Source organism: Ischnura elegans, chromosome 6 (genome assembly GCF_921293095.1).
Source record: "Ischnura elegans chromosome 6, ioIscEleg1.1, whole genome shotgun sequence".
Lineage (NCBI taxonomy): Eukaryota > Metazoa > Arthropoda > Insecta > Odonata > Coenagrionidae > Ischnura > Ischnura elegans.
In genome coordinates, this window is record NC_060251.1 from 32,778,597 (window position 1) to 32,850,685 (window position 72,089).

Genomic DNA, 72,089 nt, shown 5'->3' on the forward strand with positions numbered 1-72,089 from the left:
ACAGATCTGTGGCGTAACTAGGAATATGCTTTGGGATAGTCTGGGGTGGCGACCACTCCCCCAAGACAAAATCTGGTAAAATATAAAAAAGTAATGCCTGTAAATACATTTTACATCATTTTTGCATTAAAAATTGAACTTCAAGCTGATGCAGTTACGATATGTCAAAACAAGGCAATAGTTTTAAATGATTTATTTTTATTTCTCTAAGGATTTGGGGGGGATCTATCCCCTCATCCCCCCATATATACGCTACTGCCACAAATATTTATTTTTATGGCATTTTATTATTAGATTTTAATTCAAAATTATTACTATACAAATTTACGGTCCATGCTTAATTCATTACTGAAAACGGATCACATTTAATTAGAGCATTTCGCTAGAATATCCTACTTCTGCGTATAATGTCTGTCTACGGCACGATGTTTCTCTAGGCCAACTATCAATAAAGACAACGATCTAGAGTACTTTACGGAGACAGTATCATGGCTTGGGGGGATGAAAGGATCGAATGCGGAACTAAGGAGAGCAAGAAAGACAAGAGGAAGACGCCCATCATGAAAAAAAGAAATAAAAAAATTTGGGGGAAAAACCGAATCATAAAGTAAACTAAATCAGATAAAATAATAATTTAGGTCGTCCGCGATTGAGAAAACAAGGTAAAAAAGCGTACGAAATCACAATAATTATTTAAAACAAAAGATTCTTTAAATGAGCAGATAGAACTGTATGGTTACAAAATTGTGATTGCAAACCAAGGCTGTTAATGCCTTAATACATTGTATTTAGATGTAACTCTATATTGAGTTAACTTAAGTCTACCTTAAAACATTCAGTTCATCACCGCAACTGTATCATCAAGCAAAGCCATTTCAGATCACTTATTTTACTGCCATCATCTTGCAAAAATAATGCACAAAATAAAATTGAAAAAATCAGTAAAACTATCTGCACAATTTCCATAATGATAAAAAAATAGACTCTCGCTGAGATGAACGTAAAGTGGTGGAACTTTTTCCTTTCATTTTTGAGCAAATATTTAAATGACGAAACAAATATTTATCACGCGTATTGTTCAACCTGATATTTTCAATGATAACACTTAATACTGTTAATTACCTTCAAAAAATTAGTACTAGAAGCTAAAATATAATTAACGCTAACAATTAAATAATAAAATGGAAATTTCTATGATTTTTCTACCCTCATTTAGGAGTAGCCATCATGGGTTCCCAGGAAAAGATATATTGATAAATACTACCTATTGGTTGAAATAACGCCATGGGTTATGAAGCATATCTTTACAGTTCAATCAATCGCAAAGTGTGACGAATTATTAAGGGGGTACTCTAGGAGGGGACCTTTGGAAAACTTGATATATAGAATGTAAAGGAGTTAGTACAATATTACTTATTTGTAATAAAAATATTTAATGGAACATACTAGGTAAATTGCTATAATTAGAGGAAAATGGGCACGCAGACTGAATAGCCTATAGTATCTTATTTGCAGGACCATTCATGTATCTGCTTTCACGCAAATGAATCATTTTTCGATTTAAAATTTTACATTTCTTTTAGACAGTTTTTTATTCTAGGTAAATAATTTTTTTATCATATATCATGTAAATTAAAATATATATGAAATTAAAAATGAACAATTTTTTAAATTAATACCGCTTACCGCGCAAATAAGCGCTTAACTCCAACAAACGATCAACGACAAACGCTCAAACTTCACGATTGCTGGACTACCTTTTAACAAGGACAACGCCCTACGGTACTCAACAGACTCATTACATTAGAGTCCACGAAAGGGGGATCTAACCCGGGAGTAAGAGGGTTAGAGGGAAACAAGAGGAAGAGAGGCCCGTCATGACTTCGAAGGTTGGCCTCACGGGGAAGGGACTCGCCGAGTCTGAGGAGGCAAGCCGTGGTGGTGGAGTGTCGCGGGTGGGTGGAGCCTTAATGGCCGGGAGGGTGGGGACATGGGCGGGGGAAGGGGTACGGCGGTGGTGAAGGTGTTTGGTGATCACCTTTCCCTGCTGCACGGGAGATCTGGCGTCCTCCAACGCGGACGCCGCCCCGCAGCCCTTCCCAATTCCTCCCCCTCCCTCCTGCGTTACGTCCTCATCAACGAGACGCCGTCATCCGACGGGGTATATAAGCCCGACCACTGGGCCAGACAGGTCAGACGCTTTCTAGGCAGCAAATCCGTAGCATCATATCCCACGAGTCGTCCAGACAAGACGAAATCGATCGAAATGGCCGCTAAGGTGAGTTTCAAATCTAGTTTCTTGTTTCCGTGGTGTGATTGCCACTTGCCGGACGTTGAGGTCTCCACACGGCTGTAGACTTCAGTTCGGGAATACCATCTCAGGCTTTATTCTGGTAACTTCAGGGCTTGTCGGGCATTGAAGTCTCCAGGCTGTAGATATTAGCCTGGAAATACCACCTCAGGGTTTCTCCTCGTTGCTTCAGAGTTTCACCGTCAGAAAGAGCTCAAGAGCTTTACATAGATTTTTCGTTTCAGTAAAGAATTATACCAAACCAATCTTATTCTCCTATGATCAGAATAACTTATAAATACTACTTTATGGGAAATTTCATTTATTTTCAGTTATGATTTGCAGTAAATCTAAAGACAGCATTGAGAATTTAGTTGTTTTTGATTTTGGTAAGGCAGGCGATGAAGTTTAGAATTCGTTACCGATTTCAGTTTGCGAATATCACTAACTGGCTTTCCCTGGGTAACTTGTGGCACTGTGGGGTAAACCTTAGTCCTATTCTTCTTTGATCATTACGGTTCATAACTATTGTAACTTAAAAAATTCAATTTTTTGCTATTATAAATTCACTACAAACCTATAGAGAGAGAGCTCCAGAGTTCAGTTTATTTTTCTAGTTCTTTTTATTATACCTTTGAAGCTAACCTCTCTACTCTGCGGCATACTTCAGCTTGAGAATACCGTCTTAGGGTTCCTCGGTTGCAATCGCACTTTATGCCCTGAATGGGCGATGTAAGGTTACTTTCTCTTTTTTATATTGTCTTTTTATATTCATTTTTGTGATTCTGTTGACTCTAAGGTGGACAGGAAATGTCACTTTTTTTCTCTGAAACAATTGTAAGCCACTTAAGTCTCTAAACGGTTCAGCTAATGTATACCATTTTAGGTATATCCTGTTAAATTGAGGACTTAATTTTACACGGATAAAGTAAAAAGTGAGCTTTAATTTCAAGTCATCACAACTATTTCTACCAGCTATAATTCATCAAGGATAAAAGTAAATACGGTTCAAGATTACGGCAAAGATTTTTCGTAGCGCTCGCATTAGATTCTCTTGCATGGGAATACAAACAATCCCGTAAAGTAAAATACAGAGAAATTTTTTGATGGTTAAGTTTTCCATATTTACCAATACAGTTCGTTAAAATATTTTATAACACGCTTAAAGTCTCATGAAGTCCATCTCCATCGTAGGTTCTACAGATATTTGTAATTCGTTCATTAGCACACTATTTTCAAATATTATAAATTACTGACGCATCACCCTTGCTTTCACACAGATTTTTCAACATTTAAAACGATATTTCACTGCAGTGAAATGAATCTAGCTTTTTAAGCCCTGCAGAAGAATATATAGCAAATCACGTATGTTTTAAATTCCGAGAAAATTGATAGAATAATATTTTATTTCTTGCTTTATATAAAGTTTTATCCATTTCTCTGTTGGGATGGAAAATTGTTGTGTATCGTATCATAAAAATGTATCTACCTTATATCTGATACTCCATTCATTGATCGTAAAAAGCGTTTGAAAACGGCCAATGATAGATGTTGCATTTCACGTGGATTGACGACTGCCTTTTGATTGAGCTTTGATTTAAGGATTCAAGAATGTCGGCATGCATGAAAAGGATTCCCGCCACCTCGTATTCCGGAAACTCCCCTGGGAAATGAGTGAGGCATTTCGTGTGAAACTCAATCCCTTATTCCTCCCATACGACCGCAGACTCGCCCGCAAAACGATTTTTGTCCTAGACAATCCCTCGGTCACGTAATATAATGCACTTTCTTCAAATAGGTTATGCATGCGGAAATCATCTAGTCCCTTCCTGTTGCAACCACGGAATCAATACCCACTCACGAACAATAGATTGCTGCAAAATTTATTTTGGACAATACTTTCATCTATCACTCTCGTCAGATGAACGTCGTAGAATGGAACTTGATATCGAGTTAAAGTAGGCGGGCTTTAGTAAAACGCAATGTTTAAATTTTATTGTATTTTTTAATGAATGCGGTTAAAAATATTGCCGAAGTTTTCTTTTCGAAGTTCTCAAACAAAAGAAATTCTAAACCATAAAGAATGAGAAACACGTTGTGCAGATAATATTAAAACACACAAAATGTAGCGAGCAAATCGTTAAAGACTAAAGTAACCTGAGGGTAACATTGCAGCGATAGGAGGGAAAAAAAGCATTTAGGGTTTACATGACTGGGCAGCACGAGGAAAAGAAATAGCGACCAATAATATTATAGTATCGAATCAGAAAAAAGAAGAAGCGAAATAAATAGCAAACTAAATTTTCCAAATAGTGCATAAATCCTTTTACCATTTTCCCTCTCTTTATTCTTTTATATAAGTCATCCTTTTATTTTTTAGAATCGCTTTTGTAACGAGTGCGTAAAACTGATTAATTATCCTCTGCGACTCATCAATAATATACCATTGAAAGCTTTTCCCATCGGACCTGTCTTGCCCCCAACCCTTCTCAAGCCTTCTCACCCTTTTCTCCGCATGCAAGTTAAAAATTACGGTTAAAACTACATTGCTTTGTTTGGTAAGCTAGTTGGATGAACGCGTTTTAAGTCAGTTGTTTAAAAGTAAATTTCCTTGTATGAATTCTCTCTTCTATGAATTGCATCGCCCTCCATATTTGTCACCCTTGTGATTTCAAAAATTCCACCATGAACAAAATAAATCATCTTCTTTCTAATAAAAGTTGATATACAAAGTGTACTACTGGTAGTAAAATCGAGAGTACATTTTTTACGAAATTATTGGCATGCATGCGAGTGAACGGCTGCAATATATTCCCATGTGTCACAAGCAACAGAATCCAGGTCATAGCGTGTAAATCGTTAGAGTTCTCAGGGAATGGAAGGGAGAGAGAATGAGCCAATAGGACCGCTGTGAAGGCAGGAAGTTGACGACACAGATGAGTAGCGGTTTTAGGTAGTTATTGCGAATGTGGATTCCCATCGTCGTTTCGTAACTCAATATTTCGTCCATGGATAAAAACTTGCACATTACAATACTACAATACAATTGAGGCTCACGGAAACGAGGGTGTGGGCAACGCAATGATTTTTTCACGTCTCTTACAGTGACCAGGCCATGTTTCACCCACTTCAGCAATCACGCGTTCGAGTTACTTTCCCTTTCCGTCCGTGACCATTAAAAATTCAAGAGACACACTGTTCAGTAACTGACCGTAGAGCCATATTCCGAATGAAAAATATTCACGTTAACCGCTTCACAATACTCCAGCGCATTTGTTAAAGATTAGCTCACTGTATACCAAAAGTTGTCTCATCTGGTTGGTAGTTCCGTACCAGTCGCAACAAATGATATAATATATCAGTATACCATGGCACATGACGGTTAGTACTTTACATGATTTTTCAAGGATTTCATCCTCGTTATTAAAAGGTTTTCATCTTAAAATAATATGAAACTCACACATTTGCAACTTTTACTGAGAGCTGGCTTTATACAGTATTTGGAGAGCGTACACAATATTAAAATCCTGGTTCACAAAATTGTTACCCCAAAAGCCAAAACTCAAAAAATGTTATTTGTATACTGTAAAGCTTATCACCGTGAGATTTACTTCCCGAAACCATTAACAAAAATTGAAATATTTATCCACTTCATAGCAAGAAATTTGAAGGTGTCAGCCCACGGAAGGATTAAAACTAACATACAAGCCGATTTTTATGAAACCTTGTTTAAGTATCCATACAATGTTTTGGATCCAGTTAATTACATTCATAACTTCACCTATATTGCCTGATACTTAAATTATGCAACAAAAGGGGCATATAATAGCTAAACGGGTAATATTACGCATGAGGAATTGCGGCCTCTCTTTCCCTTTCATCGGAAGTATTTGATGGGCATCGTAACCTCGATTCACGCGTGATATCATTAGAAAGCACTTGGAGGAATACAATCCGACGCTATTTTGATGGAAAAATTCGTGACCCTGCACGCTTCACGTACGAGAGTCTCAAATGAGCGGTCATAACCATGGTTTTACTTTCTAGGTCGTTATAAAAATCCATCTTTACGTAAAAACCGCTTTGAATATTTTCATCTCAGCGCTCCTTTCCCTCATGCATGCTGGGAAATTAGTACACTTTTCGGTAGTCTCGAAAAAATTCCTCCCTTTAGCATTCAAATTCATTCCTGCAATTCTAAAACAAATTCCATAACTTTTCGTATTTACTAATTCAATTTGTCTTCAAATCTTTATTCTTCTTTTTTTCTTCCCCTGCCAAAACTTTCTCTCCATGAAAACGTCGTATGTTAAAATCAAAGCGTTTAATATTTCTGAGACTCGCGTTTAAAAATTTTCTTTGAGAATATTCACTTAAATTTGAATATTATACCGAAATATATATTTGTAACCAGAAACGGCCCAGGGGTAAGGTCATTTAATCGTAGAAGGTAATCGGAATAATTGCATAACTATTCGAGCATACCCCTTCAAGTTTGGAAATGAAGCAATGAAATAACTGGGCCAATCAATTTCAGGACTGCTGTCAACTGTTGAAAATGGCTTTCCAACGGGTGGGTCCTGGATAAAATCCCGACGTCGGAAAAGATTAAACAGAGACTACCTTATGTTTGCTTCAATGTTTCATGGAGGGCTCTTTCAAATTCAACTCTCCACTAGGTCTTGGTCCCTTATTCGCGTTTCGTTACGAGCAGGCTAAGGACGACGCTGGGTTTCTCTCCACTATTCCGTCCCAACCTTTCCCTCACGGCGCCAATGACCTTTGCTATCTTAATCTTAAGATCCTAGATTTTTCCCGGCGTATTAAGTGCTGGAAGGATTATTGAGTTTTCCACCGGGTAATTAGTTACATATCTCCCACCGTTTGCCTCGTTTTGCCTCCGTTTCGTCCTCAGGGAATCTTGTGAATTTTAATTCAACCATACGCTGCCATTCAGAAGATCCCCTGATGATGAAGAACAAGTCGTTCTTCGAAAAGTCGGGAGACATGCACCCAATTACTCGGTGGAGAACCCGAGAATTCTTTCTGACCTCAGCTATCGGTCGCCTTCAAAATACCATACGATACCAGTGAGAGTATGAATGTATAACCAATATGAATCTACTGGATCCCCCGATTACATGAGCATTGCAGTGAAATAATTTATATTTTTAAGATTACTAACCTAGCAAACCTTTTTTGTTTCCCTTGTTTCAGGTTCTTGCCCTCGTCCTGGCTCTTGCAGCCGCCGCCAGCGCACACCCCGGAATCTACGGAGGACACTACGCCGCACCCGCTGTGGCTTATGCCGCACCCGCCATCCACGCCGCTCCCGTTGCTGTTGCTGCCAAGGCTGCCGTTGACTACTATGTAAGCTTACTACTATGCCCTTCATTCTAATACGGAACATCAAGGCGAGAAAATAGCGCTCCTTACCTCCTGCCACGTGGGTTTAACGACCGCCGCCGCGGTCAACGTAATGACTCACCGTTCGTTATCCCATTAATCTGGATCGCTTTGGCAGCGACGCAAGTTGCCGTCTCTTGAATGGAAGGACTGCGTAAGCATATTTCAAGAAGCCTACCGTTGCCACGTGAGATAAAAATAACTACCTGTATAAGAAACATATCGCGCTGTGTCAAAGCTTCTGCGTAGCGAAAACACGACAAATTATTACGAAAATATATTAAATCAAAGTTTTTTTAGCAGAGAAATTACGTTGAATTTTATTTTTTAAACTTTTAATTGCAAACCAAACCTAACTCTAAAAAGGATTTTATAAGAACAAATATTTTTCACATCCCGTTCCTTTTGCTACATGCTTCAAGAAGGTAATGAGAGAATACACTATACTTTTCATAATCCTAAAAAAACGCCCTTAAAATTCCATTTAATCACTTACGAGCTTATCGAGCATCACAATTTGAACAGTTTTAACTGTAAAGTCTATATATATTGAATACTACTGGAGTCAAGGTAGCAACTCCATTAAAAATCACTTACGCAATCGAAACAGGATTTTCGCTTTCTGTAAATAGTTCTATAATTGACGCGCTTGAATTTGAAATATTCCCCGAGGAATGTCACCTCTATATGGACAGTTCAGTTCGGCGCAAAATGTTTACACTATGAACGCAATTGCTTTCCTCATTAGGAAAGTTTCTAGCATCGCGGTGATATCGATTAGCTGCAGGCATACACGTTTTCATAAAAAAATCAAGATATTCGAAGTGGTCTCCCGCTACATTTCCTTTCTTGCCGACATGCCCCGTTTAGGAACGTTTCCGTATAAGAACTCCTCAATCACCTACTTTTTAGTTTTCAGATTCACTCCGTACAAAGCAACTCCATTGGGCCTATATTTACTTTATGTTTCCAATTATAGTAAACGAACTGCGATCCTTAATGAAGTTCGTAAATGTAATAAGGAGGTCGACTTTAAGGTTTTTTAAAGCACGAGTTGCGGCGCATTGCAAGAATTTACACCCTTTTCGTAATATAACTCACTAAAAATAGATTGAACTTTGATAAAAAAATGTCCAATAAAATAACTTAAAGTGATAAAAAACGTCTTCTCCAAGATTGTTCTGAAATGGGCTACATTTGAAATGTATACATTCACTGTGAGTTCAAGTTCTTATCCCAGCACCACCTCGCTTTGCTAGGTAATTTTTCTTTGGGATTTTGCGAATAACTTGAGTAGGCCTTGGTGGCGGCGGGGTCAAGCTTTAACCCGCCAAGCTGAAGGTCAAGTCCCGCCCGGATAGGTAATCCTTAACCAGGGCATGATTACTTGTGATCATTCATTGTTTTTTATTATAGCCTCCAGATCATTGTTAGACAACAATTCTAAGATTAGTTTGGCGCAGCTCTCCATCCCTCTTCATTCATTACCCTTTTTATAGCGACGTATTTATTGTCATGCACATCCTTTATAACTTGTCCTATTTATCTCATTTATGGTCCTTCCCTTCCTTTTGTCTTTCTACCATTGTTTTCATCAAGCCTTAAAATGTGGCCAACCAAGTTATCCGTCTACTCCTTAAAGTTTGGGAAGAATTTTCTGTCCTTCCACTCATCTAAGCCAAAGATGTAGAGGCCAAATGGTGCAGTTTTTGGGTTGATGAGTATGAATAAAATATAAATTCTCCATCCTTCGGCCAGTAGCCAAACGCTCTATCTATTAAGAAGTTTTTCCTGAATTCAACAATTCCTTCTCCAATTATGTATCATCTGCTAATCTAGTCTTTCTTCCCTCCTACGTAGGCCGTCCCCAACTACCAGTTCAACTATGGAGTCCATGACGCTCACACCGGAGACCAGAAGAGCCAGACCGAACACCGTGAGGGAGACGTCGTGAAGGGACAGTACAGCCTGGTCGAACCCGACGGCACTGTGCGCACCGTCGACTACACCGCTGACCCACACAACGGATTCAACGCCGTCGTGCACAGGAGCGGACCCGCTGCCCATCCCGCCCCCGTCGTCAAGGCCTACGCCGCCCCCGTCGCCGTGAAGGCTTACGCCGCCCCCGTCGCTGTCGCCGCCCCCGTTGTGGCTAAGTACGCCGCCCCCGCCTACGCCGCCCCCGCCTACGCCTACGGCGGACACGGCTACCTGGGACACCACTTCTAAGCAGATCGCCGCTTGCTCCCCCCCAGCACCTTCCCTCCCCAAATGAGAAACACCACCAAAACAACATCATCATGCATCCGAAGAGAAACCGCGCCCCGTGCAAACGCGCGGGGTCCTGACAGGGCAAACGGAGAAAATCCCCAAAGCCTCATGATCGGAGGAGACGGTTCGCCCGCGTAGCGAAGAACGACGCCTGCACATCCCGGCAGGGACGGCTGTCCCCGGCCGAGGATATCGGCATGATCCGGAGAAGTTCGCGTCGGTCGTTGAAGTCTCCATTCATCACAACGCTGTTCGTGAGCTGATGGCCGCTAAATGCGGTCAGATTCTTTGGATCTTTTCTACAAGCATCTTCTAGTAAGGCGCTTCAGCAAGTTTCTTCACGGAATGGAAAGACCCGCCTCGTGGATTACATAAAAACGAGGATGAAATGGCTTCACGTTCACTTCGGTGACCTCTTCCTACTCCGGACGTTCTTGGCGCGACGAGCGGACAGTCCAGACCGCATGATGGTGGCCCATGGTTTAATGAGTACCTCGCATCTTGATACACTTCACATCATTCATTCTATCTCCCACTTTCTCTTCTTTCCCACTCTTCGTTCGTAGACTTCTATTTCCCTCACCAACCAATTCCCATTTAGTGCTCCCCAAGAGGTAATGCACGCGCTTATCATCGCATCGCATCGTCACATACATACCTAAGCTTTAATATTTTTTTATACGCCGGTAAATTCGCGTTATAGTGTCGATCCGGCAAATCACTTCATTGTAATGTGACTAGCATGTAAGCACGCTCATACGTTAAGTGTAATCTATCATTACTTTCGCCCTTCTTTCACCTATCCCTGTTTCAAGTGTCCAGCATCTCACGTTTTGCAAATATGTCAGCGAAGCTTTACAACTGTACATAGATGCTGACGGTAAAAAATGGAAAAATAATAAAAATAAAGGTGATCCATCAAACGGAACTACATGCTTTTATTTGATCTATCCTTATCCTAATCATCCCATTCCCTTTAAAATGACTGGAAGAGTTTCAAAAAAAATATCATAAGAATAGCAACAATAGCGTAAATTAATCTTCTATTAAGTTCACTCGTCACGCGTAGAGTACTATTTCCATACTCCGATATCTAGTACAATTTTTGAGAAGTAGAGTTCAAATAAATTAATGACAATTTATTTCCTTGCTCCTAATACTTGTTACTATTGAAATATATTTGAATGACGACATATTTCAGAGTATATTGAATGACGTATTCAAGAGTATATCGAACGCAAATATTTGATCCCTTTCATTAAAAAAGATTACTTTTAAAAAATATTCACAACTATCTACTTATCATCAGAGAGCAAATAGCCATTTCTTCAGTGACGGTATCAAATTTCTTTTGCTAATTCCTTAAAAATTGTAATTATTGGATGGCGATAAACTTAAGGATAGCCATAAAAAACAGCATAGAAACGTGGTTTGGGGAGACTCTTAGGAAATTAAACCCTTAAACGTCCGCAATGCCTAAACTTTAACTTTTTTTAAATAAACAACACATTTATTCTGTCACGTTTTCTACAACACAGGGTTTAACGCTAATAGGCAGCAAAACGTGAACGCCGAAGAATAATGTAAGCAAAATTAAGATATTTTAATTCTTAGAACATTTTCAAATCTACTACAAAATAAGTAAAATAATTTTTAATTACATCGGGGAGATCAATCTTTCCCTCAATCGCAGTTTTAAGCACCCTCTTTTCCCTCACTAATTAATAGCTCCTTTGGAAGTCGTAGTCACTAATAACACACCAAAATGCTTAGTTGATACGTAGTCTCCGACTAAAATGACGAATTAATGGAAGGAGAGAGAATCTAGTATGTGAAATATGCTATGCAAAATATCTTTATCACATTAGATTCATATTAATTACTCATGGTTGTATGATCAAGTATTGAAAAGTAGTTGGTTATTGATAAGTGGTTAGCAACTATTCCTGTTATTTATATCTATCCTGTCAGAATAATCTAGTAGGAAAATGAAGACACGCAGTATGAATGAGAAATTTGGCCGTTGAATTCTCCAGTCTACGTAGACACCACGCTCCCAAAGAAGTCGAAAAACTACCTTTTATTCTGCTTACGTCTAGAATTTATCAATTTAACTTCCATCTCGAGAACTTTACAAGGACTATATCTCTTGATTCCGTTTACAAACCCTTTTTCTCCATAAGTCCCAACGCTTGTCATTTATCTTTCCCGCAATTTCAGATTTTAGAACCCCTTGACGTCAAGTACATGCTCCTTCCGTTCCCGGAGTTTCTTCTCTATTTCACCAACCAAAATTCTCTCCTAAAACTCAATTTCTTGCTCTTTCGTTTTGTCTTCGCGAACTTCGTGTACTTCCCCACAGTCCTTTAAACCCGCAACTCTTAAGACTCCAGCCTCGTCGTATCTAAGTGTTCAAATGTCCATGTTCTACAGCAATTACCGATATATTAATTTCTTTGAAACATTTTTATTTTTATTTTCATGAAACGAGACCCATTACAACTCTTTATTCCAACCCTTCTTTCAACCCTTCAATTCCCCTACTTAATTTCAATGAAGATACTTTAAATTGAATGAACTTAATAAATCTGATCAAGTTTGTGGACTTACACTATTTCTACAAGGCTTTCCTCAAGATAAAATATTCACTATAGAAACCCTAGCAGCAATATTCAAATCACTAGAATTGCCACGAAGAATAAATTACCCTGGATTGGGAATCGCATGCCACTATCAGTCCTAAGTTCTTGGTGATCCATGGCAATTGTAACTGAGTAACATGGTACTTGGTGTTCGTAGAAGTATGAAGGGGTTCTGGGTCGGAGTTTACCAGACGCATGAGAGTTTTTTCACATAGACATTCATGTAAATTTCAGCGACAATCATGCGGCAGGCTTAAATTATTAAACAGCCATATTCAAGTTATTTTCAAAAGTCTCCGAACGATGGGATCAATTTTTGAGAGTATGTAGACGTTTTTGTCAAACTTGAAAAGCTCGTGTTTAGCTGATGCACCCGGTGAAAACACAAAGTTGCGCGTCATCAGAATCTGTGCGCTGTACTTTCCTTTCTTCTATCCCAAAGAAAAAAAAAACGTTTTTCTTCATGACCACACAAATGATCTATGCTCACAAGATTATTTGTTAGAAATATTTATCCCAAAAAAATGTGCGAACATCATTGCACTTCTAGATGGAAATATATTCAAATCCTAACGTACTCGAGTAATTTAAAGGTAAGATGGTGTTATTAGAAGTTGAGAGTGAGAGATAATACTTTGATTTGTAACCAGTCGCATTTTTTTCCTGCGTAAATGGTCGCGTGGGGTGTTTTAGACACCCCTTTATATCCTTCTCTATTTCTTCGTCGTTAGCCAATGAATATACACAGCGGAAAAAAAGTGTGTCACGAAATTTGAACCGTGGTTAACAGATACCAGTTTGAACCAATATTACTGATGATGTTTAGATCAAAAACGCACATTTTTGAATTGCATGAATTTATTCCAAAAGCTCCGATTGGCAGCGAGTTTTTCCTGTTTCCGGCTGCCTTTGATATATCGTGGCAGGCAAAGCAATGGAAGTCTCGAGTTGCCCAGAGAATCCGTCAATAGAACTAACTCGCGAACAATAGGAGCGCTTGGCTCAAAGTTTCTGTAGTTTAAAAATGGTACGTTTCCGACGTAAATATAACTGGTAATTTTAGTTCGTATTGGTGTCAGCTATCCAACGTTAAGATTTCGTGACATAATTTTCCCCCACCCTGTAGATAACATATTTTGAGGTTCATACGCACGGAAACTATTTCTAACAATCATCACTCCGATCATTCATGACAATATTTATCTTGCCAAATTTTCATACCGGCCCCTATTTTCACAATTGGTAACGCGTTTCTTGTTGCAGGCGATCAAAGGAATTCAAGCCAGCCGTTTCATTCCATCTTCTGCAAACAATGCAAGAAAAATCGCTTGAGTTAGAGAAAATTTCGGGATCCAGAATTTTTTTTCACGATTTCCTCTAAAGTTTCGCCACGGAGCCTCCGACAAAATACCTCTCGTCTTTCTCGAGCACCACCTCCACCGGAAGTGAGGAGAAGGGCGATTGATTGGGCCTTTGGCGATTTCGCAAGTGCGCACGCATTGCATTTGCTCCGGAGGGGAAGGCCAATTACTTTCATCCTCTTTCGATGCCCGCCTCGCGTACGTATATCGCTCTTTTTCCATCCCCTCGCCCCTCTCGGAGGAAAACACCCACGCGGAGAGGACGGGCGGAAAGTGAAAGGAGTCTATGCTCTCCTCCCGATGGGATAACGCGAGCAGGGGGAGGGGAAGGGGAGGCGTGAGGTGGAGGGGAGATTTGTATTTGAGTATTGGATGGGGAGGCATCGACGTGAAGTGGGAGGCGGGTCGGAGGAAATTGACAAGGGTTCAGTGAATACGACATTGCAATGCAAGGGGAGCGGTTGCACTAAATCAATGGCTCTCAATCGGTCGGTTTTCAAACGGATAGGACCACAGGTGGCCCGTTTGAACCTCGTTGGGTGGTCCATAAGACGTATAAATAGAGCAGGGTTAATAAATAATTCGCAATTGAGTGAGGATATTGGAACTCATTGAGGGTAAAAGGCATTGAGACAATATCTATGCTTGGTAAGTGCAAAAATTTCGTGATTGAATGATATTTAATGTTTTTAAAGGCTGGGCGCTGAAAGGGGTTATAGATTGGTGAGGGTAGAGCGTGGTTCTGTTTACATTGTTATTTTTGCCTGAGATTTAAAAACTTGTCTCGGACTGGGAGCCAATGGAGCAGATGATAAATAGAAAACATTAATGGCGAGTTTAATAGAGTTATGGCGTAAATAATTAACAGAGAATACTGTAGCGCTCTAAAGGGATCAACAATTTCTAAAGAAAATAAATGAATTCCTATTACATTTTAAGAAGTCTTCGTAAATGATATTGGTCAACAGGATAGGCCTGAACAACTCGATAGTAAGCTATAAATGAAAATGGTTTAACAAAGAATAAAACTTGCCGATCACTTCCTCATCTACTTCCTTATTATTCACGTCACCTTCTCCAGTATATTACTAACTCTGATCATGAATACGTGAAACCTACTAGTGATCTCTTTTTGAAGGCATGCGCCATTTTCCTTAAACTTACGTAAACCTTATGCATTTGACTTTTAGGATACTAGATATCAACTACGCCATTATGCTATAACATGATGGAGAAAATAATTTTGGAATTTTATATGATAGCTCTGTACCACTGAACAAGCATACCGGTGCAACAATGAATCCATGAGGTAAAATAATTGGGGCACACATTTGACTAAAGATGAAAAATTGGTTAAAAATCTGAAAATATAAGATTTGATTTACCAATTGCCAGCCACGCTGAAAATCGAAAATGCCAAAAATCGTTTGCCAAATCAATTTTTGCCAATCGTTTGCCAAAAATATGGACAAATTTTATGATGCCAAACTAAAATTATTTTAGCATTTCCTTTCCTATGGGCTGAATTTTCCAGCAGTTATAGCATTTTTTACCATAAATAGAAAACATTCAGAATGCAAAATCATCGAATTTATCAAAATCATCTAATTTTTGATCAATACGTGTCAATAACTCAATTTTATCATCAGACACTGGCTATGCGGTTGGTTATATGGTGTTAATGTACGTGGTTAACACAGAGCAAATTACTGCTAATGCCACATGTGGATGCTGTTACGTTCAATACAACGCGCCAAATGAGGAAGAATCAAAGACGGAATTTGGAAATAGTTTTTCCTTCCAAATCCACCGATTCCCGTCCCGAACTTGAATTGCATCCTTAATTTCATTTTCTCTCGATTTCATGACCACACTACATCAATATTACCTACGTTTTTTCTTCACAAACGATCCATACGAAGTGAAAATATTCTCAAAATCCAACCGCTTTGCATTGTAGTTTTGACCAAATGGAGGTAAAGAGTGTAATAAACTATCTGGCATCTAATAGTATGGAAGTTGAACTGGCGAGAATATTACTACGTATCACACAGGCCACGATTTAATATCCGAAGAATCTGCCAATTTATTATGGCCTGTGTCATATAAGCCTCAAGAGTGGGAAATCGTAAACGGATGTTCAGGGAGACGCCAACTGGATGATCGCCACAAAATGATGCTGTCGCGAAGACGAACGACCGCGGAGATTTAAAACTTTGTCAAGATCTTGGTATCCTCCCAAAATGCGACATGAATCCTTATTTCCTGGAATTCCTCACGTTTTGCGAGAAAGGAATACCCCTTACCTCGGCTCTCACGCTGGTGATTTACGGCTGAGGAAAAAGAAGAGCGATTACCAACCGGAAGACTTCACGTTAAACATTGGATTTTAGGTCCTTACGAAATTTCTTCAAATTACGGAAACCTAGCAAATTCCGGAAGGGCGGATTTCTTCCCGAAAGCTTATTTCTCGCTCGAGGCGATTTTTACAAGTCGGCCAGTTTGCCTGAAGTCGTAAAAGATACAGTATCCGGCGTGATGCGGTGGAAATCTTTGATATTCAGCTTATTAAAGCAACTTGTCTGTTTCCACACTATTTTATTTTTACCGACCATGGTTTCGGTAGCTTGTGCCAAGGTCCTTGACAATGGCACAAGCTGCCGAAACCATGGTCGGTAAAAATAAAATAGTGTGGAAACAGACAAGTTGTTTTAATAAGCTGAAGTCGTAAGTTCGATTTTGTATTCACCGGGAAAATCACTTACAAGAATTATATGATTTCCTTTTTAGGAAAAAAGGATGCTGGCCTATATCACGCTTTTATTCATCACAAACTCAGATTTTAATTTTTCCTATGCAAATATTACCAGAAATCAGATTCAGGTCAAGTTAAAAAGTCCTAAGTTGGATTAAATTTCACAGATATAGACACTAGACAGCAATGAGTTTTGCAATGCTTTTTTACCCGAAATTGAAAGGCTAAGTTTTTTAATTGACCACAAAAATAAAAATTGCAAAATAGTAAAATAAAATGAAGGTGGTCTTTCGTACATTTCCTTCCTTTTATCGTTTCCGAGAATCCTAGATACTTAATTTATTCCTCAAATTCATGACTACTTATGTCTTCATGGAAGACAAATATATAGTTCAGATCAACCTGCGGAATCTTTACAATCTGAGATCGAACTAAAGGTGACTTAATTGACGGAAATTTGAAAGTAATTTAATGCCTATCAACGACTTCCGGCCACCATCTATTTCATTAGATGCCAATATGCCTACTTGTTCCACTAGTGTGGGAAATCAATAATGATTTATCAATTAAATCGCAATGTAGACCTTTTACTCCTTGTACAGATCCATAGGTTTCGTAATAGCGAGGCACTACTTGAGTGAACTCGCCGGACAAAATAGCTCGCACGTGAGCTGAACGCGGAGGAGGAATATGTACGTTCAACCCGCAAATGGTGAGTTATGCTTGTCACGTCTGAATCTCGAAACATTTCTCCGTTCAATCCGCATTCAGTAGAGGCAAGGAAAAATGATGTGACCAAGAAAACACTTGCAGAAAACCATTGTATATATTTTCCCCATGACTGATCCCGGTATTATATTCCTCACCACTCCAATTGACATTATCATTCTTCTAGTATAGAGATGTAATTACAGTGATGAACCCGTCATTATAAAACAGAATACGATGATCAACGAAATGGACAAAATTGCTTACAAAACTTTTATAAATAAATTTTTATGAACCTTCCTAGCAATGTCGTTACAAGGGTTAGGTACCACTGGATACAGTAACCAGTGCCGCTTCATTAAAATCTAGATACAGTAAAAATATTAACAAAAAAGCATGTGTCTAACCAGCATATAAATTCGAAGAACTAGAAGCAGGTGGAATGCAATCAGCACCGTAACTATTTGGATATAAATGTATTGTCATTAATTCTCCTTTCAGAGCAAAAATTACCATTATGAAAGTAATTCTCTTGGAGAAAGATCTTTGAGTTAACATCACAATCTTAGAGGAAGTTTCTAAAAACGGACAAAATAGCTCGCCCCTGATATCTGAACCCTGCCTGTTTGATTACCTTGAGGTTGCAAGCAAGTTTCTCCGTAGATGATAACATTGAGGGATTTTTACATATTTTAGTTTAGTGCTGCGAGGTATGGTCCCTAAAAAAATACACATTCAAGGAAAGTGGACCGTGTAGCTGTATTGCCTGCGGAGGCACAAGTATGCTGACGGACAACGGTAAATGTAAGGAGGAGGTTGAAATCCAAAGGCGAACCAAGAAAAACAATTCCAATATCTTACGCCAGTGTGCATTAACTTTCCAAATGTTTATCATTTTCGTCACGTCCTTTTTGCCAAAAGGAAACACGATGCTTGTTCCCACGGAGTTTTAAATCGAGTTACACGAGGATTTCCCAGCACAGCGGATAATGATGAAGTGCGTGTCTAGCAAAAAGGTCGTGAGCACCAAGGGTATAAAAACGTGATGGCCGGCTAACTCGGAGGCTAAAACATTTTCAATCGGTTCTTCGGAGCACTTTCATCTCTGTCTCACTGTCAATTGGACACTGAGAGGAACCGGCTCACCATGTACTTGCAGCTGCAATCTCCTCCCTTAATTACTGGATGAGGTTTGATTTCTTTCGAGAAAAAAAATGACTCGATTCTAGTAACACGATCATTGTGAGCGACAATTAGCGTGGTCTAGAAACCCAACTACGATGAGGAAAAATATAGGTAAAAAATATGAATTATGATAAAGTCCCATTACCACCCAGTCCTATCAACAATTACCTCTTATTTAATATTTGGCATGGGGAGAAATGTAACTATATCAGTCGATAATTAAGCTGGTGGCTGAAGTATACCGGGTTCAAATCCCGGTAAAAGCCTTTGAGATCAGAAGCCATATTAATTGCTTTAATATATTCCCCGTGAATACGTCGATGACAATGATTATAAAGAAATGAGATTAGAAATTTAAAAAATTTAGAAGCATGACACATCTTTAAAAAGTTGCTTTATTAAAAACAGATTGGAAAAAGGCGGAGAGGGTAACGCTTAAAAGGTCAAATAACATGAAACAAGAAAATATGATATTACCACTGGATTATCTGTTAAACACGTCGATTAAATGAACGACTTGTTACGTACTTAAGTTTTAATAGGTATAAAGACAGCCAAGCCAAAATAATTGCTATAAAGGGAAGGCATATAGCCAGAAAATTTGCGTTTCTATGATCATAATCTCTCCAAACTGCTTATTAGGGACTTGCTTCAACGTTTCTTTCATGAATTTGAAGCTCCTGTGTAAATTTATGAGGATTAATCTGGCAAAAAATGAAGACATTGAGTAGGTAGAAATTAAACCTCTCAAGGATCAGTATGACAATTCATGGATCTTTGATATCATTATCTGCGTCCTCAAATGAATCGGATATCCACTTAATTCAGATCTTATCAGGAAATATTTACTATTGACTCTCATTGCCTGATTTCCCGGAATGTTTAGGCTATACTGTTACATGAACTTTTATTTGAACGTCAAACCTATTAGAAAAATTGATTATCATCGGATTTAATTTAACTGAAGATAATAGATCTTATTGCGTTTTGTTTACAGAACCATTATTTCCCTTTCTAAAATCCCTTTCTTGACCCTTGAGTGAATTTCAAATTATTCGTTAAGGGATACCGTCAGTCATGCATAATGACGCGAACAAGAAGTATTGAGACCCAAGTAGGTGGCTTCGGTGACAAAAAAATCATTTCCTTTACAAAACCCGGGGTCGCGGTTAATAATGGTGCAACCAACGACTCGCAGGAAACTGGAAATTACATTAAATCGACGTCCGCTCCAGGAAAAGGTCAATTCATATCCGCATTATCGTTCACACTAAGCTCGACATTTGACGGATCATTTTATAGTCGACGTTTACTACTTATTAGCCATTCGCAACGTACCGATGACGACAGACGAAAGCAATTTAGCCACCAGTGACACGAAAAGACGTAAGCCGACCGCAAAACCTTTTTAAACTTGACATAGATGGAAAGGTGACAATGATGACACATGATATTTAGGGAAGTCTTCAAAGAGAGAAAAAAATTAGTTGAGAGTATTGGTGCCGTGTTTGGAGTAGTGACCACATCCTGACTCACTCATATTTGGGGTGAACGAGAGATGCAACAAAAAGTCATGGAATCGAATGACACCCGGGACAAAAATTTCCTGTCTACTACAGTGTTGAAAACTACATATATACCATTACTTTTTGAGCATCTTTGGGGTGAACGAGAAGATATACGACAAAAAGTCAATTAATGGACCTCAAAAATTGCCTGAAATCCTAGAAATATTGCCAAAACACTAAATTTTCTATCTGTTAGAGTGTCGCCAACTGCCTCTATACTTCTACATTTTGGGGGCACATGGGAGTCAAAAATTGATAGTAATGAGTAATTTGAACCACGCTCAGCTACTTGTAAATGGCTCCTAAGCCATAATTGCAGCTATATCTTGTAACAGTCAGAAAGCCTAGAAGCCAAGATCTGTTGGGAATTCCTACGATTCAATTTACGGAGGATAGATATCACCAAAAATAAAGGATCAAAAGGCAAAAAAATGTATGAACTGAAAGGTTTACTGGAAATTGTATTAAATAAGGCCACAGGCCTTTTTCGGTGGGATTTTAGGGAAGCATACTCCCTGAGAGACCAAAAGTGTGTAAATTAATATACACGCAATGGTGTAGTGAAAAAAATTGGAAAAAATTTAACATATACTATAGCCAGTATGTTCGTATGGGTGTACATTCGTCCGCACCTGTACCTACCAAAATTGATATGTTTGTACAGTGTATACAATGCCTCATTTTCATTCAAAACATTTAGTGTTGCTGTAATTCATTTTTATTTCATATATATTGTGATAGAGAAGAAAATAATGTTCCTTCTTTAGACATTTTGAGCCTAAAAAATATGGACCTACGGTTCCACTTGAGATGAAGGGTTATGAAATTTAATGTGATTTAAATGATAACTAGTAAATGGATTTTATAGAGAGACTAGCTGACCCGGCGAACTTCGTGCCGCCTAACATTCAATGAACTTATAGTTTAGTTGCACCATTTATAAATAAAGAGCGGCTGTATCGATTTAATCATATTTGATTCATTATAAATTATATGAGAAAATATTGATGAAATAAAAATTATACGCATTCAGTCGTTGGCTATTTGTGCTATTAACCGTAAAAAAATGTTTTTAGGTCTAAGTCCGCAGCGTAAACTTGGCTCGTTCACGGGGCAGGTTAACGCAACGCTAGACCGACGCTTGACTGATGCTCAAAATAGTGTAAGAAAAGCCCCTATGAAGCAGCATTCGTATCAAATGACTTTAGGCGCGCCAGTTATAGTATCTCTATTTATAAAAGATGCACTGCGTAAACGTGCTGCATGCGTAAACGCACCACGGTGTGCCCTACATATTCGGGTTTAATGTCTTGCGTCAAGAGCCTTCTGATAAACAACAGTTTTTGTTTTGTTATCAGACGCAAGATAAAGCGAATGAAGCTAAATAAAAATAGCGAAGCGAAGTAGGGACGCAGCGAGGGGGGTTTTTGGGGGTTAAACCCCCCCCCCCCCCAAAGCTTTGAGAATCTTTTTATAAAACATTTGGTTATTAATATAAGGGGATGGATGAATCACAAAATATTTAACTGTTCACACAGCCGCAAAGCCTACTATTTTGAACCTTTTATCCTAAAAAAATATCTAAGGAGGGCCCCCACACCTCTCGCTTACCTTGGAGAGTTTTCTATACCCTACAGACCCGCAAGTATTAGCTGCGCCTATCCTTAATTCCTAGCTGCGCCCTTGAAGCGAAGGAAGAAATACAGCGGATGGTTTACCGACTCGTAAACATACCACATATTATTTACCATGAGAAAATCATGGGTTTTCACTGACACATGGGAACAAGCATCACAAAAACTGAAAGACTGACCATGCGATTTGATAATCGTTATCACGAATGCAACAAGATTTGGAAATTGAATACGTTTAAGGTCAAAAGGGCATATAAGTTGGGATCATGGAATCTTCGGATTGAGAACTTCCTCATCTTTGAATTTTCCTTTAGGTATAGTGGCCTGAATCACTTTCTTTATCAGCTTCTTAAATAACGAAACACGGTCCGTTGCATAGTTTTGGTTGGTATAGGTTTCGAAAGATCATGAACATAGAGCCTACCTTCAGCTGTAAATCGTGCCGTGGTAAGCCAGGTGCGTCCAAGGACTTTAAATAATCAGATAGACAGTTGGTGACTTCGTCTCCGTTTATTACAAAGTTAATAGATTTGAATTAATGCAGAGTACACGGACATAACTGATAATCAACAATTGCTTGGAGATTTGTTTACACACACGGTAGTTATGTGCTTGTTGACAACTCAATTCGAGCTGAGCTTACCTCTAGTTCAATTAGTTTAATACTATTTGATTATTACTTTAATATTTTTAACATGTTTGAACATTTAAATTTTTTTTATATTGTTAAAAAGATCAGTCAATACATTAGTAAAAACGAAAAAATCTTATTTTTTTGACCGTCTTAACATTCAACTCCTAAAAACATATCTCTAAGATAAAGCTGCATTTTTTTTGTGAACTTTTCCTATTTTTTAATGTCCTATATGTTAACCGGGGCTGAGACGAATCTATCCCAATCCAAGAGCCCAATGTCACTAAAATCGGTGCAGCCGTTCTCGAGTTATAAGTGTTCTAACTAACACGATTTTCGACTTTCTTTTATATATATTTAGATAGTTCCTAAAAAATACAGATTCATCAATAAACTTAGCAATAATTCAAGCGCTCAACCAAAATTTCTTGGAACGACCATTTCATTTTTTAATGACAGATAGCATACACATCATTTCAATAAAATTCGAATTAAATCCTAATGTCAGTAAAAAAATCGATGTTTTTTTTAGTATTGCATAACGATTACAAACATTCAAGAGCAATTTCTAATTTCGTAATAGAAATATTCGACCGCTTTAAAAATTCCACCTCATTATTCAGGAAGTGCACTCATGCATGCCTAACTAATTGATTTCAGCATCGTGGTAATTAAAATTTGCACAAATACTTTATCCCCCATCTCCGTCGGAGCGAACACTTCTCTTCCATCTAAGCGTCGTGGAAATCGTATGCAGGGGCATAGAAATGAAAAGCTTTCTATTGTGCACTCATCCGTGAAATATGTAAATTCCTGATCCGTCCACCAATCTAGCGTCCGTTTCCCGTAGCTACTTTAACGCATTCGCTGGGTGAGGCCGACTTGAATTACGATCGAAAAAAATAACGGAAGATGAAGGAACGATATGGATTTTGTGCAAAGAAGGAAACAGTATTTATCATATGTAACGATATCGGTGACCCGCCCATCGCATGACTTCTCAGAGGCGCCACAAAAATGAAATAGGAGTTAAGGTATATAATATTGATGCAGCAAATTGTTATACGCATTATTATCAATTAAATGGTACCGATACTGATAATAGGGGTGATTCTACATGGAAAAATCTTGCCCAAAGAACGAAACTGAAGTAACAGATATACTAGTGTTAACATTGAAATCCTATTCAATATGAAACCTATATTTTAATACCTCTATAGACAAGCAACGCAACATGAAAATTGTAGCTTACAGAATTTTATAATTTTTAGACGAAATTAAAAAAGGTAAGAAAGGACTCGATAATGATGGCAAGTTAGTTAATGTAAAAAGAGCAACCTATTTCCATATATTAATAATTTTCTTGCTTCATATGCTTACGTATTAATACAAATGCGTAATTAATATGCATTAACAGTTGAACCTGTATTACTTATCCAAAAGAAAGCTAGATATGGAATGATGAACTGACATCGAAATTACTTAGCTAAATCAGCAGATGAATTAGTGCTACTGATTCACCCACAAACAAATGTATTAAATAAAAAAAGGTCTCCCATAACTCATTACTTTGACCCATCACCGCGTTGTGTGTATGCTTTGCTGAGGTTTGATTCGGCGGCGATAAAATTGCACTTCTTAACGTCAGCCTCGAACTTTCGAGGATAGAGAAAGAAAACCCTACTATATGCGTTTATCCTTTTTGAATGCGAATATTTTTGGAAAACTATTTTGTATTGGCCGCAAGACTCATATTCGTTGTAGGTACGATTGTAATTATTCTTTTTTCAAGCAATTCATTGAATTTGAAGTAATAACCACACCCATAAATCATGGATATTTTTCATAATTCTACATTTTGTCTAACACCATTGAACAACCATTTTGCAATGCTATTTGAGTTCCAAATGAAGTAGTGAGGTTAAAATTTACGTAATAGAATTCAAGGATTTTTACCGATAAGATGTCAGTGGTGTAATGAGCCACAATAGAAAGTATCATAAGTATCATTTATTTTTCACATATATTATGAAATGTCAATGTTAATTTTTTTGCGTGATTGGGAAAAAAGCAAGAAAATCTTTATTTTATTTGAATTTTTCTACGAATCATGAAAATCATCATTATCCGATTTTTTTCTACCATTACACTGCAAAGCCATTATGATTTGACATTTATACATCTGGAATTATTCCTTCATTTCTGATATGTCATATCTTTTCAAGAAATTTTCTGAGTGAATAGCGGTAATAAGCTCCCTTCCCATTCAACCTTATCTTCTAAGGTATGAAATAAATTGACAGAATTTCGAGCTCTTCTGAAAGGAAATGGTTAAGCATTAAGCCTTACTTCGAAATTACTTTTATCTCAGCCATTCAAATACGAAGTTTAAATAAATTTATTCATTTTTCATAAATTCATTATTATTTCATTTACTTCTGAGCTTCGTGTAAATTTCACGAGGACTAGGATAACGTATTTCTTCGAAATACCGTGATTACTAAGATTTTACACGTCATTTCAGAAAGTTCTTCAGCCAAATCTCTAAAAAATATGCCAAAAGGGAGTACAGTAGAGTAAAACAAGGAATGGGTTTGGAAAACTGCAATAATGTTTCCATATCCTTATCGAGAACCCATACAGTTATTAATAAGAATGCTGGTCATTGTTTTATCGTAGAGCCTACACTACGAAATTCGTTTTAACGTCGGCAGAAGCGCTGAAAAAACAAAAAACAAAAATAAGAGTGTGACGCCCAAAATTTGGGTTCTGACTGTAAATAAATTTCCAATGTTGGCATCTGTTGTATCTGTCAAGAATTTTGAAAGAATTCAGAGATTTTCTCAAATATCCCCTATCTCCGTGGGAGCGAACACATATTTTCCATATCATAGTCGTGGAAACTTCATCCATGGGCACGTAATGTAGGCTCATACATGAGGGAGCTTTACATTTTGCACCCATTAGTGAAATATGAAAATCTCGCCCGGTCACCAACCTTATTTCAACGAATAAATATTTATAATGATAATTTTAAAAATCCTTCTATAATTTAAGCCTTCTGATCCTAATTAACAAGAAAAAAAACGTTGGGCTTTCACGTAATGCATTATTGAATTATATTCGAAAATCATGATGCTAAATAATATTGATTTAATTTATTCCCATTGTTACAAGAATTATCAGAATGGGCTCATATTCCTTATGATATGATATAGGTAGATCTCAATACCAGGATTCACAAAGATTTTTTTGGAGATGTTTACCTATGCATGAAAGTAAAATAAAGAGTCACTGCATCAAAAAGGATAAAAAATTCGAAAAATAGAAATCATTGACATAGTAAATATACGCCACTGTGCCACTATTTGAGTTGATGACAAATTGATTCTATAATTGCAGACAATTAGAGCTGGTCAACTCGAAAACGGCACAGCTTGGAAAAGTATAAATGTACGTTGCAGCATCTAATTTTTCACATTCCTCAGACTCTTTGTTAATTTTTAGGTCAATGTCATCAGAGAAAGAAACTTCTTCTTTCACTCAAAACGTAAGAAGGGCAACTTAGCTTCAAAGCGCTTCTTGGCTTCAACGACGTGAAGGTAGAGGAATCCTCTATCATTTTTTCTTTTTATAACAGGTACTTTGACTGGTATTACTTCTGTATTATCTATCTTACATCATAAATCTTCTTTTTTCCGCATAGATTCTTTTAACATTCGCTGTAAATACACGTAACTCAATGGAAGCCTCGATTTCTTGACTGAATTAGTCCTTTGATGAAAATGGTTCAGAGCAAATGATATGTACAGATTTTAGGTATCCAAAAAGTTCAATAACTTTCTGATTAATAAGCTAAGTAAATAGTGATATCTTAAATAGTTATGAAAGATTCTCCATTCATCCAATTCGAATTTTTATAATAAGGTTTTGAGCGAAAATTTCTAAAATTCATTTTGGCTTCAGATTGTGGCATGGACAGATAACGAAGAAATTTTATAAAATGAAAACTATGCTTAAAATAAAGCTCCATAAAAAGTTGGATGAGAAGCCTAAAATTACAAATAATCAACAAAGCTCATTAATAAAATTTGTCTTATCATAAAAGCCAAGGATTGCACCTCCAAGTGTTCTTTAATTGAGAAGTCGATTGAAAACCCAACTGTCTCTATTTAGAGAAATCTGTTTCAACTAACTACTACTCCTATAATCCCATGGCCGCACATTTAATTGACTTTAGATTACTCAATTTTTTAGAGTAGAGAGGGAAATTCGACAGTTTTTCTACACACACGAATAGAGTCCTTCCATACTGTGCGCCTGTGAGTAGCTCCGTATCTCAGATCCTTATTCCAGTTTTGAATGACAAATACCTTTTTTATCGCCTCAGTTTAACTCTTTCCCTACCAGCACCTATATAAGTAACCCATTTTTATCACTCTCTCTCGGAAAATGCCACCAATCAGTGGTTATCATTCACCGACAGCTTCAGCAAACACGCATATCCATCCGGGTGTGACTTACGAACGTACACGGCGTTTTCAGGCGTGCATCGAGATATTTCTCCATCCGCACAACTTGAAAAACTCGGCTCAAAACACCGCTGGCCTTATATAGTGTCCCACAACCCCTCCAAGTCGTCGTCCATTCAAGATCTGCCCGATTACTCATTTTTTTCCCACGTCGTTTCGGCATATCTTCGCCTCCCTTCACATAGCGGCATTCATTTTTTTCCTCCAAATACACTGCTCAGGTCATTACTCAACGAACAGAACCACTGTTGGAAAAAAGCTGAGCAGCGCCGATGCGAAGGAAAACTCGAGAGAGCTCGCACGGAGAGCAGGTCGGAATCCCTAATCGCGCCTTTACGGGAGGCGGCAGTCAATTTTTTTTCTTCTCGACCGTTTCCCCTCAAACTCTCCTTGTTTCTTCTAAGTGCTCCTTCAAGTGTCTCTGCTTCTCTTCTTTTAGATCGATCGATTCCAACGAGAATGAAGAATTGCCCCGTGAACGACAGGAGAGTGCTGAGGTCCGCAGGCTAGTTGGAAAAAATAGTTGAACCAGTTGCTGAGAGAGGGCAGGGCTGTCGCTCAAATCGTTTTGTGTTTCCTCTCTGGGGATGGTTTTGCAATCAACCTTCCTAGGAATGTGTTTCATGGCTAACGGAACGCTATGTGCGATGGGCATGTCCTTGCTGGGTCCACATGTGTGCATAGTCCATTAAATGATTGTAAACGTTGCATGACCCAGAAGAGGATATTTCTATATCCCTGGGCTTCTCGGTGCCCGAGGTCAGGCGTGGGGAACTCCTTGGCCCGTGAAGCTTTTTAATGTGGGCTGACGGGCTAAAGTTAGTTAAAAAATTTCATAGTGAATATCTAGAATAATTTATTCTAGGAAGACATCAACTACTTCACAATTAAAAAGAATGTGGATGTCAACTAAACATGACAAGCGATCTCATAGTAAAACATTTTTGAAGGAATTAAACCAATAACGTTCCTAGAAACCAAGCCAAATTAAGAACGTAGACCTACGGTTCCAAAAAATTCACCATTTTGCTTAATTCAAGTCATGTATTCAAATTTCCATTATATTTTTGGCATACGTATGAGACATTGGGTTCACGACAGGCTGTAAATTTATGGGTATGAATGAAAACATTTGAATGACACTAAGGCAGTCATTGTGAATAGAAAAATCGAATATTCCCAAAACCGAGCCAACATATCCGTTTAATATAATTTAATCGTTGGAAAAGCTGGGTAATTTTTAAATTTCCCTGAAGAAGATGATTTTCCCTGGAAATTTCGCTGAAATTTTCAAGTAAGAGAGGAAAATATGGTGAAAAATGAAATCTTCAAGTTAATGCTTAATGGATCATAAAGCTAAACTCGATGACATTATATTTAATAAGCATGTTGAGTGCTTCCAAGAAATTCAATAAATTATATTTCTAGTAACTTTGTATCATATTTATCCTGAATTTTACCAAAATATGCTTGGAATGAAACAAAAAAAAATATCTCTCCAATTTAGAACTGATCATTAGGACATTTATCATACCATATAATTCCAACTCGTTCAAATATTTGGAATAAATAATGAATACATGCGCTTCTGCAAACAGATAAATTAAAATAAGGTCCAAATAAACTTCTTTTCTAAATATCAATTGCAAAAGAAAGAGGTTAAAGTTTCAGACAAAATATCAAGCAATGTCTTCGTCAAAGATAAAAAAGAACCGCAGCCAACCAAAGGGTTCTATGCCTTTCGAGGTTAAAAAAATCCTTCCAGTTACCTATATGAGGAACTATAAGACCCACACTTAAAATTTCGCAAATAAATGAGTACCCATGGCATTCAAAGTATGACGAAGACATCGACAGCTGTGTGAGTTGTGGTCCTGTGCCTTTTGTATGCATGACGCCATTTCAATTTTCACAATAGGCAAGAAGGATTAAATCACAGAAGCACATTGATTTTAAATGCTAATTTTTAATTGAGTTTCTCTTTTACGCAGCTAGAAAATCAAAAGAATACGATGGCCTAGATAGGCTCGAGATATGAGAGGAATCCTCATTTTCATTTCAAGGACAATAAAGCACACTAATTGTATCATACATTACTGGATATATGATGAATGTTCAGTAAGAAGGTGAAAATTTTTTGAATACCAGGTAGAATATTTAGATGTAAAAAAACTTTTGAATTTTGAAGCGAACAGTTTAAATATTACCACGACAAATTTGAAAATCTATTTTCAATGTTATCTGCTGAAATCTGATTTTTATTTTGTAGCCGTCCCAAGAAAGTAAGTGTTTGCGATGCGATTTAATTATAACAGGAGTCAAAAAAGCAAAAATTAATAAAATAACGAAAAAATAAAAAAGAATATATTTGCAAATAAAAATAAACAAAACAAAAAACAATTATAAAACACACAAAACATTTTACATTGAAGGAAGACTAAACTTCCGAAGACCAGACATTCACAAGTGTTAAGGCACAATTTATATCACAAAGTTTTTAAGACATTACTACATGTGTTATGTAATGGAAATAGAAATAAAATGACAGAAATGATGGAAAAAATTTAAGATTTTTAAGCATGCTGTTAGCGAGTGATTTAAAATACAAAAAATCATCATATTGAAAAGCAAAATAAAATGTGAATATTACTATGAGACTTCGATATTCGTAGGAGATGAACAGAAAGAGTAATAAGAAGCTTAGCAAACCTGAATCAGAAAACTTACTGATACAGTTCAACAAAATGATATTGAAAATTACATTTTAGTAAAGGTGTGATTATGATTCCCTTACAAATGTGTTCGGTGACAATAAATGTAACCATTAACGGAAAATGTTCAGGAAAATGAAGGATGGTATTTCATGATTTTGCAAGAAAACTTTCCATGAATGATAGAGGCAAAATAAAGTAGCATGGAAATAATTGAAGGACGAAGCTAAAAAAAAAGGAAAATTCTTTAGGGAAAGAAAATGGCCTTTGAAATAACGAAAAGATTTATAAATTAACAATTCAACAGAGATGCTACTGCTAAACAACATTTTTCCAGTCACCAGCAACGATTCACGCGACAGACGGTAGAATGAACACAGAAGAAAAAGTATGTAGTTACTAAAAGGATATGAGGAAGAAGACAGCATTGAATGATGCATAATATCTAGGAAATATCATTGAATTTCATTTGAAAGTATTTCAGCTGATCGTTTAATGATATAGTTCACTGAAATCCGTACCGGTTGTTTAAACCAAAATATTTTAAACATAAATACATCCAGTGTAAATTGTTACTGGGAAATAAGGAAAAAAGTGAGTAAAAACTGCAAATTAAATTTTTATGTCCTCAAAACTTGCTCATTTTCGGAGTACTCCATGTGGTTTTAGAATAATGAGTCCTTTTTTTCGTAAAAATGACGAATTATTTGTTTGAAAATAATACTAAAAACCTCACTCAGGTCCAGGCTGACACAACATTCTCGCTAATACTGTCAGTTTTCATCCGCTGGATCAGGTACGTTAGTTTCGAATTTCCCTCCGCTCAAAGGTTATTCACGTGCTTCGCAACGTCGTTGATAGATGCCGGGCGTGACACGTGAGCGTGGAATCCGGTTTCGTCGGCGGTGTAGCGCACTACTCGGATGTTGCCGTCTGGTTCCACCAAACTGCAAGCACCAAATACGATTCGTTCAAAACAGGATGACCATCCGTTTCTACTCAAATAGCACTTATCTGCTAGGAAATAGAAGCGAAGAATTTTATGACACATGGATAACATTTCTGCCAACATCGGTGCCTAAATCTGGGCCAGAATGCGTACATCATCCCCAATCAAAAACTTAATACTAAAGAATGTAATTAGAAAGACAAAACGTCGCGTCATGCACATAAACTGAAAATACAGGAAAATGGGAAAATAGTGATATCATTAAGAGAAAAGTAACTAAGTACGAATCAAAATAATCTATCCACATTTACTTCTACTTGGAAACAAAAGAAAAAAACTTCGTAAGGTTCACTAGCATATATGTAGTGAACCTTACACAGTTTTATTATTTTATTTCCAATATGGAGAGGTTTCACAGAGTCAAGCCTGAAGTTATCAGTTTAAGTCTACTGTTCCATGCGCTGATTATTGTTAATGTAAGGAGCAGGATAGTACGTAGGTATCAGCAAGGCCCGATACAGAATGTTTTTCTGGGGGGTACATGGGCCTGACAGGCAAACGCTTTTCTTATATTTGAGGTTATAAACAAAATAAACCAATTCCTAGGCGAAATATTCTCTTTACTTTAAAATAAAATTTATCAATAGCAAAACAAAACGAACGTAATTAAAACCGTATTGAAAACGTGCCCCCGGGCCCCTCCCCCTAAATCCGCCTACTCATATTAGTATGAATATTCCAAATTCCGCGAAAAGAAACGTATTATGGTTGAATACTTATTCAATCCCTTATAATTACCACTAATGAAAACCATGTGCTGGCTCAAATGGGCTAAGGTATTTCCGGAGTCAAGGGTAGAGAGTAAAAATAATGGAATATGTACCAATATGAGGTAGATATTAATCAAATAGTAATTTATGCAGAGTACTTAGTCGTTCAGATATAGCCAACAGGACAGCATAGCAAAATTTGGCTTATTATAATGAAGATTTATCTCAGCGTAAAACTCACAGACTTATACATCAATATGGTCATTTGTATGACTTCCAACGGGACTCTATAACTGTCGAGAGATGATTTAGTACAATTACAGCAAGTCGCACCAAAGATTTCACCGGCAAGCGATGAAATAATTTAATCTATTCTATAACATTTGCAATTGAAATAATTTCATGATAAAATAACGTAAGACCTGGTGCCACTTATATTCATAGAATGGACATCCACCAATACTATCACTCCAGCTATTATGCTAAATGTACTAGGTATCCAAAATTATTGTAGCCATGCGATGATCGCTACCAAGTTTCCTTCGAATTTGAGCATTCCATTAAATACAATCTATTCGGTACACATGATTTCTGAAAGTCATATTCGCTTATTATCTTTTGTATCTTATGAAAGCGTACTATCGATTAGTATTGTTTCATAAAAACTTCTGTGCTTTCTAGTGTATTCCCAAATAAACTAGTAAAAGGTTACGGACTACGAAATGCACTAGCAGTAAATAAACATATTATGATATTTTATGCTATCTGAATTACCTGTAAAAGCCATGGACCTTTTCTCCGTCCCTAGACTCATATTTCTCCTGGTAATTACCGTGCTCAGGATCTGTCACTCTGTACGCATATCGGTATTGTGGATGAGAGAATGGTTGATACTCCTGAAACAAAAAAAGGTTCGATCATCAGAATGGAAATCACCAACCGCACGTAAATAATGAATTTATTCCTTGCCTATTCTAACTATTTTTATATTACTAATAATAATTTGTTACTAACCTATTGGGAAACCCGGGGCGGAACGGGGTAAGCGATTTTTTAAAGTGCGAAAAAAGGTCCTGTGCAAACGGCAATAACTATATCTAGTCTAGATGGTGTTGCTTATAAGGTAAGCAACACCAATCTGTTATAATTATAGTTATATATACTAGTTTTAGTTATTGCCGCTTTTTTTCGCACTTAATAATCGCTAAGCCCGTTCCGCCCCGGGTTCCCCCATATATTAACTGTAACATTATACTATTATATTGTTTACCCAACACGTATCACAATACAGATGGAAATGCAACGAAAGTTGCAACATTATCCTGTGGTACATGAGGAGAGGAAAATTAACACAGAATGAGATGACGAGGATTAGTATATAATACACCGGCTAGGTCTTCTGATCACAGCAAGGTAGGCATTTAGACTAGCTAAGTTAATTTTAGAAATAAAAATTAGAGAGAACTACAATATGACAATCACAGATTACGCATACGGGAATAAGAAGGAATAGAAATGGTACAGGACGAAAAGGGTATCTAAATTTTCTACGGGTTCTTAACCGCGTCCGTTGGCTTTTGTTGACAACAGTTTCGCTGACCGCAATAGTTTTTAATACTCACTGAATTTTCCTACGCATACGTTTTAGATGGGTGCAATGCTCTTCTGAGATTACAAATTACATTACAGTCAAAGTGGGCAAGGTACATTCTCAAATGCGGGCTTCGAAGAGCAGGATTATAGCGTAGGGGATGAAGAGCATAATTTCGAAGTTAAAATGTTTTCCCTGACCGCCATGTTAATTAGCTCTCAGGAAGTTTTGTGACCTATTTCCCATCATCTCCTAGTGAAATCGGAGTTAATCCATTCCTGAAGCTTGTCAATTGCCAAAAATAGATCTCATTGTATTCATTTATTAAACACTGCTATCCCAAGCCTAATGAAATTCAAGAATCAAAAACTTCTTTCTGGGATCTAATAATTGTGATAAATAAGTGCTTAATTTTAAATAAAGTAGAGCATGAATGGCGAAATTTAAGATTCCTCAAACATCGGAAATCAAACCCTAACGCACTTGCCACACATATTACGCAAAATATAACACAGGTATCAATTAAGCAAAAACCAGCTGAATCCGTGAGACTATTGAAGAAAAAAGGTAGTCGCTGATGGCATGCAGAAAAATACATGTATAAGTTCTACGCGTAAAAGATGCGTATGAAAAATAATGATGATCTATATATGATAGCAAAAAAGTAAATAAAAGAGAAAAATATCAGCCTGCCCACATTTCCCGCTAACAAGTTATCAAAGAAAAGTTTTGTGGTCAGCGTTGAGATTCAAAGCTATTGAATTATGATTGGAAGAGCAATGCATTGAAAAATTTTCTAAAAAGGACTCTTTAAGCTGGGTTCAAACGTCGAAGAAGAATGCAATAGTAGTTGGCTATTTACAGCAGTTAAACTCGCACGTGTGTTACAGTTGACTATGGATGCATCTCAGGTGAAAACGCTGGTTTAACTAATCAGACTAAGGATGTAGCTCCAGATAGCTATTCTAACTTATAAAGGAGCATTCTTAAGTCAAAGTTTGATTACATTTCCTTAAAAACTAGAGGAAATGAATATATATCCTTTTCGTCACCAGTGTTACCTTTAAAGCCCTACTTCGGCTATTTTAAAGCGTATCAATATTCTTGGGAGACTTCGGTGATGAAATTAAAACAAAATATAGGCTCTGGCCGACTATCACAGCGGTTACATTAGGCATTTCCATCCAACTATACCCTACTTTTCCAATACAAAAAATCTATTCTCTATTGACTTACTATTGTTGTGATACCTTTCCATCTAATAGTTTGAGATATAGGACATACAACCACGGAAGAAACTAACACGAGAATTAGACGAATTAGGCAAACAATGCTGAGACGCAGTGCAACTTTCCACATAATATCTCACAGTGGAATGAAGGTCGGCGGGCTAGATTCTCACATCTGCCGCGAACAACCAGTGTGGAAGCGTACAAAGCAACGGAAGAGTATCCATAGCCTCAGACGAAGCAAAGTGTGACGATTTCAAAACGGATTGGGAAAGTGGCGCGAACCTGATTGAAAGTAACGAAATGCAATTTGGTGCTGGGCCTGGGCGCTCGTGAATGCCGTTGGGAGGAAACACGTGCTGCCAAACGACCCAGTTCCTTGAATGCAACCCGCACACAAGGGTTTTAAAGTTTTTTCTGTTACAGTGAAATCAAAATTTTTAAGAGGATTAACAAATGTTATAAGAAGTGCGACTAAATACATCTGAAGTAATAAAAAATGCTGTTTCTATTAAGATATTGATGGACCGTTGTATAATAAATGAACGACACTGGATAAATGAATAACTCCTTCGTTAAAACTTTTGCAAGTACTCGTCATTTTAGTTTTTACAAATTTTGGGCTGTGCCGCCGCATCAATGATGACCCTTTTGAATTTTTTAATGACTCTTGGAATTTTTTTTCTAAATTTTCAAAAAAAAACTACTCCAAAATTACCGTATCTTTCGAAAGGAGATCGATTGACGCCCCGTCGTAGCGCAAAAGTTGTTTTAGCCCTGGAAAATTTCATTTGGAAAATAATTATTACTCAGAGCCATTTAACTGGCTTCCAATTGATTTCAATTCCTTTTCAAAGCTTGAATATTCATTAGTCAATTTATTAGCCATTAGTCATTAGCTGGAAATTTGATATTAAAACAATGGAATGAATTGAGGGGTAAAGTCTTTCTTACTTATTCGATTTTCAAGTAATGGTTAATTATTTATTTTATACTGTGACTTTGTTTTTATTACACATTATAGCATGAATGATGGCTGCCATTCATGATAAAACTATTTTTCCATAGCTTATGATACGTATTTCAGAGCTAAAACGTCACGATGGCCATCATAAAGGACGACCTCTAGCGGCGCATCCTGGTCATGAAGGTCGCTCAGGCAATCCATCTGGAGAATAACTTTTCCATTGATTTCCACTTGCAAACTATTGATTAATTTTCTATCATATTGTTGAATTAATGGGTATTTGAAGTGGTCCTAATTTGATTCGCCTAAGTCCTGTAACACATAATTCCTAATTTCCTTTTCCCATGCCGTCTTCATCGGAATATTATATTAGTCTTCCCTAAAACCCTCTTTTGATCATATTGCACACACTTAGTAAGCTCTCTCAAACGTTTCTGAGCTTTTCTCAGTCCTATCTGCTTTCTTTCTCACGCTTTTTCCCATATCGAAATTCTCAAATTTCCGCTTAATTATATCAGCGTTTTCTACTCCACGGTATTCAACTAACTTTCAATTACCAAGACTACTCTTTGCTTACATTTTCCACACACAAACACACTACAACCAATGTATCCTCAGGAAATAAAAATCTGAATAAATATTGTCTTCTTCGTTTACTAGACTATTCACCACTTAATCTATCACTTATATATTTTTACCTTTCCATTACACATTTTGAATGCTGTACTTTGCAAATGATACTACGATTAGACAATTACAATCAATTACTAAAATAATGACCCTTAACGTTTTCCAGAAATTTTTATAAAAAATGGCTCAAAATAATACTCTTACTTTTCTTTAGAATATCCCTAATAAACATATTGATTTTCCCTTTCCTTTAAAAATCATAAAAGATTTAAATTCATGATAAGTTAATCACTAAAAATAATGCATATTATATCATATTCTAGTAATTATGATTAAGATATCAAAACTTGTGTCGTAACGAAGTATGTTAAAATTTCATGCGTGGAAAAGTGCTCTTTTATCTTCATGACTGTGCCTACGATTGATAATAAACTCAAAATTTACACTGACTATTTATTCCTGGCTTTCGCATACCCTTCTTTCTTCGATCCCATGTTTACACGAGGTTATTGACTCCGGCGTCATATAAACTCGTCAAACCAATTAATCGTCAACGCAGCACTCGTCACACAAACACTGTGATTGCATCACACGAGTTCCCTTGATCCTCAAGGACGCCTCCATCCTCTCAATGAAATCTTATTCACTTCACAGACGGTAGCGAGCGTACAAACATAAACACGGCTTGAAAAAAGACGTCTGTATACGGTCGCGAGAATCCGAGCCCACTCCGTTACGTTATTTGTGAGAAATTAAGCGGACCAAAGAAGTGCCAACATGATTTCGAAGAGTATATATTTGGTGCCCAGACAATGGAGATCGCCTCGTGTCACCGAGAAACGGGGCCAAACTATAGAAAACCATTAGAGCACCACCAGCTTCTTTGCTAGGGCTCCTTGAACACACACCGAATTTGGATGGAGGGTAAATTATCAGACTTCCTCATTCCAAAAGTGAACAATGGGAGCTTGCATACTGACCGACCTTGCACCGGAAACGGTAAAAATCCGGTTAGCAGCCGGCCATTGCCACTGTGGATCACCGGCACAACTACCAATCAAGCGATCTTTTGACCAGTTAAAAATCCAGCGAGTTTGCAAGCAGCGCTCCACCGGTATAATACCGGCCGTCCAAAATCGGTGAGTGTGCAAGAGGTCTAAGACAGCGTGCGCCGGTCAACCGATAGGAAGGCCGTCACCCTGTGGTCGCACGTCTTGAAGCAGTATACATTCGGACGCGGGCTTAGCCGAAAACGGTTTCTGGATGAAGAAAAACCACATTTTCCGACCAATCGCAGGCCTATTCCAAGTTCAAGCGCGCCTCACCAGATGCTGTTGCTCCAACCCTTCGTCGTCAAAATCGGTCGGCGCTGTCGGGCCAAGGGAAAAGCAGCACGCCAGGATGACGAAGATGATGGTGATCACAGTTGAGGAAGACATCCTCGCACTTTCAAGTTCAGAGCGTGTGAGTCGCCGGTGGAAGACTTTTGGTCTTATTTATAGAGGAAGAAGAAGGGGTCCCGCTCCCCCCCCCCTCCTCCCCCACCTGCGGATGGAACGGGGTTTCCGGTGAGTGTGTGTGAGGAAAAGAGATTTGCTCCTGCGAAAAGATTTCTTCTTCCAGACTCCGGAGCTTAGAAAGGGGTCGCGGGGTGAAACCGATGCTTTTTTTCTGTCTCTCTCCTCCTGCTCGTCTGTGTGGAGAAAGGGAAGGCCGGAAGGCCCAAACCAATCTCTCCGGGACTGCACTCTCGCCCTCCGCGGCATCTAAGTTTCCGCGCGAAGTTACGGGTCAAAACAAATCGGGGATTCCTTCTTTTTCCGCACTGGGAGTTACAAAGTAAACGACTTGCAGATATAAGGCAGGGCTTCATCAATACTATTCTCTCCATATGTTATAGCAGTGCTTCCCACAAATAATCAATACAGCAAATCCTCGCTTCATGATATGAATCCGTTCCGATGGACCGATCGTAAAGGGATTTTGGGGGATCGGGTTGGTGTGGTGGCTAGAGTGTTGGCTTCTCACCCTGTGGGCTCGGGTTCAAATCCCAGCGGTGGCAGTGAATTTTCAGAGACTGCCCGATTCCTGCTTGAATGCAGTGTGGAGGACATTTCTAGCGTAACACTCCATCCGTCGGATGGGACGTTAAGCCGTGGTCCCCTTGGCGCCTTTCGTTAAGTGCAGGCTAACGTCGACGCCGGGTTTCTCTCTACCCTTCCTTCCATACCTTTCCCTCATGGGGAAAGCAAATAAGCATATATTTCGGTCGCCTCCTCCAAATACTATACGCTTATAAATTTCCTTATTATGTTGAGCCGAATATATTTCCGTATGAGTAATCATTTTGCAGAGGAACAACGAACAAAAATTCTAACATCTAGAACATGTGCCACGATAGTAAATAAGGTGTATCATTTAATCATTTATGACGCATTACACGAGATGAAACAAAATCGAAAAAACTGGAACTTTTAATAAGCTCGGCCTCGGCCTAAACAACATCAGCCTACATTATATACCGAATCTACCTTAAGTCAAACCCCTCGAAAAGCTTGTGCAATTTATCTCATTTCAGTTTCTTACACTTGATAGTCCTCATAAGTGGACTTTAGGACTCAGAAATATCCATAAAAACCACACAATCGCTTGTTTAAATTACCTTAAATTTTTATTGTGCATGGTGTCTAACAATCAGGCAATATTATTTGTAATTTTTTAGAGTATTTAATTAATTTCTCATTCAATAGTTGCTTGTCATATCAGGTTCTGTTTATAATATTAGGTAAATGCTGCCTGTGCACCTCTTTCGGTTGGTTACTATCTTCCATTGGTTGCTTATTAAATTTAATGACTTATATATCAGGCAGTATGTTATCAGCGGTGATATTTCCTTCTAAGAATTTTTATATCACGGCCAAATATTTTTCTTCTGTTATTGTATCCTTTACAAGTCAATAGCCGGTGACCCAACACCTCTCACTACATAAATATTGAGGCAGGTCACAGGGTAGTATGTAGGCATACATCTGCCGTTTAACTATAGCACTTGAATATTACGTCCTTATTTACGGAATTCATCCGCTTAGCTGGATTATTTCTAAAGCATCACAAAGATAATCCTAGGAAGTAAGATAGATTTGGGTGGTAATCAGGGGGGATGAAGGGAAAAACATCCACCAAAACTTCTGGAAAAAAATTGAAAATTGTAATTATTATGTTGGCTCTAAAATACAAGTTTTCATTTCACCAGATCAACAAGCAATGTTTAAAAATAATTTGGGGATATCTAAAAGCCACTCATTTAATCTGATGTATTATCGGTGAGAGATTTTATGTACTGCAAAGATGTAAATCTCTACAATTATAAGTGTTGAATATTATGTCCTTATTTCAAGAGATTTTATCTACAACATCACAAAAATAATCCAGGGAATTAAGATTTGCTGAAGGACAAGCAGGGGTGTATCAAATGATTAATACCCCCCGTTACTCATGAAGAAAACTTTGAAGATGGTAATTATGAGTTTGGATCCGAAATATAATTCATTATTTCACCATATCAATGAACAATGTTTAAAAAAATTGGAGGGTATCAATTAGCATCTCATCTAATTAGTGGCGCAGCGGGGTGGGGGGTTTGGGGATAAACCCCCCCCCCAGAGTTCAGAGAAATTTTTAAGTTAAATCTATTTTACTTAATTGGATTAATATTGCTTATAGGATAGTGTGAGGATTAACTAAATATCCCGCAGAAGGCCTTGAAACTCACTATTTTGAACTACTTATCTCAGAATTCTTCTTGGGGAGGGACGCCGCAACTCCCGCTTACCTTGGCGGGTACCTATACCACACCCCCAGGCACCAACGTATTAGTTGCGCCTGAAACCCCTCCTGGGCCTAATTCCTAGCTGCGCCCCTGTATCTAATGAGTCGCATTATCGCTGAGAGATTTTAATACCACCAAGACGCTGCAAAGGGTCGAGAACCCCACTGGCGAAGTCAGACTAATGGAGGATGAGTAAATGTAATGGAGTAGAGGAAATGAAGACAAAGAATCTCGGAAGGAGGGAAAGTCTCCATCAAATAGCCATGCCCCGCCAACACACAGAATGAGGAACTCCACACGACTTCCGAGAGGCAACAAACAGCCACGAGAGACACGCTTCGTCGCCAAGCCGTTTCCATAACAACGCAACTCGTGCCATTGACCCGCATGGATGCGCCGACGGAAAACACCGCCTTTGAGGTTGCGAGACACCAGACTCCGCAGCTGAGGGGAACAAACGAAGTGAATGAAATTTCCCACGAATCTAGGCCACCGCAGATAAACTATCATACAAATGCATGCACCGAACCCCAACTCCTAATCCAACAAACATATAAACATAAAATCTCATGGACTTATAGGAAAACAGCTTAAAATCTAGGTGAATTCAAAGCAATAGGTTATCTAGGACAAAGAAAGCATGGTTTGACATTAATATTGAAGCGAACAAAGCGGATTCGAAGAACTGTTGAACTAGGAGCTAGGTCACCACACCGCCGATTCGCATTAAAATGATTTTGCCTCGTTATAATCATCTCATTATCTCACGGCAATGAATGAGATTTAAATATAAATAAAATGGAACTAATTATAACTATTATATTGAAGATAATTAACACATACTCAAATATGAAACTTTCTTTGAATGATGTAGGTATTTCAATAACAGTTTTAAGGAGATCCTTTTCAGTGATTAAATAAATAAAAATCAATATTTGAACATTAATTCAAGAAGGGCAATTGTTGATACGTATTCAAGGAAAAGCGAAGTTAAAAACTCGGCCATATTTTTTTGATGAGAACAATTAAACGCTATTACAGGGCATTTAAATATTTCAATATTGACCCGGCATCAGAACAGCGTATAAGGAAAAAATGGTACTTTAAATAATTCATAGGAAAACTGACAGTCAAAACTTCGATGAATCTGCACCTCTAAAGAAAACCTTTTATACAGCGATACATATTATTTTTCTGTATTTAAATGATTGAATGTACCAGAATTAAATTTTCAGGATAAGAATTGTTTTGTACATATCTTGGCTTCCAAGAAATTATAAACTTTAGAATATAGGCTCATATGTTATTCCGTTCCTCCATAAAACTTATCCCCTAATGTTTCGGGTATTATATTATACCTGAGTATACGTATCCCTACATTCCTTCAAAATAGTGCTGTATGTTGCTCCATAATCTGTATCATAATCACGTCTTGTTGAGAAAGAACTACTTATCATTAGAGTGCTAGGCACTATTATAATTGGCGTATGCCAAACTAGTAGTTGGAGAATTTTTGCAATTTCTCTCACTGAGTTTTTTTGTTAAGATCCTATTTTCTCGTAGAATGCAGTATCACAGAAAAAGTGGTGGATATCACTTTCACACGACAACAAGCTATTTTAAATATGCTAAACTAATATGCTGAAGAGGAAAGTTTTTTTTTCAAAGAAAGTTGTCCCACAAGTATGAGCTCCAGTATCTGTCGGAGTTCAAGTCGATTTACGTTGATGACAGAAAGGAAAAAGAAGAGTGAGTTGAAAAGGTCTGTAGCAGGTGTTTAGCGTGAATTTGAAAAAGAAGCTGACAACCAGGTCGGATTGATGAACTGCGGAATAAGTTTCCGGAGGAAAATAACATTCAAGTTCGGTGAACAACCTTACTAACTAGTTCTCCAAGTCATCTTTCGAAAATCAAGGTTATCGTAGCTCAGCTGAGAAAGTGTAGGAAAAAAGGACCAAGGGGTAGCGGGTACAGATGAATAGATTAAGACTGATATAGTTCCGTCAAAATACGAGGAATATTCACTGGGGTGAATTGGAAAAATCACCAAGTGCAAGTATTCTAAACAATAATGTCCCAGAGACCGACCACATCATCGACAATTCCATACGTATAGCTGTTTTAACACAAATATTCTATATAAGAGAGGGGGAACTCGAAATAAATATACGTTATAAACGCATGAAAAATTTTTTGCCATTCGAGCTGAAAAACATGTTTCTTCAACTGTTACAAAAAAAGTGTTTTTTTTTGTGACAGTTGAAGCTTCAATTCTACTGGTGATTTCCGATTGAGTTACCATCTTCATTGGTTATTTTTGCCTCTATCTAATCGTGATGCCTTAAACAGAAAGTATTCATCATTTTTTACGGAGAATTTCAAGAAAACTTAGTTGTTCTATGTTTGACAGCTTGAAACATTTATCTGTAAATGCTTTGGGAGGTTTCTTTAGATTTTTAAATACTGAAAAAAAGCTTTTCTACCCTTAAAATCCCTCAGATAAATCATTTTTTCATTCATGTGATAGTGAAAAATTTTCATTTCGTATCCTATTAAGTTACTTCTGTACCCCTGATGACTTCTATTTCCATTTGTCTGCTTCCATGGCGATAATGAACATATTTATACACTCGTAATTTTTAAACCGGTTTCAAAGCAAATGTAGTGGAATTATCAGGGTTCAGTCTGTAATATTGAGGGAGTTGCATCTAGCGCTTGGAAGCAAAAATACCTAGTTGAGGTGATTTTCATATATAGTCAAGGTGATTTGGATTAAATTATTTTGATAGAGAGACGTGCATGAGATGCCTGAATTTTAAAAGCTATGTAACCAGCTATCATGATTACAATTAAGATGACCTTCTTATGATACCATATACTAAGACTACGCATTTAATATTTCTCTACACCGTACATCTGCTATATAAACAAATAGCGCTTGTAAGTCGCATCATTCTCAAAATAAGAAAGAAGAAAATATTTCGAAAATTCTTGAAAGACACAGTGAATGAATGAAATACGTTTGATAATGAAACCATGAGTAATATGAGTCCCTGAAAAAGTCTGGGTGAAAAGTATGGCAATAAATAATCTTAGGATTCTTATAACAAATCTTAAGAATGAGGATTAAGGAAAAATAATCTTAGAGCAGTGATGAACTAATCTTAGAATTGGAGGAAAGAGAGAGCCAAAAAGAAAACATACCTCTGGCTGTAAAAAAGATAAAATACACTAACGCTTCTAAAAAGATTGAAAAAATCTACTGAACTTATTGAAAATCTATTTATATTACCAACGAAGATGACCCAGATTATAAAATCACGAGTAAAAAAAAGCATATCACGATCTGATCAAACTCTTCCTCTCGAAATTAAGACGGGCGAAAATTCAATCATCTTCCTGGTAAGAAACATGTAATCTTGGGCTTCGTGACCGGCGCTGGACCAGAGGCCTTACTCATCCACGTGATTGGCTCCGGCGGCCTATTGAAAAGGGGAAACGAACCAATAGAAACGTGAAGAAAGAGAGTAAAAGTAAAATAATTGAATTCGAGAGGAAAAGACCCGAAACATGTTGAAAGATACCGGGGATTAGAGTGAAAAAATAATTAAAAATACGATCAACTTTCCAGGGGAAAGTGAAGCAGATGGGAGGACGAAAGGAGGTGAGGCTGCCGGGAAGTGGTCTTCTCTCTGGAGATGAAGATCTGAGGTCGGAAGTGGGACAGGAGGGTGTAACCTGTTGCGCGGGACATCCCGAGGCGAGAAGAGCATGTGGTTTGTCCTCTCCCCGAGGCAGAGGCAGAATGGCCAAGCGACGCTAGCGCCCCACTGTGCAGAACAAGATCTAAAATCGTGTCCCAACTGTTTAGGCATTAGAGAGCATGGACTTGGGTGGCCAAATTTTGGGCAAACCAAAAGGGAGCATTAATTAATTGGGACATTCTAATGAAGCTTATCCTCAATGCAGTGGGATGGTAGAGCTTGGAACTTACGACAAAATGGAGCAGACTATGGGCACGAAACTAACGAAAAACAAGATATACTAGGAATGTATGGAACAAATGATGAACGAACCCCTTCATATTCTACTTCGATGATGTAAGCACTTGCATATATTATTAATATGTGGGTAGCTTATTCTAAACACCTGAAAAACAGCGATTTCACGAAACGGCATCTGTACATGCGGTATTTTGTATCTCACAGATCCTTCTCACGTATTGAAATGCTCATTACTCAAATGTATGGTGGAACTTGGAACTTAGGGGAAAATGGGACAGATTATGAGGCATTACCAGCGAGAAAAGAGCATGGGAACATCTTGGGAAGATTTAAAAAAAAAAAACCTTTTAAAAAAATTGTCACCCACTAAATACAAATGACCTGTCAAAAATCAACTATTTAAAAATGAAATACTTATTTGAGTAGAAGCATACTTAATTTATACGATTTACCAAAAAAGCCTTCCCAATACCTTTAAAAAATTTTTAACTAAGTTTATTTAAGAGGGTCAAATGAGGTAGAAGAACACATTGAGTCATTATTAAAGGTTTTATTTCATTTTTTCTGATATCATCAGAAAATACTGTGCAAATACTTGCAACAGTGTTTACGATGACAGTAATAATTACACCTGACTCAATCCGTTATTCTTACAGTGGAAAGGGGACCCCAGTATCGTGAAAAATCTTTCGAAGCGCTCCACTTGGACATTGCCATTAACTCGGCCACGTTTCCTCTGTGTCGGGGTATAAAACAGCTGAAAGCGCCGTGGGAAAATTTCCCTGCCTGCTCCGGCACAATAAGACGCTCGTAAGGAGGCCAAGCAAAATGTGACGGCGACTGTTACAAAATATCGTTGTTCAAGGGCCGTTGCGCTGCTTACGAAGAATTTCAATGCACAATTTTATGCCGCGCCGTAAAGGGTAAAGTGATGCACTGAGAAACCGAATTAAAGCAGATGGGAGCAAGTGAACACACTTATAAACCAACGATGTAGCAGTAAAACCTAACAATGTGTTTTCACTCACCTTTCGTTTCGACTCAAGCACTAAACGTTTTTGGAATATAGGAGTAGAACTGAAAAGACAAGACGAAATACCAACAGTAATGAACCCATTGGACAGTAACTTCATTGACAATCGCAGGTAGAGTAATTTACTTCATATAATGATTACGACTTTTACAGCTATGGGACAGAAAACTCACGAATTACGCCAGTAATTAATTGGGTCAGGTTTTTCCTTTATTTTTCAAATGGGCATAAGATATTATGACAACGCTAAATGCAGAAGGAAAAGTATGAAGAAATTATTTTAATTCTGCTAGCTGATGGTTGAGAAAAGTAATTATCAGTGAATAAATTTTTATGGCTAAAAAATACTCTTTTTGACGGTCAATTATTCCTTAGGGAGACTAATATACGTAGTAATATAAAATTATTAAAATTGACAAGACAGACTTTAAAACTTTGGTTTTGTTTTAAATGATTTTCCAACCTAAATAACTGCATTACTTGATTAATCCACATATAATTCCAGTTGACTCAAAAAGGAATTAACAATTATTCAAAAACCAGCTTGCTTTCACCTAAGGAAAAACGATTCAAGAAGAAATAAAGTCTGGTAAAGAGTACATCCTAACTTTTTAAGAATATAAATAACTCATTCACGTTCATAAAGTTACTCCTACATACATTTTTAATAATAATTCAAACTAATCAAATCCTTCAACAAGTTTTTCTTGATTTTCCAGGTAAATATTTCGTTTTGAAGTTTAATATGCATTATACAATTTCAGGAAATCCTACGACATACGATTTTTATTCCTCGTTTTGCTATCTTTAATAGTATAAAACACCCTGATTAATTTGTTTATAGTTAACCTAAGTGACCTTAGTGATTCAACCCAAAGGTTGGTTTGGATAGGTGAGGGTAGAGCTCATCCCAAACTGCCGCAGGCGAGTGAATTACACATACCCAGAGTAGGGGAGTCAATTGGATTTACTCACTGGCACATTGGTTTTTAATTGTTCCGCAACACCAGTTCCTGAACAAATACTCAGTAATTTTCTCATGTGTGTCTACTTCTGCCGAGGTTCCATTACTACACCAAATAAACTCCTATTATATCTTAATTTCCACACCTATCATCGCTGGGATTAACTTCTGTGTTTATGAAGTATGCCGTTGCTTATAACTACCTCATGTTCTTCAATGCGATTGCCATACGCTTAGCTTTCACAGGACCAGAGGAGGAAAAAATTGGCTGATTTCTAGCGAGATCTCCTTCACGTAGTTAAACTCATTGATAGAGACGTACTTCACTGGATAAAGTCGAGGTGATAGGCTTTCTCCGACGTGATTTCATGCAGATGCCGCGCTCAAAATTAGGGCGCAATCGTAAACGATGTGAGAAATGAAAGGTATGAAACAAAAGCAAGGCGATTACTACGGGTTTACAGGGGAGAGTGAAGAAGTTGTATCGGTTCACTTTCAGCGTCAGCAGGTGGATGACTTCGCATCACGACCCATGTCCCTTTCGAAAGCAATCAAGTCAACAGGCAGATCGGTAAAGAGACAAGAGTTTACGACTTCAGTCACCGAAATTATGTTCCATTTGGTAGACGCTACTATGAAGGAGACGACAGATAGCTAAGGTCATTTGGACTTATAAAAAAAGAGAAGGAATGGTTAAGAGAAACACGTTGCAGTTGTTAAAGGTTGATGAAATTTGGAATGGTGATGAATGGAATACAGATGGAAGATATTCTCGAATTGAGGTGCAATGAACCAAGTGCATGAGTAAATACGGAATTATTAAGTTTTTCATAAATGGGTGCTCAGCACAGTATTTTAATTTGCCAGGTGGAATATTCAAAATGAAATTATTTATAATATTAATTACTTATCATATGCTTTTTAGGTTTCAATGCTGCATAGATCACTAAAGAGGTTCATAGAGGCAATCTAGGTTAGTGTATTTTCCCTACATTCTTGAAATACAACAAATATCACACGGCTGATATTCATTTGGAGAGAAGATAATCGTTCAAGTCGTATAACAGGCTTAGTATCGAACAAAATTAAAGGAATGAGGTGAAAAAAGGTATTTTGGACGAAATGGCGTTATAAGGGCAGGTTGAAGATTATTAATTTCGTGCCACTTTGCCCTCATCCTTCCACCTTCGTGAAATTTAATAACATTAGCACTGAAATCTTAGGTGAGTGGACTGAGGATCAGACAGCTAGTTACTCTTTGGTGAAAACACACTATGATATGACTTTTAACAAAACAAATGAATATACAATTTAGTGGTTCACGAGAGCCAGAAATACATCATGAAAATAATAATAAGGAAACCAAGAAACTTATACGTGGAAATAAGAAAGTGGTAGAACACTAAACTTGCTGTATATGATATGCAGAGTTGTCAATCGAGGAAGTACGTGAAGATACGAATTCTTGCAATAACAAGTAGCAAACGCAGTGGCGCAGCGAGGGGGGGATTTTGGGGGATAAAACTCCCCCCAGAGCTCAGAGAAATTTTTAAGTTTAATCCATTATACTTAATTGGATCAGTATTACTTGTAGAATAGTGTTAGGATTGATGAAATATCCCTCAGAAAGCCGTAAAACTCGCCATTTTGAACCAATTATCTTAAAATTTGTCTGGAAGAAGGCCCCCACATCCCCTTCTTACCCTGGCGGGTATGCAATACCCCAAAAACACTGAAACACTATTAGTTGCTCCTAAAACCCCCCCCTTGCCTTATTCCATAGCTGCGCCCCTGAGCAATCGTATAGTGAAAAAATTAATCCACTGCTGTAACATGGAGGGAAGGTGTAAAATGAGAACCTATAGGACGGTCAAATGAACAATGGTTAACATTTTCAATTACGTCTACTTGGAAACAACATACTAGTTGCGCAACAAAGTTTCCGGTGTTTGATAATAATAGATGGCTCTAGCAGTGATTGCAGGTCGATTTCGACTTATCGGAAACGTCATGAACGAAGCTTAGGAATTTGGTAAACAAACCGCTTCACGACAGCCGTGAGTTTGTGTTGGCATCAAATCCTTTAGGCCGTTTTACACGGTACACGTAATTGCACAATCTGACGTACGTGCGAAGGCGCAATCAAAATTGCGTCGTGTAAAGCGGTGAATTGCTAGAACACATGCGAGAATGCGTGGATGCGTGACTGCAAAATATCCCCTGTTCTAATTTCGTTCATGCATTCGCGGAATTCCACGCCATTTTAGAAATTAATGCAGCTCTAACCTGCGCAATTCCATGCCCCGTGTAAAACGGCCTTTGTGGTTGCGTGAAAATGTCCGAGTTATTGCCAAGTAACCGTCTTTTGCGGGAAGTGCAGATTTTCATCTTTAATTCGAATAAAACGGCGATCGAAGCGCATTGGGGGATCCGAAAAATTTTTGGAGATGCTGCTATAAATTAAACAACGTGCCGTGATTGGTTCCGTCGCTTCAAAGACGGTCATTTCAACATTGATGACCGTCCGCGTGAAGGAAGACCAAAATACTTCAAAGACACTGAATTGTTCTATGAAGATCATTGCTAAACTTAAGAAGGGCTTGCTTCAGCATTAGGAGTTACTCGCCTAGTCATTTCCAAGCGGTTGCATGCGATAGTAGTAGTTTCCTTCATCAAAGAAAACGAAAGGCATTGATTGCGATTCCTTACCCACCATTAGTGTATTCATAATATACAAATTATTTGGTTTTAGAAATACCGGTTTAGACGAATGGCAATGGTCAATTTTATCCTCATTTGAAAAGGACCAGATTTGCGCCCATGCGATGCCACTCCACGTGACGTCACAGGGACCTAGTTTCTATGCAAGTAAATTGGAGTTTTACATCATCTAAGATTACCAATGCATGCATGAGGCACAGAGCTCAGGGAAACATGTCTCAATAATCACCTATTAAAACTGGCTAACTGGTCGGAAAGTTTTCTTCGTTTGATAAGGTATTAATAATCCTTATTTAAGCCAAGCACTACCAGCTAGCAGGGATTTCTGCTACCTGCTAGCATCCTGCGTCGTATCAGCGCTCAAAGCCTCGCCCCAAGGTCACCTCACTTACGGTAGCGGGAACCAGAACGACGTCACACGGAGTTTTCCCAGCATTCATACTTAGCCGTCGCGTTTTCGCGCACTTGAAAATTTTCAATTTTCATTTAATCGCGAAAAATAGAGATCGTCATTTAAAAAACTAAAAGCGTGAAATACGGACTCCAGGAGTAATAATCTTTCGATTTAGGCAATAAAAAAATAATAGGAAACCACCCTACTATTCAAAAGTAAGGATCTTTGGTTTCTTCTGATTTGAAGCCAATCGACGTTGGGCGACATTTTTGCACTATTAAAAACAGTTCAATCGTCAAAAAACGAAAGGTTTTCTGCATTGCGTCATAACTAGAGATGAAAAATGAATTTATCACAGAATCTTAAAGAAAGCCTTCGGGACTGCGTGGTCATAGCTCCATGTCGTTGGCTCGGCCGATATTCACGTTGCGAAGGTTATGCTGTGTGTTTAGTGGAACTAGGCCGGTATTATTTACTATGAACTGTCGAAACCAAACAAAAAAATTAATGAGGAACGGTATGGACTTCAATTGATGCAATTAAGCTGAGTACCGTGCAAAAAATGGCCACAATACGAGCAGAGGCACGACAAAGTGATTCTACAGCATGACATCGCCCGACCTCAGGTTGCCAAACCCGTTAAAACCTACCTGGAAACACTCAAATGGGAAGTCCTAACCCACCCGTTATATTCATCCCATATTGTGCCGTCCGATTGTCATTTGTTCGGTTTGATGGCACATGGACATGCTGATCAGCTGTTTCACTCACATGAAGACATCAAAAAAAGGCTTGATTATTGGATAGGCTCATAAGATGAATAACTTTTCCCGTAACGGTATTCAAACTCTGCCAGAAATATAGGAAGAAGGAGTAGTTAGCGATAGAAAATACTTTGAAGGATTCATTTGTAGCACTTTTTTACATTTAAGTTGTGATTTCATTAATAAAACAGCGAGAACTAGTTGCGCACCTAATATTTTGTGCATAACACGAAAGATTGGTCTTTAATTATATATCAATCGTAAAATCGATTGTTTGAGGCGTAACTTTGTGAAAGCGATTCATTGTTAAAATTGAAAAGAAGAACTTTGTGCTTTCAAATGAACGAGTCGATTGGGTGCTTGAATTCTTCAAGCGGGTGTGTAAAGGGTAGAAGATATGGAGGTGTCAATTGTAGCCTAGTCCTGGGTTCTTAAGTTGGTAAAAAGTGTGACAATTTCACCACGTAATGTTAAAGCAATTCGACATATTGTATGAAAACGCATATGCGATATAAATCTAAAGGTAATCCATTCTCTTCATTAATTTCTACTGGGAAGTAAGAGGAATACTAATGTACACACACACTTCAAATTTCATTGGTCTAACTGAAATAGTTATGAAGATATGTCATTTTGAATATTTTCTACAGTAATCGAATCGAACTTTAAAAAAGTGACATCTGTTTTGAAAAATACGAAAATCTATTCATAATTTTATTATGTTACCCATTTCTATTCATTATATTCATCCACTATCTATTACCTTCTCAACCATGCCCGTGGATGCTAAATTCTACGTCATATAGCAATTCGATACATTTTAAGGAAACGCAGATTCGATATATATCGAATGTGAGACTACATAAAAAACGTATTTCCGCTGCGCATTATGACGAATACCAATATGTACCCATAATCCAAATTACATTCATCAACCTCAAATACTTATTAAGTAATATTAATATTCGTATTTCTAATAATAATCAAATCGAAGTTTCGATTAAACTGACATCTTTACAGTAAAATACTCACAGCTATAGATAAGCATTTAATTATATGGTCATCCACTATCTATTACCTTCACAACGTTGCCCGTGGATGCTAAATTCTATGTGGTATGGCAATTCGATATATTTTAGGTAAAAGCAGATTCGATATATATCGAATGTGAGACAGCATACAGAATATATTTCCCCTTTGCATTATGAGGAATACTAATATGTACTCATTTACCAAATATCAGTCATCTACCTCAAATACTTATCATGTTATGTCAATATTCGTATTTAATGTAATAATCGAATCGAACTTTCGATTATACTGACACCTGTACAGTAAAATTCGCAATGCTACTGATTCAAATTTCCTTCTGTGGTCTTACACTATAATATTCCCCCTCAACTTTGCCCGTGGATGTTAAATCCAATGTATTATAGCGATTCGATATATTTTAAGAAAACGCAGATTCGATATATATCGAATATGAGACTATCTAGTAAACATATTTACAAAACACATTATGTGTAATACCATGATGTATCAATTCACCAAATTTCATTGCTCTAAGAGTAATACTTATTACGTTATGGCAATTTACGTATTTGGTAAAATAATCGAATCGAACTTTCGATTATACTGACATCTGCACAGTAAAATGCTCATAACTATTGATTAGAATTTCATTCTATGGTCGTACACTATCTACTACCTTCTCAACTATGACCGTGGATGCTAAATTCTATGTGTTATAGCAATTCGATATATTTTAAGGAAAGGCAGATTCGATATATATCGAATGTGAGACTACATAGGAAACATATTTTCCCTCTACATTATGAGGAATACCAATATGTACTCATTTACCAAATTTCATTCAACTACCTCTAATACTTATCAAGTTATGTCAATATTCGTATTTGTTATAATAATCGAATCGAACATTCGATTATTCTGACACCTGTACAGTAAAATGCGCATAGCTATTGATTAGAATTTCATTCTATGGTCGTACACTATCTATTACCTTGTCAACTATGCCTGTGGATGTTAAATCCTAAGTATTATTGCAATTCGATATATTTTTGGAAAACGCAGATTCGATATATATCGAATGTGAGACTACATAGTGTAAGTATTCCCAGTGTACTTCATGAGAAATACCAAGATGTACTCATTTACCAAATTTCGTTGGTGTAACGAAAATACTTATCAAGTTATGCCGATTTACTTATTTGGTATAATAATCGAATCGAACTTTCGATTACACTGACACCTGTATGGTGAAATGCGCAATTCTAATGATTCAGAATTCTTTTTACGCTCATCAACTATTTAATACCACCTCAACTTACCCCTTCGATACTACATACTATGTGGTATAGCAATTCGATACATTTTAAGAAAACGCAGAATCGATATCTATCGAATATGAGACTACATACAAATTATGTTTTTACAGTGAATTATGAGGAATACTATGATGAACCAAATAACCAAATTTTATCGGTCTATGAAAAATATTTAAGAAGTTATGCTACTTTACGTATTTGGTATAATAATCGTATCGAACTTTCGATTATGCTGACCCCGGAACTCTGAAATACGCAATTTCATTGGTTGATATTCCATTTCTTGGTCTTTCTCAATGTTAGGCCGGCACATCTGCCCCCATTTATGAATATTCCAAGTACTTATTAGCATTCGATAAAATACAATAAAACGTAGATTCGATATATATCGAAGGTTAGCCCACCAGCAGTAGTATGTTTAACATTGCTCCGTGAAGAATACCAAGATGTACCATTCCTGCAAATTTCATTGGTCTACCTGTAATACCAACCAAGTAGTGCAAATTCGCGTTTTTCAATGGCAGCATAGGTTAGGCGAACAGGCAATGGCGGCCCTTATATCAAACTCATATACCCACCCATGGTGCATGAGGCCTAAGATAATAATTTGAAAACAAAAGAGCAATGCATTTCGAAGAAAGGACCGCGATGGTTGATTGGGTATCGTCCCATACTTATCGTATTTCTCCCGTCTACTGCCATGCTCCCTCCTATAAGGCGATGCGTGTCTTTCTTACCGAGTCCGACCTCAAGCCGTTTGGCGGGGAGGAATGGCGGCGATCGCCGGGAAGCCAAAAAAATAATTAGGGAAAATTTCAAAATGAAATAATTCATTAACTATTACAATACCGAATTAAAAAAGAAAACCCAAAGTCTAACGAATAGTTAGGCTTGTGCCAACATCTTCGCGAGCTACATAGCTTAAGTTTCGTTCGCCAGCTGTCAAATCGAAATCACATAAGGTCGCGTGTAAATCGATATCTCGAAAACGGTTCGACCTAGGTGCTTTTTTCGCATGTCAAAAAAATCGGTCAAAAAACTAATGTTTCCCATTTGGATCTCGTCCGCGTGCGGCGATTTAAAGTAGGTCATATCGCGAATTTATTTTTTTTCCATAAGAGCCCATGTTAAAGTAGATCGATATATCTCGAAAAGTATCGCACTTTTTGGCATTTTCAGATTTTTTCTCCCGATGAATATTTTTTTAGTTTTACCACAAAAAATCTCAGCTCGATCGGCCCGGTAGTTTGGGCTGCTAATTATGGTCAATCACGCAATTTTAATGAATTTCCAGCTTTAAATATATAACGAGTATATAATGCTTGAATTCTTCAAGCGTGTCGTGGTGGGTAAGGAGATATGGTGGTGTCATAAGTAGTTGTGTCTTGGGTCCATAAGTTGTTGAAAAGTTCGAAAATTTCACCATTTCAAAGGTAAAGCCAGTCGATTAATTTTATGAAAACTCATATTTGATATTTATAAGAACTTAGGCCACTGTCTTCATTAATGTCTATTTGACAGCAAGTGGAATACTAATATGTACTCACACACGAAATTTCATACCTATAACTGAAATAGTTATGAAGATATGTCAATTTACATATTTTCTACAATAATCGAATCGAACATATAGTTGATGTGACATCAGTTTTGAAAAATACACAAATCTATTCATACTATCATCAATTAATCCATACGGATTCATTCTTTTCATCCATTATCTGTAAAACTTCTCAAATATGCCCGTGGACACTAAATATTATGTTTTAAAGCAATTTGATACATTTTAAATAATCGCAGATTCGATATATATCGAATGAGAGACTAAATACAAAACATGTTTCCTATGTGCACTATGAGGAATACCAATATTTACTCATTTACCAAATTACATTCATCGACCTTAAATACTTTTCAAGTTATGTCAATATTCGTATTTGTTATAGTAATCGAATCGATATTTCGAAAATACTTACAAACATAAAGTAAAATGCTCAGAGATATTGATTAATATTCATTCTATGGTCATTCACTATCTCTCACCTTCTCAACTATGCCCGTGGATGCTAAAACCTACGTGGTATAGCAAATCGATACATTTTAAGGAAACGCAGATTCGATATATATCGAATGTTCGACTACATTCAAAACATTTTTCACTACTGGATTAAGAAGAATACCAATATGTATCCATTTACCTAATTTCTTTGATCTACCTGAAATACTAATTAAGTTATATCAATTAACGTATTTGCCGTAATAATCGAATCGATCTTACGATAATACTGACATCGGTACAGTTAAATACTCATTGCTATTGATTAAAGTTTCGTTCTATGGTCATCAAATATCTATTACCATCACAGCTATAACCGTGGATGCTAAATACTATGTGATATAGCAATTCGATATATCTTAATGAAAAGCGGATTCGATATATATCGAATGTGAGACGACATACAAAACGTATTTCCAATGTGCGTTATGAGGAATACCAATATGTACCCATTCACCAAATTTCATTCATGTATCTCAAATAATTCTCAAGTTATGTCAATATTCGTATTTCATATAATAATCGAATCGAACTTCGATTATAATGACATCTGTATGGTAAAATTCTCAAATTTATTTCTTCGAAATTCATTCTATGGTGATCCACTATCTATTTCAATCACAACTATGCCCGTGGATGCTTAATTTTTACGTAGTATAGCAATTCGATACATTTGAAGAAAACGCAGGTTCGATATATATCGAATGTGAGACGACATACAAAACGTATATCCCCTGTTCATTATGCCAAATACTAATATGTACCCATTTACCAAATTTCATTCATCTACCTCAAACATTTCTCAAGTTATGTCAATATTCCTATTTATTATTATAATCGAATCGAACGTTCGATTACACTGACATATGTGCGGCAAAATGCTCAAAGCTATTGATTCAAAATTCAATCTATTGTCATCCATTATCTATTTCCATCGCGCATATGCCCGTGGATGCCAAATCGTATGTGTTATAGCAATTCGATATATTTTAAGAAAACGCAGATTCGATATATATCGAATGTGAGACAAAATACAAAACGTATATCCCCTCTGCATGATGCCAAATACCAATATCTACCCATTTACCAAATTTTATTCATCTACCTCAAATACTTCCCAAGTTATGTCAATATTCCTACTTCTTATGATAATCGAATCGAACGTTCGATAACACTGAAATCTGTACGGCAAAATGCTCATAGCTATTGATTCGAAAATCATTCTATGGTCATCCACTAACTATTACCATTGCACATATGCCCGTGGATGCCGAATCGTATGTGTTATAGCAATTCGATATATTTTAAGAAAACGCAGATTCGATATATATCGAATATGGGACTACATTCAAAACAAATTTACCCATTGAATTATGAGCAATACCAATATGTACCAATTTACCAATTTTCATTCATCTACCGCAAATACTTATCATGTTATCTCAATATTCATATTAGTTAAAATAATCGAATCGAATAATTCGATTATACTGACATAGGTTCTCGGAAATACGCATGTCATTTGTTTTTTTTCCATTGGTTGGTCGGTTCACATGTTATGCCGGCACAACTATCCCCGGATATGAGTATTCCAATAAGTTATTAGCTTTCGATAAAATCCAAGAAAACGTAGTTTCGATATATATCGAAAGTAATGACCAGTACTGGACTACATTTTATATGGTAAAATGCACAATACAATGATGTACCGTTTCGCCAAATTTCATAGGCTTAGGTGAAATACTTTGGAAGTTATGCGCATTTCCGTTTCACCATAGCAGCAAAGTCACCTTCTAAAGCATGGGCCCATGTCAATGCAAAATCCGTATACATAACAAATGAGTGTCGCCTATGCGATACTGGTTTCGTAATGAAAAAATCAATACTTTAAAAAGTTATGCCGTGAGGCTTTACTGGGTATAGTCCTGTCAGCCCTCCGCAAATTTCACCCGCCTAAATACATGAATGGGATAGGGAAATGCGTGTATTTCTTCCGGAGACCGACCACCGCCCGCTTGGCGGGGAGGAATGGCGGCGATTGCCGCGGGCTCAAGAATACAATTTGGGAAAATTTCGGAATGAAATAACTCGTTAAATATTACGAAATCTAAATAAAAATGAAAACCTGGACGTACCGAAGGTACGTTTGTAGGCATGCTTTTTTGAGCTGAATAGCCTAATTTTGAAGCGCCAGCTCTCAAATCGATATTTATCGATCGTCCTATCTCGACAATGTTATTTCGATAATGCTAATAACTCGGAATCTATTCGACATACGAAAATTCCGAGATAGCCAATAAATCAGGTAAAAAATTAGATAAATTGTGTTAGGCGGCGAATGTGCAACCAGTTTTGAAAGTGGGTAAAAAAAAATTCCAAAGTTGGTCCATAAGAAAAACATTGTCGATTTTTAAAAATTATTTCGACAGTGATCGAAAGAGATCGACGAAACAGTAAGGTGTCAAAAAATCAGCCAAAAAATCTAGTTTACGTCAGTGGGAGACGATTACCCTGAGACGCCTAGTTATGGCGTAATTAAGGAAAAAGTTTTAGTCCCATAAGGCTGCTATGTTAATTCAATTCGATATATATCGAAATGTATCGCACTTTTCGGGATTTTGAGATTTTTCCTCCCGATGAACTTTTTTTTAGTTTCACCACCGAAAATTTCAACTCGATTGGTCCGGCAGTTTGGGCTGTGAATTTGTATCAATGAGTCAATGGTTAATCCGAATGCAGCTATTATATATCCAACGAGTCGATTGGGCGCTTGAATTCATCAAGCGGGTAATTAGGGGGGGTGGAAACATAGTTGTGTCACATATTTTCGAGTCATGTGTCCATAAGTGGTTTAATATTAAAAAATTTCCCCGCCGTTTTTTGAAAGGGTAAGGAACTAAATTTTTCACTGCTAGAAATATTTGTTATTTTCAATGTGATTTTATTTGACGGATAATTGATTCTTTGATCCATTAAGTTAACCATTGACACGTAATCGGAATAAGGTTTTAAAAATTTTAAGAGAGTGTTGATTATGTGGTTATTTTTCAACTGTTAAAGTTCATAAGCATTGTGATAAGCCACTCTTGAAAATACAACGCAGATTCTTTAGATAAATATATAAAGATATTCTACTTGCAAAACGAATATCCATAATGCAGTTTGTAAAATACTGAATTGTAACGATTCCTCTAATTTCTTTGGTCTTAAAAAATAGTTATTCTCAAGATATTCCATTTTGCGAAAAAGATTTGGCATATTTGATATCATAATCGTATCGAATTATCAAGTATACTGACACGTGCATTGAAAATACGCAATCCGATTGATTTACCTTCCAATCTTTGATCATCAACACTAAAATTCCTGGTCGACTATGTACGTGCATGCAAAATCCTATGTTTTAACGATTCGATATATTTTAAGAAAAAGCATATTCGATATGCATCAATCGTGAGACTACATGCAAAACATATTACCTTTGGGAATTGTGAGGTATACCAAGACGTACCAAGCACCAAATTTAATTGGTCCACCGGATACACTATTCAACTTGTGCCAATGTTATGTATTTGTTATAATAATCGAATCCATTCTTCGATTATACTGGCATTTGTATTGTTGAATCCGCAATGCTATTGATTTAACTTACAGTCTATGGCTATCTTCCACATAATTATATTGGTCAACTATGTCCTTGGATGTAAAATCCTATATGTTATAGCAATACGATATATTTTAAGAAAAAGTAGATTCGATTAATACCGAACGTGAGACTATACACAAAATATGTTTCATTTGGGCATTGTGAGGAATACCAAGATGTACCCATTTGCCAAATTTCATTGGTCCAACGTATAAACTAATCAAGTTTTGCAAATTTGCGTATTTGATAGAATAATCGAATCGATCTTGCGATTACACTGCCATCTGTACTGTAAAATCCGCAATGCTATTGGTTTACTTTTCAGTCTGTGTATCTACTATACAATACCTGGTCAACTATGCCCTTGGATGTAAAATCCTATATGTTATAGCGGTTCGATATGTTTGAAGAAAAAGCATATTCGATATATATCGCACGTTAGACAACATACAAAGCATATTTCTGTTGGGCAGTGCGAGGTTTACCAAGATGTGCACATTCGCCAAATTTCATTGGTCCAACGGGTATACTTTTCAAGTTATACCAATTTGTGTATATACTATAATAATCGAATCGATTTTTCGATCATACTGACATCTGTACGGTAAAGTCCGCAATCCGATTGGTTTAATTTTCAGTCTATGGGTATCTACTATTTAATACCTGGTCAACTATGCCTGTGGATGTAAAATCCTATATGTTATAGCGGTTCGATATGTTTGAAGAAAAAGCATATTCGATATATATCGCACGTTAGACAACATACAAAGCATATTTCTGTTGGGCAGTGCGAGGATTACCAAGATGTGCACATTCGCCAAATTTCATTGGTCCAACGGGTATACTTTTCAAGTTATACCAATTTGTGTATATGCTATAATAATCGAATCGATTTTTCGATCATACTGACATCTGTACGGTAAAGTCCGCAATCCGATTGGTTTAATTTTCAGTCTATGGGTATCTACTATTTAATACCTGGTCAACTATGCCTGTGGATGTAAAATCCTACATGTATTAGCAATTCGATATACTTTAAGAAAAAGTAGATTCGATATATATCGAATGTGAGACTACGTACAAAACAAATTTTCATTGGGCATCGTGAGGAATACCAATATGTACCCAATCACCAATTTTCATTGATCCAACGGTAAATCTATGGAAGTTACGCCCATTTACGTATTTGCTATAATAATCGAATCGATTTTTCGATCATACTGACATCTGTACTGTAAAATCCGCAATGGTATTGGTTTTAAATCCAGTCTATGGGTATCTACTATTTAATCCATAGTAAGCTATGTCCTTGGATGTAAAATCCTACATGTTATAGCAATTCGATACATTTTAAGAAAAAGTAGATTCGATATATATCGAATTTGAGACTACGTACAAAACAAATTTTCATTGGGCATCGTGAGGAATACCAATATGTACCCAATCACCAATTTTCATTGATCCAACGGTAAATCTATGGAAGTTTCCCATTTACGTATTTGCTATAATAATCGAATCGATTTTTCGATCATACTGACATCTGTACGGTAAAGTCCGCAATCCCATTGGTTTAATTTTCAGTCTATGGGTATCTACTATTTAATACCTGGTCAACTATGCCTGTGGATGTAAAATCCTACATGTTATAGCAATTCGATATACTTTAAGAAAAAGTAGATTCGATATATATCGAATGTGAGACTACGTACAGAACGAAATTTCATTGGGCATTGTGAAGAATACCAATATGTACCCATTCACCAAATTTCATTGATCCAACGGTAAATCTATTGAAGTTATGCCCATTTACGTATTTGCTATAATAATCGAATCGATTTTTCGATCATACTGACATCTGTACTGTAAAATCCGCAAGGCTATTGGTTTAAAATCCAGTCAATGGGTATCTACTATTTAATCCCTAGTAAACTATGTCCTTGGATGTAAAATCCTACATGTTATAGCAATTCGATACATTTTAAGAAAAAGTAGATTCGATATATATCGAATGTGAGACTACGTACAAAACAAATTTTCATTGGGCATCGTGAGGAATACCAATATGTACCCAATCACCAATTTTCATTGATCCAACGGTAAATCTATGGAAGTTATGCCCATTTACGTATTTGCTATAATAATCGAATCGATTTTTCGATCATACTGACATCTGTACTGTAAAATCCGCAATGGTATTGGTTTTAAATCCAGTCTTTGGGTATCTACTATTTAATCCCTAGTAAACTATGTCCTTGAATGTTAAATCCTACATGTTATAGCAATTCGATATATTTTAACAAAAAGTAGATTCGATATATATCGAACATGAGACTGAATACAAAACATACTATTATAGAGTATCGTGAGGAATACCAAGATGTACCTGTTTACCAAGTTTCATTGGTCCAACGTACACATTTATCAAGTTATGCCAATTTGCGTATTTGCTATACTAATCGAATCGTACTTTAGACACTGCTGACATCTGTACTGTAAAATCCGCAATCCTATTGATATCCCTTCTATGGTCACTCCCTTATCCCTGCCTTCTCTAATGTCCCCGCTTTCAAAATTTAGCCTATGTTCTTATATTGGTGACGTAGACAGACGGGATGCGTGTATTTCTTACGGGGGCCTAATACAAAAAGATATAAATTCAAATCGATGTATCTTCATTAGGAAACATAATTCATCTAAATAATTTATGTGTGCGCATAATTCATTTTTTTCCTTACATATTGTTAAAATTTTTATTTCCGTAACTATGTAAATAAGCCCAAAAAATGGCTCAATCGAATACAACCTTGTATCGATCATAACTTCGAGTCTAATCAATTGATTCGCCTGATTTAACTTTTGTCGGGTGAATGACATTTTCAGTCGTATTTTGTATGACATTCATGTTCAAAACTTGATTAATAAAAAAGTTATTAGCGATTAAAGCGTATCCAAGGAGATTCGTATCGATATAACTCGCACATGAATCGATCGAGCGGAATGGTCATCATTGCAAAAGTTGACCATTTTAATAATATTATTTATCTGAAAATTTCATTCCTCTAGCTTAAACGGTTGCTAAGATATTCAAGATTGCATGCTCCACAAAAAAATGGCGACAATGATTTTTCGCTTGCAGGACATTTTTCGGAATTTTATTATGAATAACCCAAGAGGGTTACGGCGAAAGTAAGCTCAAACGTGAGGGTTCGGAGAACCCTTTCACGGTTTTTCTTAAAGATTCCAAATTTTCATATGGCACATGTCTCAACGCCGAAATCCAAGATTGAAAATTCGACCACCTCTACAATGGAAAGTCGAAATCGTTTATTCCTCGGAATTGTTTCGACATATGAAAATTTCGAGATAGCCAAAAAATCAACCAAAAAATCTAGTATCTTGCGTTTCAAGGAATTTGTCCTGTGATGATTGCAAGTTGGTCAAAAAAAAATCCTAACGTAGTGCCATAAGAAAAGCATGGGGCACTTTCAAAAAATCATAAAAAATACTAAATATTAATTCATCGCATTGACAACCACACCAAAAAATCAACCAAAAAATCTAGTTTATACCAAGGGAATCTCATGTTCCTCACATATTTAAAAATACATAATAAAAGTGAAAAAGTTTTAGTCCCATAAGGCTCCCATGTTAATTCAAGTCGATATATCTCGAAAACTAATCGACTTTTTCAACTTTTCAGATTTTTCCTCCCGATGAATTTTTTTTTACTTTTACGTCCAATATTCCATATACCCACACCTATCACAGTTTGGGCTGCTAATTTGTATCAATCACCCAATCAGTGAATCAAATCGCAGCTATTATAGGGACGTTAACGAGTCGATTGGGCGCTTGAATTCATCAAGCGGGTAATTAGGGGGGTGGGAACATAGTTGTGTTACATGTTTCCGAGTCATATGCCCATAAGTGGTTCAAAAAGCGAAAGAAACACCCCAAATATCGATTAAATGAGTGAAATAGGCAAGCAATACGCTCATTCACTGTCAACAATACTTAAGACCATCTTAGTAACCACGGTGATCAATGCTTCGGGAAACCGTTTTGATATGAATGATTTACGCAATATAGAAAAAAATATATAATGTACGATATATGAACTTATGAAATGTACCCGATTTTTCTTATTTTAGCCCTTAACCTAGAATTATATCACCTCCATTTTTGATTTTTAACGTTTGAATACAGCAGACTTAATGAAATTAAATACATCATTATTAGAAAATATACGAACAGTGACTAATGAAATGATTATTCGAATAAATATGTCTCGAATAATGAAGTAATGTTCGGATTTCTCTGACGATGTATGTCTCTCAATGCTGTCATTTTTATTTAGATCTAAGGAAGGTTTATAAAAACAAAACGCATTCATTACAATAAATATATTAATACGGTTATGAAACTTAAATTGGAGAAAGAACCGAAGAATGTTCAACTGTCCCCGTTGATGTTATATTCGGTAAGTAATAGCAGTTCATTATATTTTACAAAAAGTGTATTCGATAGGTATCGAATGGGAGCATAAAAAGCGAATATATTTCATTGGTGCAGCATGAGCAATGCTTTAATAATCATATTCATAAAATTTCTTCGGTCTAACATCAATAGTAATAAAGATACGCAAATTAGCATATTTGCTACCACAATCATATGGAATTGTCAAGTATACTCACATGTGAAAATATAAATTCGCAATCCTATTGATTTATCTTCCCGTTAGGTCATCCACCCTATATTTCATGGTCAAATACGCCCGCGGATGTAAAATACTGCATGTTATAGCAATTCAATATATATTTTAAGAAAACGCTGAATCGATATACATCTAATGAGACAGTAAATGGAAAACATATTCGATTGGGCTTTGTGAAGAATATCAGAATGTACACATTCACCAAATTTCATTGGTCCAAAGGATATACGAATCAAGTTATGCCATTTTCCGTATTTTCTATAATAATCGATTCGATCATTCGATTATACTGCATCTGTAATGTAAAATTCGCAATGCGTTTGATTTTAATTCCGGTCCATGGCCATGCACCATATAATTCCTGGTCAACTTTGCCCATTGATGTAAATTCCGATGTGTTATAACAATTCCATATATTTTAAGAAAAAGTATATTCGATATATATCGAATGAGAGACTACATACAAAAAATCTTCTCATTGGGCATTGTGAGGAATACCAATATGTACCCATTCACCAAATTTCATTGATCCAACGGTAAATCTATTGAAGTTATGCCCATTTACGTATTTGCTATAATAATCGAATCGATTTTTCGATCATTCTTACATCCGTACGGTAAAGTCCGCAATCCTATAGGTTTAAAATCCAGTCTATGGGTATCTACTATTTAATCCTTAGTTAACTATGTCCTTGGATGTAAAATCCTACATGTTATAGCAATTCGATACATTTTAAGAAAAAGTAGATTCGATATATATCGAATTTGAGACTACGTACAAAACAAAACTTCATTGGGCATCGTGAGGAATACCAATATGTACCCAATCACCAAATTTCATTGATCCAACGGTAAATCTATTGAAGTTATGCCCATTTACGTATTTGCTATAATAATCGAATCGATTTTTCGATCATACTGACATCTGTTCTGTAAAATCCGCAAGGCTATTGGTTTAAAATCCAGTCTATGGGTATCTACTATTTAATCCTTAGTTAACTATGTCCTTGGATGTAAAATCCTACATGTTATAGCAATTCGATATATTTTAAGAAAAAGTAGATTCGATATATATCGAATGTGAGACTACTTACAAAATAAATTTTCATTGGGCGTCGTGAGGAATACCAATATGTACCCAATCACCAAATTTCATTGATCCAACGGTAAATCTATTGAAGTTATGCCCATTTACGTATTTGCTATAATAATCGAATCGATTTTTCGATCATACTGACATCTGTACTGTAAAATCCGCAATGCTATTGGTTTTAAATCCAGTCTATGGGTATCTACTATTTAATCCCTAGTAAACTATGTCCTTCAATGTTAAATCCTACATGTTATAGCAATTCGATATATTTTAAGAAAAAGTAGATACGATATATATCGAACGTGAGACTGAATACAAAACATACTACCATAGAGTATCGTGAGGAATACCAAGATGTACCTGTTTACCAAGTTTCATTGGTCCAACGTACACACTTATCAAGTTATGCCAATTTGCGTATTTGCTATACTAATCGAATCGTACTTTAGACACTGCTGACATCTGTACTGTAAAATCCGCAATCCTATTGATATCCCTTCTATGGTCACTCCCTTATCCCTGCCTTCTCTAATATCCCCGCTTTCAAAATTTAGCCTATGTTCTTATATTGGTGACGTAGACAGACGGGTTGCGTGTATTTCTTACGGGGGCCTAATACAAAAAGATATGAATTCAAATCGATGTATCTTCATTAGGAAACATAATTCATCTAAATAATTTATGTGTGCGCATAATTCATTTTTTTCCTTACATATTGTTAAAATTTTTATTTCCGTAACTATGTAAATAAGCCCAAAAAATGGCTCAATCGAATACAACCTTGTATCGATCATAACTTCGAGTTAAATCAATCGATTCGCCTGATTTAACTTTTGTCGGATGAATGACATTTTCAGTCGTATTTTGTATGACATTCATGTTCAAAACTTGATTAATAAAAAATTAATTAGCGATTAAAGCGTATCCAAGGAGATTCGTATCGATATAACTCGCACATGAATCGATCGAGCGGAATGATCATCATTGCAAAAGTTGACCATTTTAATAATATTATTACTCTGAAAATTTCATTCCTCTAGCTTAAACGGTTGCTAAGATATTCAAGATTGCCTGCTCCACAAAAAAATGGCGACAATGATTTTTCGCTTGCAGGACATTTTTCGGAATTTAATTATGAATTAACCAAGAGGGTTACGGCGAAAGTAAGCTCAAACGTGAGGGTTCGGAGAACCCTCTAACGGTTTTTCTTAAAGATTCCAAATTTTCATATGGCACATGTCTCAACGCCGAAATCCAAGATTGAAAATTCGACCACCTCTACAATGGAAAGTCGAAATCGTTTATTCCTCGGAATTGTTTCGACATATGAAAATTCCGAGATATCCAAAAAATCAACCAAAAAATCTAGTATCTTGCGTTTCAAGGAATTTGTCCTGCGATGATTGCAAGTTGGTCAAAAAAAATCCTAACGTAGTGCCATAAGAAAAGCATGGGGCACTTTCAAAAAATCATAAAAAATACTAAATATCAATTCATCGCAATGACAACCACACCAAAAAATCAACCAAAAAATCTAGTTTATGTTTAGGGAATGTCATGTTCCTCACATATTTAAAAATACATAATAAAAGTGAAAAAGTTTTAGTCCCATAAGGCTCCCATGTTAATTCAAGTCGATATATCTCGAAAAGTAATCGACTTTTTTAAGATTTCAGATTTTTCCTCCCGATGAATTTTTTTTTACTTTTACGTCCAATATTCCATATACCCACACATATCACCAGTTTGGCTACTAATTTGTATCAATCACCCAATCAGTGAATCAAATTGCAGCTATTATAGGGACGTTAACGAGTCGATTGGGCGCTTGAATTCATCAAGCGGGTAAATAGGGGGGTTGAAACATAGTTGTGTCACGTGTTGTCGAGTCATGTGCCCATAAGTGGTTTGATATTCAAAAATTTCCCCGCCGTTTTTTGAAAGGGTAAGGAACAAAATTTTTCACTGTTAAAAATATTTGTTATTTTCAATTTGATTTTATTTGACGAATAATTCATTCTTTTATGCATTAAGTTAATCATTGACACATAATCGGAATAAGGTTTTAAAAATTTCAAGAGAGTGTTGACTTTGTGGGTTTTTTTCAACTCTTAAAGTCCATAAGCATGGTGATAAGCGACTCTTGAAAATAAAACGCAGATTCTTTAGATAAATATATAAAGATATAGTACTCGCAAAACAAATGTCCATAATGCAGTATGTGAAATACTGAATGGTAATGATTTCTCAAATTTCCTTGGTCTTTAAAAAATAGTTATTCTCAAGATATTCCAATTTGCAAAAAAGATTTGGCATATTTGCTATCATAATCGTATCGAATTATCAAGTATACTGACACGTGCATTGAAAATACGCAATCCGATTGATTTAACTTCCAATCTTTGATCATCAACACTAAAATTCCTGGTCGACTAAATACGTGGATGCAAAATCCTATGTTATAACGATTCGATATATTTTAAGAAAAAGCATATTCGATATGCATCAATCGTGAGACTACATGCAAAACATATTACCTTTGGGAATTGTGAGGAATACCAACATGTACCAAGCACCAAATTTAATTGGTCCAACGGATACACTATTCAACTTGTGCCAATGTTATGTATTTGTTATAATAATCGAATCCATTCTTCGATTATACTGGCATTTGTATTGTTGAATCCGCAATGCTATTGATTTAACTTACAGTCTATGGCTATCTTCCACATAATATATTGGTCAACTATGTCCTTGGATGTAAAATCCTATATGTTATAGCAATACGATATATTTTAAGAAAAAGTAGATTCGATTAATACCGAACGTGAGACTATACACAAAATATGTTTAATTTGGGCATTGTGAGGAATACCAAGATGTACCCATTTTCCAAATTTCATGGGACCAACGTATAAACTAATCAAGTTTTGCAAATTTGCGTATTTGATAGAATAATCGAATCGATCTTGCGATTACACTGCCATCTGTACTGTAAAATCCGCATGGCTATTGGTTTAATTTTCAGTCTGTGTGTCTACTATACAATACCTGGCCAACAATGCCTTTGGATGTAAAATCCTATATGTTATAGCGGTTCGATATATTTGAAGAAAAAGCATATTCGATATATATCGCACGTTAGACAACATACAAAGCATATTTCTGTTGGGCAGTGTGAGGATTACCAAGATGTGCACATTCGCCAAATTTCATTGGTCCAACGGGTATACTTTTCAAGTTATACCAATTTGTGTATATGCTATAATAATCGAATCGATTTTTCGATCATACTGACATCTGTACGGTAAAGTCCGCAATCCCATTGGTTTAATTTTCAGTCAATGGGTATCTACTATTTAATCCCTAGTAAACTATGTCCTTGGATGTAAAATCCTATATGTTATAGCAATTCGATACATTTTAAGAAAAAGTAGATTCGATATATATCGAATGTGAGACTACGTACAAAACAAATTTTCATTGCGCATCGTGAGGAATACCAATATGTACCCAATCACCAAATTTCATTGATCCAACGGTAAATCTATGGAAGTTATGCCCATTTACGTATTTGCTATAATAATCGAATCGATTATTCGATCATACTGACATCTGTACTGTAAAATCCGCAATGCTATTGGTTTTAAATCCAGTCAATGGGTATCTACTATTTAATCCCTAGTAAACTATGTCCTTGAATGTTAAATCCTACATGTTATAGCAATTCGATATATTTTAAGAAAAAGTAGATTCGATATATATCGAACGTGAGACTGAATACAAAACATACTACCATAGAGTATCGTGAGGAATACCAAGATGTACCTGTGTACCAAGTTTCATTGGTCCAACGTACACACTTATCAAGTTATGCCAATTTGCGTATTTGCTATAAAAATCGAATCGTACATTCGACTATACTGCCACCTGTATTGAAAAATTCGCATCCTATTGATAACCCCTCCATTCTATGGCCATACCGTTATCCCTCTCTTCTCTACTATCCCCGCTTTCAAAATTTCGCCATACTCGATTGGTCCGGCAGTTTGGGCTGTGAATTTGTATCAATGAGTCAATGGTTAATCCGAATGCAGCTATTATATATCCAACGAGTATTTTATCGCTTGAATTCTTCAAGCGTGTCGTGGTGGGTATAGTGTGTATCTTTGTGTCATAAGTAGTTGTGTCTTGGGTTCATAAGTTGTTGAAAAGTTGGAAAAATATACCATGTCAAAGGTAAAGTCATTCGATTAATTTTATGAAAGCTCATATTTTATATTAATTGGAACTTAGCCCATTGTCTTCATTATTTTCTATTTGACAGCAAGTGAAACGCTAATATGTACTCACACACGAAATTTCATACCTCTAACTGAATAAGTTATGAACATATGCCAATTTGCATATTTTCTACAATAATCGAATCGAACTTATGAATTATGTGACATCTGTATTGAAAAATACGCAAATCTATTCATTCTTTCATCATTATATCCATAATGATTCATTCTATTCATCCATTATCTATGAACCTTCTAAAAATATGCCCGTGGATACTAAATATTATGTTGTAAAGCAATTTGATACATTTACGTAATCGCAGATTCGATATATATGGAATGAGAGACTGAATACAAAACATATTTCTTAGATGCATAATGAGAATACCAATGTTTACTCATTTTCCAAATTTCATTCATCTACTTCAAATACTTATCAAGTTATGTCAATATTCGTATATGTTATAATAATCGAATCGATATTTCGAATATACTAACTTATATAAAGTAAAATGCTCATAGATATTGATTTATATTCATCCTATGATCATCCACTATCTCTCACCTTCACAACTATGTCCGTAAATGCTAAAACCTACGCGGTATAGCAAATCGATACATTTTATGGAAACACAGATTCGATACATATCGAATGTGAGACTACATACAAAACGTATTTCCCCTTTGCGTTATGAGAAATACCAATATGAACCCATTAACCAACTTTCTTTGATCTACCTGAAACACTTACCAAGTTATATCAATATACGTATTTGCTATAATAATCGAATCGAACTTACGAAAAAACTGACATCTCTACAAAAAAATACTCATCGCTATTGAATAGAGTTTCGTTCTTTGGTCATCAATTATCTATCATCATCACAACTATGCCCGTGGTTGCTTAATTCTATGTGATATAGCAATTCGATATATTTTTAGGAAACGCTGCTTCGATAAATATGTAATGTGTTAGTGAATGGTATGGAGGTTGAGTAGTGTCAGAAGTAGCCTAGTCCGGGGTCCATAAGTTAGTAAAAACTTAGAAAATTCCATCACACCAAGTTAAAGTTATACGATATATTTTATGAAAACGCATATTTGATATAAATTTTAAGTAAGCCAATTATTTTCATTAATTTTTATTCAACAGTAAGTGAAATACTAATATGTATTCACACCTGAAATTTCATACCTCTAACTGAAATAGTTAAGGAAATATGTCAATTTTAATATTTGCTACCATAATCGATTCGAACTAATGAATAAAGTGACATCTGTATTGAGAAAAAAGCAAATCTATTCATACTTTCATCATATTATACATTTCCATTCATTCTTTTCATCAACTGTATATGACCTTCTCAACTTTGCCCGTGGATACTAAATATTATGTGATATAGCAATTCGATACATTTTAATGAAAAGTGGATTCGATATATATCGAATGTGAGACGACATACAAAGCGTATTTCCCCTGTGCGTTATGTGAATTACCAATATGTACCCATTTACCAAATTTCATTCAACTTCCTCAAATATTTCTCAAGTTATGTCAATATTCGTATTCCATATAATAATCGAATTGAACTTCGATTATACTGACATCTGTATGGTAAAAATCTCATGGCAATAATTCGGAAATCATTCTATGGTCATCCACTATCTACTACCATCACAACTATGCCCGTGGATGCTTAATTTCTACGCAGTATAGCAATTAGATACATTTGAAGAAAACGCAGATTCGATATATATCGACTGTGAGACGACATATAAAATGTTTATACCCTATGAATTATGCTAAATACCAATATGTACCCAGATACCAATTTTCATTCATCCACCTGAAATACTTCTCAAGTTATGTCAATATTCCTATTTCTTATTATAATCGAATCGAACGTTCGATTGCACTGACATCTGTACGGCAAAATGCTCATAGCTATTGTTTCGAATTTCATTCTATGGTCATCCACAATCTATTACCATCACAACTATGCCCTTGGATGCTTAATTTTTACGTAGTATATCAATTCGATATATTTCAAGAAAACGCAGATTCGATATATATCGAATGTGAGACGACATACAAAACGTATATCCCCTGTGCATTATACCAAATACCAATATGTACCCATTTACCAAATTTCATTCATCTACGTGAAATACTACTCAAGTTATGTCCATATTCCTATTTCTTATTATAATCGAATCGAACATTCGATTACACTGACATCTGTACGGCAAAATGCTCATAGCTTTTGATTTGAAATTCATTCTTTGGTCATCCAATATCTCTTTTCATCGCACATATGCCCGTGGATGCCGAATCGTATGTGTTATAGCAATTCGATATATTTTAAGAAAACGCAGATTCGATATATATCGAATATGGGACTACATGCAAAACATATTTCCAAATTCCATTATGAGGAATACCAATATGTACCAATTTACCAAATTTCATTCATCTACCACAAAAACTTGTCAAGTTATCTCAATATTCATTTTAGTTAAAATGATCGAATCGAATAATTCGATTATACTGACATAGGTTCTCGGAAATACGCATGTCATTTGTTTTTTTTCCATTGGTTGGTCGGTTCACATGTTATGCCGGCACAACTATCCCCGGAGTTGAGTATTCCAATAAGTTATTAGCATTCGATAAAATCCAAGAAAACGTAGTTTCGATATATATCGAAAGTTATGATCAGTACTGGACTACATTTTATATGGTCAAATGCACAATACAATGATGTACCGTTTCGCCTAATTTCATAGGCTTAGGTGACATACTTTGGAAGTTATGCGCATTTCCGTTTCACCATAGCAGCAAAGTCACCTTCTAAAGCATGGGCCCATGTCAATGCAAAATCCGTATAGAAAACAAATGAGTGTCGCCTATGCGATACTGGTTTCATAATGAAAAAATCAATACTTTAAAAAGTTATGCCGTGAGGCTTTACTGGGTAGAGTTCTGTCAGCCCTCCGCAAATTTCACCCGCCTAAATACATGAATGGGATAGGGAAATGCGTGTATTTCTTCCGGAGACCGACCACCGCCCGCTTGGCGGGGAGGAATGGCGGCGATTGCCGCGGGCTCAAGAAAATAATTTGGGAAAATTTCGGAATGAAATAACTCGTTAAATATTACGAAATGTAAATAAAAATGAAAACCTGAACGTACCGAAGGTACGTTTGTAGGCATGCTTTTTTGAGCTGAATAGCCTAATTTTGAAGCGCCAGCTCTCAAATCGATATTTATCGATCGTCCTATCTCGACAATGTTATTTCGATAATGCTAATAACTCGGAATCTATTCGACAAACGAAAATTCCGAGATAGCCGAAAAATCAGGTAAAAAATTAGATAAATTGTATTTGGCGGCGACGGTCCTACTATTTTTGCAAGTGGGTAAAAAAAATTCCAAAGTTGGTCCATAAGAAAAGCATTGTCGATTTTCAAAAATTATTTCGACAGTGATCGAAAGAGATCGACGAAACAGTAAGGTGTCAAAAAATCAGCCAAAAAATCTGGTTTACGTCAGTGGGAGACGATTACCCTGAGACGCCTAGTTATGGCGTAATTAAGGAAATAGTTTTAGTCCCATAAGGCTGCCATGTTAATTAAACTCGATATATATCGAAATGTATCGCACTTTTCGGGATTTTGAGATTTTTCCTCCCGATGAACTTTTTTTTAGTTTCACCACCGAAAATTTCAACTCGATCGGCCCGGCAGTTTGAGCTGTGAATTTGTGTCAATGAATAAGTGATCAATGACATTGCAGCTTTATATTATCCAACGAGTATATAATGCTTGAATTCTTCAAGCGTGTCGTGGTGGGTAAGGAGATATGGTGGTTTGAATGGTGGCCTGGTCCTGGGTCCATAAGTTGTTGAAAAGTATGAGAAATTCACCATGTCAAAGGTAAAGCCAGTCGATTAATTTTATGAAAACTCATATTTGATATTAATTGGAACTTAGCCCATAGTCTTCATTAATTTCGATTTGACAGAAAGTGGAATACTAATATGTACTCACACACGAAATTTCATACCTCTAACTGAAATAGTTATTAAGATAAGTCAATTTGCATATTTGCTACAATAATCGAATCGAACTTATGAATAAAGTGACATCTGTATTGAAAAATACACAAATCTATTCATACTTTCATCAATATATCCATACAAATTTATTCTATTCATCCATTATCTATAAACATTCTCGAATATGCCCGTGGATACAAAATATTATGATGTAAAGCAATTTGATACATTTTAAGTAATCGCAGATTCGATATATATCGAATGAGAGACTAAATACAAAACATCTTTTCTAATTGCATTATGAGGAATACCAATATTTACTCATTTACCAAATTTCATTCATCTACTT

At 36.5% G+C, this 72,089-nt stretch overlaps 2 protein-coding genes across 2 annotated transcripts; one reads left to right on the forward strand and one right to left on the reverse strand.

The window, feature by feature from the left end:
- Nucleotides 1–2,174: 2,174 nt before the first annotated feature.
- On the forward strand, nt 2,175–10,895 carry LOC124160587 (cuticle protein 7-like). Its single transcript, XM_046536470.1, has 3 exons — nt 2,175–2,278; nt 7,508–7,660; nt 9,557–10,895. Exons 1-3 carry the CDS (start codon nt 2,267–2,269, stop codon nt 9,923–9,925), a joined length of 534 nt encoding a protein of 177 aa, XP_046392426.1. The 5' UTR covers nt 2,175–2,266; the 3' UTR covers nt 9,926–10,895.
- An 18,688-nt stretch (nt 10,896–29,583) lies between these two features.
- LOC124160942 (cuticle protein 18.6-like) lies at nt 29,584–37,272 on the reverse strand. Its single transcript, XM_046537079.1, has 3 exons — nt 37,159–37,272; nt 32,191–32,312; nt 29,584–30,644 (listed from the first exon to the last, which is right to left on the reverse strand). Exons 1-3 carry the CDS (start codon nt 37,270–37,272, stop codon nt 30,521–30,523), a joined length of 360 nt encoding a protein of 119 aa, XP_046393035.1. The 3' UTR covers nt 29,584–30,520.
- Between the last annotated feature and the right edge of the window lie 34,817 nt (nt 37,273–72,089).

What these genes read in the sequence shown, in the direction of transcription:
- LOC124160942 (XM_046537079.1), bottom strand. Translation starts at nt 37,272, where the DNA reads ATGTCTTCCTCAACTGTGATCACCATCATCTTCGTCATCCTGGCGTGC. An exon ending in GGTTGGAGCAACAGCATCTG is followed by an intron (nt 32,313 to 37,158) that starts GTGAGGCGCGCT and finishes TTTTTGTTTCAG; the next exon opens with GAGTATCAACCATTCTCTCA. An exon ending in AAGGTCCATGGCTTTTACAG is followed by an intron (nt 30,645 to 32,190) that starts GTAATTCAGATA and finishes TGGTGCTTGCAG; the next exon opens with TTTGGTGGAACCAGACGGCA.
- LOC124160587 (XM_046536470.1), top strand. An exon ending in AGGCTGCCGTTGACTACTAT is followed by an intron (nt 7,661 to 9,556) that starts GTAAGCTTACTA and finishes CCTCCTACGTAG; the next exon opens with GCCGTCCCCAACTACCAGTT.